This window comes from Coenobita brevimanus, chromosome 80 (assembly GCF_032717465.1).
Source record: "Coenobita brevimanus isolate Jiangsu-jjx chromosome 80, ASM3271746v2, whole genome shotgun sequence".
Lineage (NCBI taxonomy): Eukaryota > Metazoa > Arthropoda > Malacostraca > Decapoda > Coenobitidae > Coenobita > Coenobita brevimanus.
Window position 1 is genome coordinate 53354827 of NC_137033.1, and position 72089 is coordinate 53426915.

Sequence of the window (72089 nt, forward strand, 5' to 3'; positions counted from 1 at the left end):
CTACCCCCTCTTTTCGCATCGCCTCCCTGTCTTTTCTCTCCTTTTCCTCCCTCCCCTCATCTTCCTCCCACTTTTCTCATATTCCCTCACCTTTACTTCCCTCATCCCCCTTCCCGCTGCACTCAAATATCACCCAACTTTTCTCCAGCTTTTTTCACTGTGAACCATCTCTCTCTCTCTCTCTCTCTCTCTCTCTCACACACACACACACACACACACACACACACACACACACACACACACAAACGTTCCAACAGAATAAGGGGGAGAATAAGGACTGGATAATGGGAAAAGGAGAGAAAGAGAGAGGGAGACTAATGATAAGGAGAGAGTATAAGAAAAGCATGGGGTAACAGACCTAATGTTCCTTTTGAGGCTGCCTGATACGTAGAACACAATGACTATAGCATGGAAGATACGATTAGTAAAAAAGGTCGTTCTCCTAATCGCCAGTCTCCCTCTAACTCGAGCCAGTTGGAAAATATAAGGACCACCATACTGACCTGTCCTTTGTGTCTGGAAAAACCGCTAAGACACATCCCAGACTCTCACCACACGCACCTCAGACAACCCCTAGACACTCCCCAGGCGCACAGCAGACACACCACCAATACCATCCAACCCTCAAGACCGCCATCCCTCAAGTTTGAGGCTCATAAAGCTACTGCTGCAACTTGCCAGGCTTTGACATTTCAGGGCACAACAGAAAAGGTCCCATACCTCACGGAACATTAAAAAGAGAAATAGGGTGAATAAAATGGACGAAAGAGGTACAAAAAAAAACTGAACAAAGGAGGCGAAGCCCTAGCCACATCTAGCCCTTTGATCTCAGCATAAAGTCCAGGAAGACAAACAGATGGGCAAAGCGTCTGGTCCCATTAACCTCAGCGCTTGGACGAAATTAAAACCAACGCTCACGGATCCATTAAACCCTTGACCTACTTTGCTGACACAATAGGGAAGAGAATAATGTACTAACATAACGTTCATAGATGAGAAAGATTAAACCTTCATCAGCTAAGGTCCGCATCATCATTATACTTCTAGTGACACCATGAAGTAAAGATCGTACTTTGATTCACTCGTATGCCCACCGCCAGACGACTATATTTAAACTCTTAACAGTCAGAGTTTAAAATTACCTCAGTTTACTTAGTAACTGTTTGAGTTTTTGTTATCATCATGATCATTTTGATAATTCCCATGATTATACACATTTATGATCGTAGCCGACTTAGGTACTTTTATTCTGGCTACCACCATATGATTTTTATCCCCAACATTTTGAGGATAAGAGGCAAACTTCAAAGTGTTAAGATACATAAGAAAAGAAAAATACAAATTATTTCTCTGGCTGGAGGGCTTGAGATGAGAAGATTAAGAGTCAGGCTCCCAAGGTAAGAAAATAAATGCAAAATAACGGAGGTAAAACTAAAACTGCAAGCATATTAGCGTGACCGACGATATAAACTGTGCCTCTCTAGAATATATTATACCTCTCATGATGATCATTACGTGAGATGTCTGTTAAGCTGAATATGATAATCAGATCTTAGGGTAAAAACTGACACATTTGAGCTGATGTAATTAATATCGACTGTCTTTATCAGTAACATGGGAGAGGATAGGTTGTAATAAGAAAACTATTGAGGAAGAGATGTTACGAAATATTCCAAGCCAGTAAGAATACGACCCTTTAGTTCATGTCATGTGAAGTGAGGAGGGAAGGTCGAGCTTTCCATACTGTGTCAACTGTTTCCGGCACTGGTGGCCTCACTTAAGTCACCCGCTGACCTCACCTCACCTCACTTCACCTCACCTGCTGACCTCACCTCACCTCACCTGCTGACCTCACCTCATCTCACCTCACCCGCTGACCTCGCCTTACCTCATCTCATCTCATTTCTCAACACAACACAACACCAGCACAGATTATAGATAATTAACACTGAATTCCATTGGATGATATCTTATTTTCATCCTTCCTACGATCTCATTAACGTTTAGGGCAGACACAAATAAAGGGGAAGATTATCACTCAGCTGGATATTTATCACCAGTGGTAGCCTTATTAACCCCTTCGTTGCTGTGGTGCACGTGAGTATTATATCGCGGCAGACGATTTTAATCAAAGTGAAATCGAAGTTGAGAATTAGTTACAGAATACTTCCACTGATCCTCCCAAAGCTTTGCACATATGTTGGTATTCTATTCCGGCATATGCGAAACGATTTAGTTTTGCTGAGAAAAATGAAAGCTGTGGAAGAATCAAAATGACTAAGCTGCCTCATACAAATGCGAAGCCACCTTTAGTACCACCACGTATACCATAATGCTGGACAGGAATATCATTCATAGTATTAACAGTAACAGTAGCAACCCCAGGCTTAGCCTAACTGTTCTAAATGAACGTGAATCCGGAGGACTGCAGGCTCAAGATGCCTCTTCCTCCTGTGGAGGACAGGAGGGGAGATGATGGACATCTGCATTACCGGGCAGAGGGGTAGGTCGGTTATATCAGTATCACCATGTGAAGGCGTCCCTCTTCCCGACTCGTAGTGAAGGTTCTAAATACCTCTGTATCTGTGAAGCACAAACCAAGGTACTTTTGTAGCGCAGCCAGGCTCACATAAATATACGCTACTTCATTTAAAGCTATGGCTGCAGCTTTTTACCTCCGCCAACGAGGTTATGTTTTTGCCTGCGTTGGTTTGTTTGTTTGTCTGTCCATTAGCAACTTTACTCAAAAAGTTACGAACGGAATTTGAAGAAATTTTGTGGAAGGGTAAGCCATGGGCCGGGGAAAAACTTTTTAAAATTTGGGGCGGATCCAGATGCGGATCCGAAGTATCTCTCACAATATCTCCAGAAGTTCTCAATGAATTTCAATGAAATTTTATGGAAAGGTGAGCCATGGACCAAGATGGGGTGGATCCAGATCCGGATCCGGATCCTTTTTAATGGTCTTTGAGTGCTTTCTAGTTTATTTCATGTTTTTACTTTTGTGCCAGTTGCCAGCTGTGTACCCACAGGAAACCTGTCGCTAAGGTATCGCACCCATATAAGGTCATACTGGAAAACAACGAGTCTGAGGATGGAAGGACAGGTAGCGAAAGAAGGGACGGGAAAGAGATGCATATAAGGAGGCGGGAGAAGGGGGGAGGGGAAGATAATGGAGGATGATGGAAGGAAGGAGGGAGACAACAGATGGGTACGGCGGACACAATGGGGAAAAAAAAATTATGATAAAAACCTACTATCGGAGATGCATACGAGGAAGGTTGTAAGTATTAAGTGAGGGAAGAAGAAGGCGAGGAGATGAAAGGTTGGAAAAGGGGGGAAATTAGAGAAGCAAGAAGAAGTGTGGAAAGCATAGAAACGACAGAATAAGAAAAGGAAGGAGAAGAGTGGAGGGAGGGAAGGAGATCAAGAAAGAAAGGAAACTACGACTATGCAAGAGAGCAAGAGGGAAAGGAAAACTAAGATTATGCAAGACAGCACGGAAGTAAGGAAAACTAAAATTATGAAAGAAAGCATGGAAGACAGGAGAGGAAAGATTGTGCAAGAGAGGATGGAAGAAAGGAAAGCTAAGATGACGCACCAGAGCAAGGAGGAAAAGAAAATCTAATATTATGCATGAAAGCAAAGAAGCAAAATGGAAGGAAAATAATAAGAGGAGAAGGAAGGAAGGAGTAGGAGAAGGAAGAGGACAGATACAACAGGAGAGGAGAAAAAGAAGAAGAAATTATGGAAACACGGGAGGGAGGGCAAAGAAAGGCAAAGAGAGCATAAAAGTTGAAAGGAAAAGGGATAAAATGAGAGAGAAGAGGAAAAAGGATGAAAAATTTAAACAAGCGAGGGCAGACCAAAAATAGCTGAGACTGGAAGGAGGAGGAGGAGGCAGGAGGGTGAGATAGAGAAAGAGAGGAAGGAATGAGGGCGTGAGAGAGAGGAGAAGGCGAGGAGTAGAGTGAGTGGAAGAGAGCAGCGCAATGGAAGGGAAGTGGGAAGCCATGATTACAATGGAGGAGGAAAGGAGGAAGAGGAGGAGGAGGAGGAGGCTGTGGGAGATTGGATGACTACACAAAACAGTACAAAGGAAAGCAACCAGCAACAGAGCTAATGGTCATTTCGAGGCTGCTTGTTACAAAGAAGACTATCAGTATGACATCTAATTCTCCATGTTCAAGGTAAGGATAGTGAGGTTAGAAGCTACCCCCCCACCTCCAACCACCAAACCCTCCAGCCGCAGCTGGAGAAGAATCACCATGTAGCATGGAAAAGCTGACATGGAATTTTCACAGGAAAGACTGAAAAGTGGAAAACTATATCTACACACGATAAGTGTCAACAAGCTACAGGTATCTTTAATTACATAGTATTTCCCTGCCATAATTTCATCACGATCTGAAATAGAGAAAAACAGCTTATATTATTATTCAGTCATGACCACGTTTAGCTGGGGATTTGAAGCGAGATACTTCTTCAAGCGATTTTTGAATGTCACCACTGTACTGCAATCAAAGACATCCCTGGGCAGTTTATTCCAAATGTTAACAACCCTGTAAAAAAAAAAAAAAACAAAAAAAAAAAAAAACAGCTTCATTTGACTGGAAATGCTATCCAATCATCCTACACCCATTACCTCTAGTATAGTTCAAACGATCAACTGTAAGGTACTTTTCAACATCCATATTATCAATTCCTTTAATAATCTTGAATACTTGAATCAGATCTCCTCGTAGTCTGCACTTTTATAGGTTAAATAACTTCTGCTCATTTAATCCCTCCTAAAAAGATTTCGTCCTCAGTCTAGGTATCATTTCTACTACTCGTCGCTGCACTGTCTCTATTTTGTCTATATGTTTCCTGTAATACGGTGACCCGAACTGCACACAGTACTCTAGATATGGACGCACTAAGGAACTGTACGGGGTAAGAATTATATTTTCAGATCTGAACTCAAATGCTTTATCTATAAATCCAACTAATCTGTTAGCTTTCTTTGTTGATTCTGTGCAGTTTACTTGGCCTGAGTTCATTTGTTACAATTATTCCTAGATCCTTTTCATGGTTCACATTCTTGAGTTGTGAATTATTTATTGCATAACTAAATTCTTCATTTGTACTCCCAATATTTGGAACTTTCCATTTATCAGTATTAAACTCCATTTCCCATTTTTCCGACCCATTAAGCAATTTGTCAAGATCCCTTTGAATCAATATCCTTTGTTCTGGGGCATATGCTCTATTACCAATCTTCGTATCATCAGCATATTTTGATATTTTACAAAACACGCCTTCATCAAACGGACAAGGCAATGAGAAAATAAACACGAGAGAGAGAGAGAGAGAGAGAGAGAGAGAGAGAGAGAGAGAGAGAGAGGAAGGGGGGAAAGGGGGAAGGGGGGGACAAAGACACCAAAATTCACTTACTCTCTTCTCAACCGCAGACTTTAACAGCCAATAAAAAACAAAAGGAAAGGAAAACAAGAAAAGAGGAAGACGTGAGATAAAGAGAGAGCAAAATACACTCATTCCCTTCCAGATCGTGGCCTTAAAAACAGATTTGGAGAGAGAACAAAACAATAAAGATAAAATAAACGCACACACACACACACACACACACACACACACACACACACACACACACACGCACACACACACACAGATCCACCCATTGCCTCCCCGACTGCGGCCATAAATATAGGGCATAAAACAGAGGTCGGGAGATAAGCGCAAATTACGCGTAGGTGGTGCGGGGTGGAGAGAGGAAAATGTAAACATTAAACTCCCTCTTACCCTGATGGCAACTGCAGAGGGGAGGGGAGGAGAGAAGAGAGGAGGGAACGTCATAACAGAGGAGGAGAGGGCTGGGAAGAGAGAGAAAAGAGTCGATAAGAGGCTGGAGGTTCAAGAAGTGGAGAGAGGAGGGATGAGAAAAGACAAGGAAAAAGGGGGAGGGAAAGGTGTGGAGTGGCAAGGGCTGATTAGGGAAGGAATGGTGAAGAGAGTAGAAATGGGAGGGAGAGATTTTTTTTTTTTTGGTGGGGGGGAGGGGGAGGGGTATGTACGAGGAATGGAGTGGAAAAGACGAAGCAAAGCAGGGAGGGAGGGGAATAGAGAGGGAGGAGGAAAAGGGTGGAAATGAGAAGGAAGGTAGAGTGGAGAAGAGATGGGAGGAAAATGCAGTTCTTGTAATGAGACAGAAAAGGAAGAGAAAGGGAAGGATGAGAACGAGGGTTGGGAGAGATGAATATATACATAGAGAGAAAGGGGGTGGAGGGGTCAGCTCGGGGAAGAGGAGAGGAAAGGAATGTGGAAAATGTCCGGTGCAGGAGGGGGAAGGAGAAATGGAAAGTTGTGTGGGAGGAGGAGACTAGTGACAAACTGGAGGAGGAAGAGGAGGAGGAGGAAAAGTGGAGACGTGGCAGGGAGGAAGTAGTCGTTGGAGAGGAGGAAGGGGCAGGAGAGGGGTAGGAGCAGGAGAGGGGGGGGCAGGGGAGGGGAAGAAGTAGGAAAGAGGTGGGGGAGCAGGAGAGGGAGAGGAGTAGGAGAGAGTTCAAAGGAAGGCAAACAACAGCAGACCTCTTGGTCCTTTAGTGGCTGTTTGGTATAGGAAAGGTTGTCACCAACAAAACTATTCTATTAGTTTAGGACAAGGATGAAAAAGCAAGAAGACTCCCCCCCACCCACTCCCCAAAACCCGGAACCGAAGCCGGCAGGAAATAGTGAGAAGGACCACCAAGCATCATAGAAAAACTGTCATGGAAATTTCATACTAAGGAGGGAAAGAAAATCTTATTCTATATCTACCTGAAAATGAAAGTAACATAAGTCAGCAATATGTATCAATGTTATTCTGCGGGTTACATCATCATCATCTTGGCTCAAAAACAAAAATTATATAAACAGAAGTGTATTATTCAGGAGTAAACATATTCAGCTGGGGGTTAGAAGACAGATACTTATCCAAGAGACCTTTACAGGTTAGTACTGCATTACAATTTACTGCATTGGAGGGCAATTTGTTCCATATATTTACAACTCTGTTAAAGATGAAATGCTTAACTTCATGCGACTGGAATCGTTTGCCAACTATTTTCTGCCCATGCCTCTACTATGATTCGAGTGATTAACTGTGAAGTTTATATCGATAGCCACGTTATCGTGTTCTCTGAATATTTTAAATATCTAAATTAAATCTCCTCGTAACCTGCGTAGTTACGGTAAAGATATCATCGCTTCTAAACGTTCCTCGTATGGTTTACTTCTCAATCTAATTATTTTTCTGGTCAGCCTTCACTGTACTCTCTCAAGTTTCTCTTTGTCTTTTTTGTAATAAAGCGACCAAAACTGAACACAATACTCTAAGTGTGGGCGTACTAGAGAATTATACAAAGTGAGGATAATATTATCTGATTTATATTCGAACGTTCTACCTATGAAACCTATTAATTTGTTGGCTTGCCTCCGTACACTGTTTGCTTGGTTAAAGATCATTTGTTATTATAATTCCCTATTCCTTGTTGCCGTTCATTCTGTTGTAAGACAATGGGAGGCGTGGAGACTTGTAATATAACTATCACAAGCTTCGCCCACTATCCACCCCCCCCCCCACACCTCCTTGGCACACAAACAGGCAAAGCAACTTTTAGTATGAGAAGACATACCGTCAAATTATTTCATTTAGCTGAAAAGACATCAAGTTTGTAATGAAGTCTTTTTTTTATTCACTGATATCACTACTTGACAATAAAGCACACACACACACACACACACACACACACACACACACACACACACACACACACACACACACACACACACACACACACACACTCAATGGTAACACTCTAGTCTAGCATCTGCTTAAGACAAGGGTTCGCGCCTTGCTCGGGATGCGAAAAGTTTTACCGATGAAGAGGGTGGTCACCGTCCTCCTTGAGAAAGAGGATGGGTGTGTGCATGTGTGACGGTCAAGACTTTGCAATTAGATCGGACTATATAAGCTTTCAGCTCTCTTCTGCGAGGGTAAAATGCTAATGATCACAGCCATCACGTGATCCTGACCGACCTGGGGAATTACACACACACGCACACTGTCTCTCTCTCTCTCTCTCTCTCTCTCTCCGTAGCTACGGCGTCTAAAGCTAACCAACTCGCATTTTTAACACTAAGAAGTACCGTGTTTGTTTAGTGAGCAAACACGTTGGGAATCAACCAGGAAAAAATATTACCTGACTTGACAGTGCTATATAAAGGGTCTAAACCAGGTGGAATTCTTGCTAAACGCGGGGAATGAAAGTGTAAGAATGTGTCGTGGAATGTGAAGGTCGAGGTGCACCTGTGTACAGCCCGAAACACACTGCTGCCACACGCTGGAAACTTTGCTTGAACTTATAAAATTCAATTCTGCTATGAAAATATGCGGTGAGGGAGCTTAAAACAAACAGTAAAGATCTTATGCGATAAAATGGGCTTAACTTGAGGAGTGTGGGTGCTTAATGTATGTTGGTGTGAGGTTGGCGTGTAGGGTCAGTGAGGGGGAATATGGGGTGTATGGTGAGTAAGTGTGATGGTGGAGTTGCAGTGGTGGAGTTGAGTTAGAGCAGAATTAGTCTCGAGAGGAAAGTTACGATGAATGACACGGGAGAAAGGGGAATTAGGGAGAAACCAGGATAAAAGTGGGTGGAATTCGATATTGCACAGAAAGAGAGAGAGAGAGAGAGAGAGAGAGGAGGGGGGGTGATAGTGGTGAGAGAGGGAGCGAGGGCAGCAGTGGGAAGAAGGAAAGAGGCGAAGGGGGCTACTAAGAGGAGTTGACGGACTGCGAGGTGGTGCTGGGGTGGGACATGGGTGGCGACGTAGTGGTGGTGAGAAGAGAAGGAAGGGAGATGTGTGGCAGTAGGTGGGGGGAGAAGAAGGATGGGGGTCATGTGGCAGAAGGTTGGGGGAAGGAGATGGATGGGGGATGTGTGGCGGTAGGTGGGGGGAGGAGAAGGATGGGGGTTATGTGGCAGAAGGTTGGGGGGAAGAAGGGGAGGGAAGAATATGGAAGATGGTGGATTAGGATTAATGCCTCTATCGACTATTGTAGGGTCATTTGAGTAATTCAGTCAGAGTAATGGTGTTGCAGAATGGTCATTAGAATCGTTTGGTCAGTTTGTTAGTCTTCGCGACGTTCCAATCTTCCCTAAGAATATGGAACACAACAATCGAATTAAAATCCAGGTCACAAACTGAGTTGCTGAGCGTACAGGGATATGTGAAAACAAACTTTGTTGTGCAGTCAGACCGGTCCTAGAAGGCTCTGGGAGGAGGACAGATAAGGGGTGCTGAGGGAAGAGGGCTATATCGTGCGTGAAAAGAGAGTCTGTGGTAGAGGAGAGAAGAAGAGAGGGAGTCTGTATGAAGGAAGAGAGGAGTGGGAGTCTGTATGGTGGAGGAGTGGGGAAGAGGGAGTCTGCGTGGTGAAGAGAATGAATATGTGGTGGAGCGGAGGAATCTGTGTGGTGGAAGAGAGAAGAGGGAGTCTGTGTGGTGGAGGAGAGGAGAAGAAGGAGTCTGTGTGATGATAGAGAGGGGAAGGAGTCTGTGTGGTGGAGGAGAGGAGAGGGAGTCTATGTGATGGAGAAGAGAAGAGGGAGTGTGTGTGGTGGAGGAGAGGAAAAGTCTGTGTGATGGAAAAGAGGAAAGGGAGTGTGAGTGGTGGAAATGAGAGGGAGTCTGTGTGGTGGAGGAGAGGAGAGGGAATCTGTGTGATGGAGAGAAGAGGGCAGAAAACTGTGTGATGGGGGTGGAAGGTAGCAGTGGGAGGAGTCAGCGTGGTGTTGGAAGGGGAAGAGAGGAAACTGAACTATGTGACTAAGGAAGGGGGAGGGAGACGGAGAAGGGAGGTCTGTGTGGTGGCAGGTGGAACTGATTTAGCGTGATGGAGCGTGTGTTGGTTACAGATGACAGGGACGGGACGGGGGGCAATGGCAAAAGGAATGCAGGGTCAGGGGGACAGATGGCAGAGAAAGAGCTGTGGTAATCGTGGAAGTGGGCAGGAAAGAGTAAAGAAGAAAGAAACGGTGATGAAAGAATAATGAACAGGTGGAGATCAGTAACTCAGGATAAGGATAATTAGCAAAAGACTGGGAGGTAAGCAGACGGGTGATGAAGGTGAAAATTAATAATATAATGGTAGGGATAATAAAGGAAAAATGGGTTAGAACAGTGAAAAGGTTGGATAAAAATGCTGAAAAAAAAAAAAATAGTAAGAGAAAAGAACGCAGCATCAGATGTAAAGGTGGACCACAACATGGAAAGAGAATGGTGCCAAAATGAGGAGGAAGGAAAGCAGATGGAAAGAGGTGGGAAGTGAAAGAAGGGACTGGGAAAAGGGAAAACAGCAGACAGTAGGGAAAGAGGCTGGGTGAATATGGGGTGAAAGGTGAGTAAGTGTGATGATGGAGTTATAGTAGTGGAGTTGAGTTGGAGCAGATATAGGCTCGAGAGGAGAGCTGCGATGAATGATACGTGGGAGGGGATAGGGTGAAAGAATAAAGAAAGGAGAGGGGAAGAACAAATTAGTGGATGTGAGAGAATACAGAATAAGTATGAAATGAATAAAGATGAAAAGGAAAAAAAAAGGTGGTTAGGAGGAAAGGATGTAGACGAAATATGGGGAAAACTGGGAACAGAAAAAAACTAAGGCCAGTGTGAAATAAATCAATGAAAGACGAGAAAGGAACAGATCTGAGAAGAAACAATGAAGACGGTATAACGGAAGGAGCGAGAACAAAAATATCAGAAGAGAACTGAAGAGAACGAAGGAGAGGAAACATTACAGATGAGGAATAACGGAGAAGGAGAGGCAGCAAAAGTGAATGAAAGTGGGAAATAGGAATTGGGAACATAAAACAGGAGGAAATAATACAGGATAGAAGGAGAGAGGAAAGAACGATGGAAAACCTGTTATTATTATTATTATTATTATTATCATTATTATTATTATCATTATTATCAGATAACAACAACAACTACACTAATAATAATAATAATAATAATAATAATAATAACCTAATAATAACAACATCAATAATGACGCACATGAAAATCACGAAAATAATTAAATGAAAAATGCACGAACTACCAGACGTGTGTACCTAAAGTTAGTGGTAATTATTATTGCTAGGGACACGCATAAACCAGAGCGCGGCATAAGCAGACAGCACCTCATTAATCTCCAACTTTATACCCAGAAAACAACAAAAAAAGTTATTCTTGTTCTCCTGTACCCTTGCTCTATCGATCGGTGTATCATGCTGTGTCTTCACCTTGTACGTTATATATAAATTGTTGTTGCTCTAAAATTTCACATCATGCTATTATCTCATGGCCTGTGCTATTATCGTATATTTTCCCTCCCCCTTATTTTACCATTCTCCCTCCAGCACTCCCTTCCCCCCATCTACCTCTCACTCCCCCTTTTACACCTCCCCCTCTACCACTGCCCCGTCGCCCCCTACCTCTCACGTCCCTTTTTTCCCCTCTCCTTCTCTCTTTCCCCTCTTCCTTCCTCCCTGTTTCTCACTCCTCCTTCTGGGCATCCACTCCTTTTTCCATGCGTTTCTTGACTGTCTCATCCTCCGTCCTTCGCTATTTTTCTCTCATCCTTTTTGTCTCACAGCTCCCATCTCCCTCGAGCTTTCTCGCTGTTCTGTTCCTCTCCTTCCTCAACTTTATTCATTTCCCTCCTACTGGCTCTGCTTCTTTCTCTTTTCTTTATTCTGTCTGCCTCCCCCTTCCTCCTCCTCCTCTCTCTCTCTCTCTCTCTCTCTCTCTCTCTCCCTCCCTCTCTGCCATCCGCTTTTCCCTACTGCATCCCTCCCTACCTCCCACTCTCTCATCCTGCTCCTTGTCTCCCACGGACTCCCGCCTCTCCAACTGTCTGTCTCTCTCCACCTGCCTGTCTCCCCACCTTCCTGTCCTCTCACCTGTCTCCCTGTCCATCTTTTTGTGTCTTGCTGCCTACCTTCCTACCTCCATATCATCACCCACCCTGCCTGTCTCTCTCTCGGTTATCTGGATGCTTCCTCCCCCTCTGTGTGTCTGCCTGCCTGTTGCCTACTTTCCTACCTCCCTAGCCACCACCCGCACTGCTTGCCTCCCTCTTCGCCTTTTAATCCCCTACCTGTGTGTCTACCTGCCTGCCTGTTTCATGCTCTTGTACCCTTGGCCCTGGACGTGCCCTTAGGAGGCCAGATCGTAGACCTTACTCCATCCCTTCCTCCCCCCCCCACACTTCACCCCCACCTTGTCCGCGGGAGCAGCCACCTCAAAGGGATATCGAGCGAGGCCTTTGTCACCTGGCACTCTCTCCTGCACTCACCACTTCACATTCTTAACAAGCATTCACACAATACTCATACTCTCTCTCTCTCTCTCTCTCTCTCTCTCTCTCTCTCTCTCTCTCTCTCTCTCTCACACACACACACACACACACACACACACACACACACACACACATACTTATTTTCCATTCAATTCAGTCAATCACTAACACTTTAGTATTCATCTCAAACACCATTTTTCATCATTCTTCACGCCAAGCACTTGCTCTTCGCACTCAACCATGCCCTCATCCTCATGCAATGTCAAACAGCTTTCAGATCCTATTAATAGCTATACAGACTCTCGTACTTCACTCGAACCCGTTTCACCACCGCCAAGCAAGTTGTCATTGACCTCACACTCCTTCCTTCGCCACACACAGCCCTCACGAACTCCAGTGTCTCATTCATACCAAATTTTACCCCTCATGCATTCCTGTTATTCATTATACACTCCATTATTCACAATGCACACTATCATTACTCATACATTCGCTTTCTCCCAAGCCTGTCTTTGTTTGCCTGTTTACCCACTGGATTAGCCTCACCAGCTGAAAAATGTCTTAGTCCTTTGAATCTCACTACACACTGATGATCTGATTTAACTATGGAATTTTCTAGCTGAAATGGCCTGGTTAGAGCCTTGCCAGTACCGCAGTATTCTCCTAATAAAAACAAAACTGTCTGATAACAGGAAAACAATAATATAAATTACGTTTTCTTGGGGTAAAATGAAAGGACGAGGAAAATCGTGGTAAGCTTCGTAACATGTCTTCAACATTATTTTATAATATATGTATGTACACACACACACACACACACACACACACACACACATCTCTCTCTCTCTCTCTCTCTCTCTCTCTAGATGCATGTGTGTGTGTGTGTGTGTGTGTGTGTGTGTGTGGTACCCGACCTCATATTAAATCATATAGTGGTAGAACGATTATGAAAAAAATACGCCAGATGCCAATGCAAAACAGAAAAAACTGACTTCATGATATGAGTGGCCCGAGTCAGTAGGTAATTATGGGTATTATGGAAGAGAGAGAGAGAGAGAGAGAGAGAGAGAGAGAGAGAGAGAGAGAGAGAGAGAGAGAGAACTGTAAAGACAGTCAAAAACAGACCAACATAAATATCTTGTTTCTTTCTACTCGATTTTCCTCTAATCTCTTTCTTGTCCATTTTCTCCTCCCTTCACTTCAGTGACGGAGACGGAGATGGAAAGGAAAAATCCCAAAAGTGCAGCTGAACCAGAGGGAAAAAAAAAAAAAAAAAGAGAGAGAAAGCTCACACACACACAGAAACACACACACATTTTTCACTTTTTCTCATTTTCTTCGTTTTCTTTTCAGTTTCACGAGACAAACAAAGGAATGACAAAAAGAAAATATTAACGGAGAAAGAATACATCTCTATTTTCCACCATTTTCATTTCCTTTTAACTGTTTTTCAATTAAATCGGACACAAAAGATAAAGCATGAAACAAGAAGCAAAGACGTAAAGAAAGTGAAACTAAGAACTTTATTTTCTTTAATTTTTCCTTTGCTTCGTCTTCTTTCATCATGGCATGGCAGGAGAGAGAAAAGGTGGAGCAAGGTGGCTGATACTAAAGAGGGTTACAAAACAGATGAACAAAGAGCAATCAGACAGTATAACATCCAAGCCGAACGCATGGTCTAGGGACAGAATATCTGACTTCATCCTGTGACCTAGTCCTGTGACCGATCGAATTCATTCTTGTCCAACCCTCAACCATTTCATTTAGTGTGATCAACTTCAAGTCAAACCTGCTTAAGCTGGCGTTACCTTGTGACTTTCACCTTTGGGGTTTTTTGTGGTACTGTATTGAATTTTCAAGATCAAATTACTATAGTAGACAATAACATAAACCTTGCAAATGACAATAACAAAATTATGGTGGACTGTTAAAAATAAAGGCAGACTATTAAGGCATAATTAAGAGTTGGCATATATGTATTCACTATTTCTCACTGTCCTTCGGGTCCGAGGATTCTTCGTTTCGTCGGATACCAAGATGCGGAAGAGTTTCTCGGCATGCGTGTTTGCTTGTGTGGGCACGAATGACGTCACAACTACCGGGGGAAGGTGATAAAGAAAAACGAGGAGGAGGACAAGGAGGAAATAAAGAAGAAAAAGAAAAAAAAAATACGAGGGGAAAAGAAGAGAATAAAGAAAGAGAAGAAGAGGGATGGAAAAAAAGAAGACAAAAGGAGGAAGGAGAAGAACGGGAAAAAGATGAGAAAAAAAACTCAAAAAGAGGATGAAAAATAAGGAAAAGGAAGAGTAGGAGGAAGGTAAGGAAAACATGAGGAAAAGAAGGAAAAATGAAAGGAAAATATGGAAAACGATGAGGAAAAGAAAGGGTTAAGAAGAAGCAGAAGGAAAAATAAGAAAAAAAGGAAGAGAAGACGAAAAAGAATGAAAAATAAGAGGAACAGGAAAAATAAGTGGAAAAAAAAGATGGAAAAATAATTGGAAGAAGATAAAGAAAGGACAATAAAAGGAAGAGGAAAAAAAGTTACATTAAAAGCGAGGAAAAAAAAGGAACAATAAGAGGAAGAGGAAAATGAAAAATAGGAGTAAAAAGAAAGAACAAGAAGAGGAAGAGGGAAAAGAGGGAACAGTAAGAGAAAAAATAAAGGGTAAAAACAAAGGAGAGAAAAAAGAAGGAAAAATAAGAGGAAAATAGGAGGAAAAACAAGAGAAGAAGAAGGAGTAGAAGGATTAGGAAGACTAGGCAGATCCTACAAGAGTTCGGCTAACCTACCAGAATAAGACAAGAGAGCAAAGAAAATGATCATGGCAATGAAATAGCAGTAGCAACAGATCTGAAAATGTAACACACGCTTCACTCCACACAACTTAACTTTACTCGTACTCGCTCTAAATAATTTAATATATTCTTTTCACCTTAACTTGGCCTAGATTTTTGCCCTTTTGTAGCTTATTTCACGTAGCTCACAGGCAGAGAAAGATGGTGCTACAGCTTTACATCCCATCAAATGCAGTTCTTTGTGACTAGCATCATATTCTATCGTTGATCTATTGCTACAGCTTCGATGCAGAGATGTCACTATTAGGCCAAGTTACAGTATACAACACGTAGCTCCTAATGTGCTTGTTCCATTCACACAGTATTCACTAAACAAATCAGATTCATTCACACCCATTTTGCTTAAACTCGACCCACTTAAAACTAAATTAATCCCCTTTAATAGCGCCGCCTGTTATTATTCAATTTATACTTGGTCCATCCATATACTTGTTTTACTTATGCCGGGAATTGTTCCATCCACATTAGATCCATTCCCATTTGCTTGGCTCACAGTTATTCTTAGGATGGAATTACACTTGGCGAACGAACACGAGCAATTACTATGAGCCTTACTGCTTTACTATCCTTGTCCTTAACTGGTAGAATAGTTTTGATAGTGACAGCTTTCCCTATACCAAGCAGCCACGAATGGACCAAATACTCTGTTGCTGTTTGCTTTCCTTTGTACTTGTTTATAGTGGGCATGCTCTGCCGATCTGGGGAGAATACTCGACCGTGAACGAGCTTATGCGAATGTTGCAATGATCGTCGGAACATTCTCATTTCATTCAATCCCCACTGACGCCAATAATTCCAACACATGAAACTGTTTTCTCTTCCACTGACATTATGGTATATGAGTGATTGCAGTGAGGATATCGAACCTGACTTCTACTGCAGAGCTCCCGGGACAACTGATGCTCTCAGGGACGTACTGGTATGCCACTGTATACGTGAACGTTCGTGAACAGTTTTTCGGCAGTGTTTGTCCATGTCCGTTCGGCAAGTGTAAATCCATCCTTAGAATCATTCTCCTCAGTTATTACATCCTAGAACCACTCCACCTATACCCGATCATCCTTAGCCTACACGGTATCTAACTCACTACAACAATCGCACTTTTCATTCTACTCTCAACACCACCAAAACTCGCTACACGTACAGTAACTCGCTCCACTCTTACACGCACAGCGTAGCCAGGCTTCATCTTTCACTTCACTTACAGTTACCCAAATAACACTGGCTCCATCCAGCTGGCTGCATTCACCTCGCGCCACCTGCCTACCTCGTATCAGCGTATATGAGGCAGGCAGTTACCACATTCACACCAGCCACTCCATTCACGCCATTTAATCCACACCACTGAATCATTCCATACAGTCACTGCATTGACATTACCCTATTTCAACACGGAAGTGGGATTTACGGCTTTTGTCTGTCGTGATGAGAGCTTAAATCTCCTCTCTCTCTCTCTCTCTCTCTCTCTCTCTCTCTCTCTCTCTCTCTCTCTCTCACACACACACACACACACACACACACACACACACACACACACACACACACACACACACACACACACACACACACACACAGTGAGGAGAGTGCTATTCTAAAGGATTCTCATTTCACCATAATACATTTACCTTGAATCCTGGTGCCTCTGATAACCTTTGTGTCATATTTTTTACCCTTTATTCTGACGTCTGTAAAATTATCTTTTTAGCATCAGATTATTTTGTTATTACTCTTATTATTATTATTATTATGATTATGATTATGATGATGATGATTATTATTATTAATAATACTGGCTTCCTCCAGAAAGCTTCGCTCAGCTTAATAGAGACGTTTCGTGGTGCAGGAATTAAAAGTAATCTTCATTAATACTGGTTTAAGCCGGTATTCTCGTCGCATTAAAAGGCTCCCTAGCACCTTTCTTTAGCGATTTATATTTGGATAAGACCAATTAATTAAATTCTGTACCCTATTTATGAAGAGTGTGGTGACAATAGAGTGATTTAAATAGCACAGAAAAGGATTGCAAGGTGTAAAAAGAGGAATATATCTGTTAGGAGGAGGTATTAGGGAACTTCCTACACCAAAGAGAATATGGGGCTTAAGAGTTGAGCGGTGCGAAGTATCTGGGCAATATTTCAGTGTTATGTTCGCGTCCGTCCTGCAGCTTCCGTTACTTGTATTATCATTTATGTTTCACAACGCTCTCTGATCTACCCTCTCCCACGGCCAAGAAATGCACAATCAGGCTTTCCCTTAAACTATTCCATACCCCATCCATCACCATTCGTTTAATTCCTTTATAAACACGTCTGTCCAGAATATCCCTATCTACATTCACACTCACTAATTCACAATCCACTCTCATCTATCCCCATCTACTGCCAATCTTTTCACAATCCACCAAATTCAAAGTTTCACTCTATAAGCAGTCACACTCACACTCCGCAATACCTTCAGTTTCATCAAGTCACAGTCACACTACACAACCTACTGCAATATATTTACAGTCACATTCAACAACCCACAATATTCTATACCACTCACTGTCAGCCACTCATAAACCACAATAATTATAATAATTAAAGTTCCATTCAAACACCACCATACACTTTCATCTGTCCAAAATCAGTCACATTCCACTCTCCACGTCTACAGTATATTAATTTACAATCATACTCACTCCACAAACCTCACAATCGGAACCAGAATGTATCTGCCTTTATATGCAATAATCCACTCCATTATATTTGCAGTCAAAATCACATTAAACAACGTAATCCAGTTTATCACTATTCGCTGCCAGTCTCTCATAACTTACTCTTTTGATCTTTTCAGTCACAGTTCCTGTCCACTTGAATATATCCACAATCACAGTCACACTCGACAGTTTTCTTCTACTTGCTCCAAAAGCATACCCTACAGTACACCGATCCATCCTCATCCATCGTCAATCAAGCAACAATCATTCACATTTTTTTTTTTTTAATAACAGAACGGAGGAAGAAAAAACAAATGGAGAAAAAAAAATAATCCATACACCAGATTACTGGTGTCTTCTGTTCATAAAATATCTGTAACAGTTAGACTTGAACAGTTGTAGGTTGAAATTTGGAGGAAAACAACTCTGGGGAAGCGAGTTCCAGAGAGATGCAGTTCGGGGAATGAAAGAATTCTGATAGGCAGAAGTTCTGCAATATGGTTGAGTGACATTCCAGTCATGAGCGCTACCAGATGCCCGTGTAGCACGAGGGAAGGCATAGAGGTGGCACCATGGACGCAACTTCGTCTGAGCATTTGCCAAAAAAATATCTGTAAAATAATGCAAGGGAGGCAACATTCCTTCTTACTTGCAGGGGAGGTAGTTTATATGTAATGGCAGGGTTGTTAATGATTCTAACAGCTTTATTCTGAATTTTGTCTAGTTGTCTTAATGCAACCTCTCCACAACCATTCCACAAGGGTGAGCAATATTCAAGCTGAGAGCGCACATGACTCTTATAAATTATAGCTAACTGCTCATCGGCGAAGATGTTACGGACTCTGTACAATAATCCAAGTTTCTTTGAGGCGCTTTTAGCAAGTGATCTGACATGAGAGGTCCAGCTGAGGGCACTGTTAAGTGAGACACCAAGAATTTCAATACTTTTGGAGATGGGAATATTAGTAGCACTGAAGGTAATGTACGAATCTGGCAATATCTGTCTATTAGTAAACTGTATATATTTAGTTTTACTAGCATTAAAAGAGATAAGGTTGTTTTGTCCCCATTCACTGATTGTAGATAGATCTTGATTTATGGAGATGGCTGTATTGAGTTGAGAGGTAGAGATATTAGACTTTGTAAATGGATGTCTGAGTGTGAATGAACTATGTAGTGTTGAGTCATCTGCATATGAGTGAATGGGATTGTGAGTGACAGATAAGAGATCATTAATATGAACCAGAAATAGGGTTGGCGCCAGAACTGATCCCTGCGGCACGCCGGCGTTAATTGAGTGGAAATTCGAATATACATCATCTACTTTTACTCTTATTTTCCTGTCACTAAGATAAGAAGAAATCAAAGGAACAAAAGACGTTAGTCCATAGCAAGGGAGTTTGGACAGCAGGGAACGGTGCCATACTCTGCCGAAAGCTTTAGAGATATCAAGAGCTACTGCATGAGTTTCTCCAAAAAGATCAATTGATTGATGGATGGTATGAGTTAAGAGATTGAGTATGTCAATGGTGGACCTTTCGTGGCGAAAACCGTATTGTCTATCATTAATTAAGTTGTTGGATTCAAGATGTTTAACAATATGCTTATTAATTAAAGTTTCAAATACCTTACCAAGAGAAGATGTGATAGCTATTGGTCTGTAATTGGAGCGGTCTGACGAACTTCCTTTCTTCGGAACTGGGTGGATATTGGCTTCTTTCCATGAATTTGGGAATAAAGAAGTACGTATGCATAGTCTGAATAATTTAGCTAGGACAGAGGCAAGTTCAGGGGAACACTTTTTCAAAACAATTGGCGGAATTCCATCTGGACCTGGAGCTTTGTTGGTAGGTAAATTGTCTAGGATGGATTTTACAAATCTTGTCTGTATTTTAAGTGGGGCAATTTCGGGAGAATCAAGTTCCAGTACTGAGACATTCTGGCTGGTATCATCTATGGTAGAGTTTCTTGCAAAGGTACTAGCAAAGATATCTGCTTTCCCACGTGGGTCATTTGTAATATTGCCATCTGAAGATTTTAGTGGGGGAATGGAAGATGACTTGTTAAAGTTATTATTGAAAGGAATAAGAGTTGACCAGAATATTCAATTGTCATTAGGGCTGTTAAATAGTTTTGATGCTTGCTTTTGAAGAAAGTTTGATTTAGATAGATTTAATACAGCTTTTGCATGATTTCCAGCAATTTTAAATTGGGAGAGTGATTCAGGTGTTTTTGATTTTAAGTAAGAGTTATATGCTAATGACTTTTGGGCTGTTGCTCTGGCACAATTGCCATTAAACCATTTTGGAGAGTTTGATCTTTTAGTGAATTATTGACTTGGTATGAATAAATCCATACGAGCTAGTATTAAGTCACAAATGTGGGACTGGGTAGAATTGGGATCACTAGAGAAGAAAGACTGCCATGGAACATCAGCAAGATAATTTCTAAATCCATCCCAGTCTGCCCTGTCAAAGTGCTATCGGGTCACCCTGACAGGTTCGGAATGGGGAGGTGTAGGAGGGTTAACTAATGAGGCTTTGATGAGATTGTGGTCAGAGGATCCAAGTGGTGACAGTACCTCTATCCTGTACTGATCTGGATTATTTGTCAAGAATATTTCACTCTAGTCTATTCACAGTCACACTCATCAATACTCTTCCACATGTTCACAATCGTAGGCCCACTCCACCATCCACATCCACCCATCTATCCCCAGCCACTGCCAGTCCATCCATCACATCAGCCGCCACAAGTAACAGTGCTATATTCGCCACACGACGCCTGTGAAATATTCAAAGGCGGGAGAGTCTGTGCCTATCTCACACCTTCACACCAATTCGCATTCACGTCAAGACCAACATCCTCCCACCTGCCTCCTCACCCAAATAGCAACCCTCTCTTCTTCCTTGGTTCTTATGCTCCTCTCTTTTATCTCCTCTTCTCCTCCTTCCTCTTCTTCCTGCATACCTCCTTCCATCTTCCTTTCCTACGTCCCTCTCAAAACTCCACTGCAGTTACTTCTTCTTCTCACCCTCACATCTCTCCTCCTGCCTACTTCTTTCCTCCACATCTTCTCCGCTGATATCTTCTACCTGCCATCACTTCAGTGTCACTTGTATCTTCCTCCTCCTCCTCCTCCTTTCTGCTCCAGTAACTGCTTTGGACCATCGTGTCCTATGTCTCATTTTACGAACTCATGTTTTGTGCATGATAATCTAGTAGTTTCAAAAGTTTGTGTGTGTGTGTGTGTGTGTGTGTGTGTGTGTGTGTGTGTGTGTGTGTGTGTGTGTGTGTGTGTGTGTGTGTGTGTGTGTGTGTGTGTGTGTGTGTGTGTGTGTGTGTGTGTGTGTGTGTGTGTGTGTGTGTGTGTGTGTGTGTGTGTGTGTGTGTGTGTGTGTGTGTGTGTGTGTGTGTGTGTGTGTGTGTGTGTGTGTGTGTGTGTGTGTGTGTGTGTGTGTGTGTGTGTGTGTGTGTGTGTGTGTGTGTGTGTGTGTGTGTGTGTGTGTGTGTGTGTGTGTGTGTGTGTGTGTGTGTGTGTGTGTGTGTGTGTGTGTGTGTGTGTGTGTGTGTGTGTGTGTGTGTGTGTGTGTGTGTGTGTGTGTGTGTGTGTGTGTGTGTGTGTGTGTGTGTGTGTGTGTGTGTGTGTGTGTGTGTGTGTGTGTGTGTGTGTGTGTGTGTGTGTGTGTAAATTAATGTCTACCAGCAAACTACATTCACGGATACAAGAAAGACCACTCAATACAATTCAAGGACAACTGCGATAAAAGTACCACAACAAAACCATACACTACTAACTGTGACAGCCACTAAATAGACAACCATTTTTTACCACCTTCACGTAATGGAACAAAGCTTTTACCTCTGAACCTGGACAATAAAGAACATGTGAATGGGTATATAATGGGGGTCCACTTTCCATCATTGAATCTTTTAATCCTTTGCTGAACCATCTCAATCCCGGGTCTTACTATCGCTGTCATTGTCATCGGGCTGCCCCTTATGGCGCCGTTACTACGCCACATTATCATTATTCCGTGCGGGTGAACAAAGGCAATGTGGAGTCAGCAGGATTATCTATAAAAGGATGCACCTGAGGACCCACACACTCAGCCACATCACAAAGGAACACAATAGTACTGGAGGCCATCAGGCAGAGAGGGAGGTTGCGAAGACGGTGGATTATTATTACTATTATTATTATTAGTAGTAGTAGTAGTAGTATTTATTATTACTATTATATGTATACTGGAGAGAGAGAGAGAGAGAGAGAGAGAGAGAGAGAGAGAGAGAGAGAGAGAGAGAGAGAGAGAGAGAGAGAGAGAGAGAGAGAATGTGGAGAGGCAGAAAGGAGTAGGGTAAGAAAGGCTTGAGGGACGGAGGTGGGGAGAGGGGAGTATGAAAAAGATCTATTAAGGAAGCCAAAGGCTGTGAGAATAACGACATAACAGGTAGTGTGTTATGAGTGATTCTGATGCTGGGGTGTGGCAGGGAAGGCCAGGAAGGTAGACGGATATGACTGTTCTCCTTTCTGGTGCTTCACTGTCCATATTATTTTTCCATACCACGCCATACAGTGGTAGGAAACATGGATATAACGACAACGACGACGACCACGATGATGATGATGATGATGATGATGATGATGATGATGATGATGATGATGATACGGAATCATAACAGGAGAGACGAAGGTAAGAGTGGATGAGAGATGAAACAGCAGGAGAGAAATGTGAGACAGAAGAGAGAAACCAGAGACAAGGAGGAAACGTCTCTGGTTACTCTCTTGTGCCTCACTGGATGAAGAAGGATGATAAGAGACAGTAGGAGAGACAAATTAAAGAGAAAAATGAGAAGACGGAGAAACAAGATGGCGTGGGACGTAAGGAAGACGGTCAGAGGCAGTGGCGTACGGAAGGGGGGGGGGCCCCCCTTTTGCACACACACACACACACACACACACATATATATATATATATATATATATATATATATATATATATATATATATATATATATATATACTGTATATTCCATATGGTTTGAAAATGATCATAAAATTGGCCAAAATGAAAAATTTTCTATGGGGGAGGGGGCTTAAAGCGCCCCTCGAACCCCCCAGCTGTACGGGCTCGCTGTGCTTGCCAAAGTCATGGGCTGCACAGTTAAAAAGATAAAAAAAAAAAAATGCCCCCCCTCTTTTCAACTTTCTGGGTACGCCACTAGTCAAGGGCATGAAACTATGGCCCTTTGATGTTACTGGGCGCACGGGAGGAGGAGGAGGAGGAGGAGGAGGAGGAGGAGGAATGAAAGAAAAGGGAGAAAGAAAGAGAAGGTAGGAGAAGACTGAAAGTGAAGGGGGAAGGGGGAAAGTGAAAGAGGAGACGGGAAAGGGGAAGGGAGAATGGAGCTTATAACGTCACTTTTTCCCTTTTCTAAATAATATTAATCTTCACTTATCCATACCACGTTGAGTACACAGCTTACCCGTTCGATCAGCGAAGTTAAGCAACGTTGGGTCTGGTTAGTACTTGGATGGGTGACCGCCTGGGAACACCAGATGCTGTTGGCATAACGTTCTCCCTACGTGTCAAGTGGGGTTGGTGGAGGATTAGTGCCCCTCCCTGTAAAACAATTAACTCTAAGCCCTTGGCCACCCTGTTTGGGATAAATGGCGTCTGGCAATGAATGAATGAATTCACTTATTCTGGACAGCGCCTGACAAGTATATCCCACTCAACCCCTTCAATGCGAAAACTTTTTACATTCTATTCTCTCTTCCTCCAAACCATTTTATTCATTTGAGGAACGATCTAACGTGGAAGGGGTCAATCCAGGCCATATATCTATCCCCTCTATAAAACACTAAGGTAAACAAAACTGTATGGAGAGAGCTGGAATGAAATGAAAATACGTCATCGCTGTTAATGGGTTAATGGGAATCTGTCAGCGTCAATGGGTTACATGCAAACCTCCATTAACCCCTTGAGAATCAGATGTCTCACCTAAACTAAATATAACCGTCTGGCGTTACAAAGAATATAATGAACATGTGTTATCGTACTGAAGGTGTCAGAGAAGCAATCTCTCTCTCTCTCTCTCTCTCTCTCTCTCTCTCATGTCTTCAAAAGACCTGATAACATTTTTCTTCCAAACTTACTGGAGTTTGGTTCAAAAGGAAATTTTGCGCCACAAGAAACTATCGCTCTTCCGCCAAGTCACTCCAGTAATTATAGGTCTTCATCAATATTGAACATTTGCCAATAATTTTCATTGGTTTTCTACAATATTATGCCGTGCCTATAATTTCAATTGATTTTTCTGACTGGTATTATACTTTGTTATTCCTAGTGGTTTATCATCGTTACTGAACCTGTCTTACGTTGCTGTCGGTATTGATCGTTACTCTGTTTTTCTGACAATTTAAGTTCTTCACTATAATGACATTCTTCTTAGCTTTATTCCAGCTCTCTACAGGCGATTTAACTTACCATCGAAAAAACATCTCTTCATTTGCGCCTTCAGTCCCAAGACTTCATAAAACTGTAATATTTCTTCTTCTAAGAAGCTTATATCAGTGTACAGTTTATTAATAGTTATACTGAGGTTCAACTGACAAGTAAATGGATAAATAAATCCGGTCCAATAATTTTTGCCCGAGGAGGAAATTTTATATCTTATTCTTGCTATTTCCAGATTTTTTTTTTTTCTAGTTCAGGAAAAATCTTTTGTTGTTCATTTCCATTTATTTTCCTGAAGGTGTAAGGTATTAAGTCAGAGTCGTTTCGGTGTACAAGTATGTGCCTGTGTTCATGTGTTCACTTAGTATATGCACTAGCTGTGACTATGCACATTTAACTTAGTATATACACTGGCTGTGTACTATGATAATTTAGTAGCCTATATACACCGGCTGTGGCTATGCACCCAAACACATATATTAACGTAGTATATACACTGGGTGTGGCTATGTGTTTATGCACATGTGTTAACTTAGTAGCCTGTATACACTGGCTGTGGCTATGCACCAAAGAACATATATTAACTCAGTATTTACATTGGCTCTGGCTATGCACCCATGCAAAGAAATGTCATATGTGGCACTTCGGAGCTGCGGATTGGGAGGCCCTCAGGCAGTACTTCTTTGATTTTCCCTAGAATGATTATTGCTTCCATGGCCGGGAGCCATCTGGGTGTGCCTTGCGCATTACGGAGGTTATTCTCTCGGGCATGGTAGCATACATTCCTTTCTCATATCCTTTCACGAATGCACGAAAACCTTGGTTTAATCACGCTTGTTCTAATGCTGTCCGCAACAAGGAGAGGGCCTATAAAAGGCACCGGAGCCAACCCACCCCTGAATCACATCTTTTATACGTTTCTGCCCAGAATCGTGCTAAGTCTGTTCTTCGCTCTGCTAAAAATAATTTCATCCGAACTAAATACTCTCAACTCTCTACCTCGAATTCTTCCCGCTCCTTCTGGCACCATGCCAAAAACCTTTCTAACAACTTTATCTCTTCATCCTTCCCTCCTCTTTTCTACTCTGATGGCTCTGTAGCTATTTCTTCTACTGATAACGCAGATCTCTTCGCTCAGACTTTCTCCTCCAATTCCACCTTAGACGATTCCGGTGCTTTCCTCCATCACTTCCCCCCTCTGACTTCCTCATGGCTGACATTAAAATTTCTTCAGCTGATGTATTTTCTGCCATAACAGGCCTCAATACTAATAAGGCATATGGGCCTGATGGAGTCCCTCCTGTTGTTCTCAAGAACTGTGCCTCTGTGCTTACACCCTGCCAAGGCAAACTCTTTCGCCTTTGTCTATCAACTTCTACCTTTCCTTCTTGCTGGAAGTTTGCTCTCATTCTGCCAATCCCAAAGAAGGGTAACCATTCCCAACCCTCTAACTATCGTCCAACTGCTTTAACATCCTGTATCTCAAAAGTTTTCGAGTCAATTCTTAATAGAAAAATGTTAAAGCATCTTTCCTATCACAACCTTCTTTCTGATCGTCAGTATGGGTTCCGTCAGGGACGCTCCACTGGCGATCTTCTCACCTACCTTTCAGACTCTTGGTCATCCTCCTTTCGGGACTTTGGCGAAAGCTTTGTCATTGCACTTGACATCTCAAAGGCTTTCGATCGAGTCTGGCATAAATCTTAAATTTCCAAACTGCCCTCTCACCGTTTCTATCCTTCTATCTGTGCCTTCATCTCTAGCTTCCTTTCTGGTCGTTCTATAGCCGCTGTTGTAGACGGCCATCGTTCTTCTCCTAGATCTATTGACAGTAGTGTTCCTCAGGGCTCTGTCCTATCACCAACTCTCTTCCTTTTATTCATCAATGACCTTCTAACCCGTACAACTAACCCTATCCACTCATACGCTGATGATTCCACCCTTCACCTTTCCATTCGATTCCCACAACGTCCATCTCAGCAATTACTTCAACAGGCAAGGGATGAGGCTATGGCACACCTAATGTCTGACTTGGCTCGTATCTCTGGCTGGGGTAAAAATAATCTGGTTGTTTTTAATGCATCAAAGACTCAGTTTTTGCACCTATCAACCCGACAAAATCTTCCACAGGTATACCCACTAATGTTTAATAATATTCAGCTTAATCCTGCATCATCCTAGAACATGCTTGGGGTTTCATTTACTCGGGCCTTATCTTGGAAAGATCATATTACATCTCTTGTAAAATCTGCTTCCAAGAGATTGGATGTGCTAAGCCGACTCCGTTTCTTCTTTACCCCTGCACAATTGTTGACTCTATACAGGGGATTTATCAGCTCCTGTGTGGAGTACAACTGCCATGTGTGGGGGGGCTCCCCACATACAGCTCTTCTCAATAGGGTGGAGTCAAAGGCTTTTCGCCTCATTAACTCTCCTCCTCTTACTGACTTCCTTCAACCTCTGTCTCTTCACCGCACTCTTGCATCTTTATCTCTTTTCTATCGCTACTTCAATGGTCACTGCTCCTCTGAACTGTTTGCATGCATTCCTCCACCTCTACGACAGGCGTGTAGCACCCGTCTAGCAGCAAACTCTCATCCCTTTTCTGTCCAACTCTCTAATGCAAGAGTTAACCGTTACTCCCAGTCCTTCATTTATGCAACAGATCAACTCAGGAACTGTCTCCCTCTGCCTGTATTTCCTGCTTCCTATGATCTCCAGTCTTTCAAACGCAGTGTGTCCAGGCATCTCGAAATGATCGGATCTTGAATTTGGCTCTCTCTTGTATTTTGTTTTTCTCTTGGAAGGAACAGTTTTGCAGGCTCGTTGCCTTTGGTTCCTTCTTCCTCATATTAAAAAAATATATATATACACTTCCTGTGGTTATAAAATGATGTTAATCGATTTTGATGCAGATCGATCAAAGGTCAGGGTCACTGGTTATCTCATCAGGGCGCGGCATTATCTCAAGAACGCCAGATCAGCTTGGGATCAAACTTGCAGTAGGTATGGGGACTGAAATTGGTTACTGAATTTTGGTGCAGAGCAAACAAAAGTCTAGGTCACAGATCAAGGTCAAACCAATGTCTCTGTCCTCTACGAATGAGACTTTTCATCCGGTTTACTTTGTTCATGCCGCCGCCAGACATCTTAATTCACCTTCGAAGGATCTCTATTGGTAAAAACATTTATGAAAGCAATATTTACATCGTACAGCTCGTGTATGTCATAAATAAACAAAATCTTCAAGAGATATAAAGACATCACAGTAACAATGTCAGTGCTATGCCACACAGAAATGTCCATCGTCACTAACTACATGCTTGAGAAGATTTTTTTTTTTTGGGGGGGAGGGGGCTTTAATGGTTTAAAATACTTAGCTGTGTTGGTCTGTTATTAAAACTACGAGCGCAGAAGTGTTGAGAAACCCACGTTTTCGACTGTCATTTCTGCAACCTGTGACGATAATTACACGTGACTGACCTTCCTATATCGCTGATGACTACAGTCTGTATTGTGGGGTGCACGCTGAGTACGCATAACAATACTTGAAGTTCCCTAAATTACCAACAAATTTAGGCTCTAGATGACAACTTCCCACAGTTAATAATACTTTTTTTTTTTTTTCCAATACTATCATCCTGGACGCAGATGGGGAAGGCGGCAGGTGTGCCTGGCTTGGCGCTGAAATGTTGAAGGCCTCAGAAGATGCGAGTGGATTTAGTTACCGATTAAAAAAAATAAATATATGAGTGTGTCGCCCCAGACGATTAGCTGAAGAGAATGATTGTAAATGTGTACAAGTGGAAGAGTGATGTCCTGGAAAGACGAAATTATAGAGGCATAAAACTTTTGACCCAAATAAGGTAATGGAGAGAGTCCTTAAGGGTACGATTAGTACAAAAATGAATGAGGACCAGATGCAGTTTGGGTTTATGCCAGGCAATTGGACCATTGATGCCATACTGTCTGACGGTGTCATGAAAAAAATGTATAGGAAAGAATAATGAGCTGTACTTTATTTTTTATGATTTGGTGACAGTCTTTGACAGAGTCCCTGGGGAGGTGAGGTGGGCAATGAGAAAGCTTATAATCAAGGAGTGGCTGATTAGAATGGTTATGGCTATGTATGTGGGTGCTCTCACCCAGTTGAGAGTGAATGGAGATTTGGCTGATGAGTATTCCGTGAATGTTAGTGTGCATCAGATGCCAGTCTTATGCCACTTATTGTTTGTCATGGTGCTTGAAGCTCTCTCACTGCCTTCAAAAATGGATTCTCAAGGAAGATTTTGTATCCTGATGACTTGGTGATGATTTCAGAGAATGGAAGGGAGGAGGAGAAAAGATAAAGTGAGGCACAAGTATTTGAGGGTAAATGTGGATAAAACAGAAGTGATGATACGAGTATCTAGGGCTGGCGGCGGTACTGTCAAAGCAAAGGGTGAGTGGCCATGTGCAGTTTACCACAAGGGTGTGGGAAGTAACTCCATATTGTGCAGTATTTGCGATACGTGGGAACATATGAGTTGTAGTGGTTTTAGAGGCAGACTGCAATATAATGCCAGTTCGTGTGTGCAGTGTGTCAGGGAGAGGGGTAGGGGGGTTTTTCAAGAATACTCCCCCAGCATCCCTGCTTGTCGTAAAAGGCGACTAAAAGGGTTGGCGGAGGGTTAGTGCCCCTCCCCGGAAAACAATCAACTTAAAAGACAAACAATAAGCCTCGGATAAGGACTGACCAAAAGATGACGACCTAGGACCAGACAAAGGACATGGTAATTGGAACGTGGAATGTAAGAGGAGCGAATGATGAGGTGAAAGAGAGAGAGATTGTCCAGGTGCTTGAGGGAGCGAAAGTTGATGTATGCGGAATAACTGAAACCAAATGGAAGGGTGAGAGTGTGAGAGAATGGGAGTATGGATGGGGTATATGTGCAGGAGTAGGTGAGAATGAGAGGGCGAAAGAAGGAGCATGTATAGTTTTGAGTAAAAGATGGAAGAAGAGCATAAAAGAGTATGGATCAGTTGGGTCAAGAATTCTGTGGGTAAGATTGAAAGTTAGAATACAAATGTGGGTGACTGTGTGTGTGTACGCGCCAACGCAAGATCGTACAACCAGAGTGAGAGAAGAGTTCTGGACAAATTTGGAAGTGTGCATGGAAAAGTCTGGAAGGAATGAGAGAGTGTTTTTGATCGGTGATATGAATGGTAAAGTAGGGAATGTGAAGGTGGATGGAATAGTTGGTGAGTGGGGTGTGCCTGCTGAGATAGATGAGAATGGCAGTGCGTTAGTGGACATTTGTGCTGAGAGGGGGTTGGTGATAGCCAATACCCTCTTCAGGCACAAAATGATCCACAGGTATACATGGCGAGTGATGAGAAGAGTAGGTGGTGAACTGAATGAAAATAAGGCAATGACTGATTATGTGTGTGTGGATGAAAGGAAGCGAAAACGTGTAATGGATGCAAGAGCTTATAGAGGTTGGGGGAATGGACTTTCTGACCACTACTTGGTGGTGGCCAGAATCAGGGTCCAATTAGGATGGAGAAATAGAAGAAGGGAAGGACGGAAAGAAGGAGTATTTGTAAGGAGAGTGGAAAGGTTACAAGAGGATGAGAAAAAAGCAGAGTATAAGAGAGAAGTGGAGGAACGATTGGGCAATTATGAATTGGAACAGATGGGGGACGTGGAAGATGTATGCAGGATATTTACAGAAGAAATATGTGCAGCATGTGATGTGGTGTGTGGGATGAAGAGAAGACGGAGGGGTGTGCAAGGAACAGCATGGTGGAATGAAGAGGTGAGACAGGCTGGGTCACAAAAGAAGAAAGCATACAATGAATGGATGACAAACAGGGGCGTGCAAGAAGTTGAGAGGCAGAAGAGAGAGTTTTATGTAAAAAGAAAGAGAGAGGTGAAAAGATTAGTAAGAGAGAGTAAGAAGAGAGCGGATGAGGAATTTGGAAGGAACATGAGTGTAAAGTGGAGGGACTGTAAGAAAATGTTCTGGAAAGAGGTGAAAAGAGTAAGACAGGGTGAAAGTGAAGTTAGCAGAGGAGTGAAAGAAAAAAATGGTAGATTACTAGTGGAGAAGGGAGAAAAAGTGAGCAGATGGAGAGAAAACTTTAAGGAATTGTTGAACATACAGGATGGAAGTAATGCGAGTACAAGTGGCTGGGGAATGGCTGGGAGTAGGAGGGAGGTGAGAAGACAGGAAGAAATCAGTAGGACAAAAGTTGTGGGAGCAATGAAGAAAGTTAAATTGGGGAAGGCCTCAGGAATTGATGGAGTGTGTGGTGAAATGCTCAAGTATGGGGGAGAGACAGTAGTAGAATAGATGTGGAAAATGTGCAAATTGGCCTGGGAGGAAGGTAGAGTCATGGAGGATTGGAAGTCAGGTATAATTATTCCCTTGTACAAAGGAAAAGGGAAAAAAGAAGTGTGTGGTAATCAGAGGGGCATCTGTCTTCTTAGTATAATAGGAAAAGTGTATGGTAGGATACTTATTGACAGAGTTAGAGAAAGAACAGAGGAATTAGTTGGAGAAGAACAGGGAGGCTTTAGGAAGGGAAGAGGTTGTGCAGATCAGATATTCATTCTTAGTTCTTTAGTGGAAAAGTTTCTAGAGAAGGGAAAGAAGTTGTATGCGACTTTCATGGATTTGGAGAAAGCATATGACAGGGTGGATAGACAAGGATTGTGGAAAGTATTAAGAATATATGGAGATGGGAAGTTGTTGCATGCTGTGAAGAGTATGTATGATGGTGCGAAGGCTGCAGTGCGTGTGGATGGTGAATTGAGTGAATTTTTCTCTTTGAAGGTTGGATTGAAACGGGGATGTGTCATGTCTCCATGGTTGTTCAATCTGTATATGGATGGAGTAATAAAAGAGGTACAAGGTAGGGTAGTGGATGTTGGAGTGGCCCTGGTGAGAGAGGGTAGTGTTTGGAAACTCCCTGTACTGTTGTTTGCAGATGATACAGTGATGCTGAGTGAAGACGAAGGAGAGCTGCAAGGCTTGGTGGATGAGTTTGGGAGAGTGTGTAAGAAACGGAATCTAAAGGTGAATGCAGGGAAGAGCAAAGTGATGGTCTTTGAGAGAGGTGAAGTCAGTGAATGTACAGCGAGGTTGGATGGTGAGGAATTGGAAAATGTGAGTACGTTTAAGTACTTGGGTAGTGTGATGAGTAAGGATGGAGGTTTGGAGGGTGAAGTGCTTGAAAGGATACAGTAGGGAAGAAAGGTTGCTGGTTCTTTGAAAGCAGTGATAAGAAGCAGGGAAGTGAGCATGGAAGTGAAAACGTTACTACATGACAGTATTGTGATACCAACTCTAACGTATGGAACTGAAGCTTGGACGTTGCTGGAAGGACACAAGTCAAGAGTGAGAGCAGTGGAAATGAGTTATTTAAGAGGAGCCTGTGGAGTCACATGGAGAGAGAGGCTGCCAAATGAGGATATAAAAGAGCGTTGTGGTGTGGATGTGGATGTGATAGGAAGCGTTAGGAGGAATACACTGAGGTGGTTTGGCCATGTGGAGAGGATGGAGGGTGAAAGACTAACGAAGAGAGTATATGTGAGTGAGGTGGAGGGAGGAAGAGGGAGGGGGAGGCCAAGGATGAGATGGAGGGAGGGGGTGGAGAGGTATATGAGAGAGGGGGGTGTGAGTTGGGAGCGGGGCAGTGAAATGGTGGGGGACAAGGCGACGTGAAGGCGATTTGTTTGTGGCCATCCCGAACGGAATTGAGGCGTCTGGCAATAGACAGATAGATAGATAGAGAGATAGAAAGGACTGATCTTGCTGGTGAGTCACTTGAGTGTGTGAAAGAGGTTTGCTATTTTGGGGAGACTTTATGTGCTGGAGGTGGGACTGCAGCTAGCTCTGTGGCTAGGGTCAGGAGTGGCTGAAGGAAGTTCAGGGAGCTGTTGCCTCACTTGACATTGAGAGAGCTCTCCCTCCGTGCTAAGGGATCATCATATGCGGCATCTTAGGAGTGTAATGCTGTATGATAGTGAGACCTGGATAGTAAAGAAAGGCGATTCTCTTTGGCTCAAGCGTACAGAAATGACAATGGTTAGATGGATGTGTAGAGTGTCCTTGAATGCGAGGTCTGGGGGAGTGGGGGGTGGGGAACAAGTTTACCATTGAAGAGTTGAGAGGAACGATGAGGAAGATTGGGACTGGAGTTTACTGGTGTTGTGATGAGGACGGATTGACATAAATGGTCTGGGCACGTGGAGAGGACGGACGATTACAACTGGGTGTGGAAAGTAAGAAGTGTGAACGCTGGGGACAGGGTTGCGAGAGGCAGATCAAAAGAGACCTGGGACGAGGCCATTAAATGTGACCTCAGGGATAAGGGACTGAATTGGAAGGCTGCCAGAGATCGAGCAGCGTGGAGAGCCGCCATTACCATTAGGTAACCATGGCCGACCCGTGCATGCATGCTGGAGCCTCAATAAACGATACGATGAACGATACGATACAAATGAAAGCAAATAACTATCACTTACCGTACTGAAATATTACACACAAATAAAACTATCATAGTTCACTTACTCCCACACTCACTCCACACACTTTGGCTCCTGAATTATTTAACGGATACATTTAGCCTCTGCAATACGATAGTCATTAAATTTACGTCACAGTAATAATACAGTTTTTCCAGAACATTTTTTGTTCCTGCATAACACAACAGTAATGAAAAAATAACTGCTGGAAATGTGTACGCTGGCATCCATGTATAATGCATGTAGTAGACCCGGCATAAGTCCAACAAAGGTACGCACTTGGTTTAAAGTCATACAACACCTTAATCCGGCAAGGCTTACATTCAGGCATATTTACGAGCCTCTTCACAGGTGTTCTTTGGTCGCTGAGCCTTGAATGTCGAGCGTGGGATTGCAGATAAGAGAAACAGAAATGCGAAGTTGCTTGGAGGGGAAGAGGGATGTTTACTCGCGGGATATTAACCCTTTCATTCCGAAAAGTATTCCCAAATAACATTCTTGCTGCGTCCAGATTTATTCATTCAATTTTGTTAAGACGTCTAGCTCCAATGAGGTTAATTAAAACTATATATATATCTATCTATCTATCTATATATATATATATATATATATATATATATATGTATGCAACCCTCTAGTTCGAAAAATGTCTCCAATGTTCAATAAAATCGTTGATAATAGCAATAATAAACTACTATACAATATTATATCATAGAAAAGATGTTAAGGGGGGCTGGGTGCAGGTGAACTTTTCGCCAACTCATTATCATCCAGTGTTGCCTCTACCTGGGAACTACACAGGCCTGATCAATAGGGAAAAGACAGATGAGTGGTGGTAATCCGGAGGACTGGAGTGACAAGAGTGAGTGGCGGAGGGAGAGATGGTATGGAGCAGGGCAGTGGAGGGGAGGACGAGGCGGAGGAGAGTGGTAACAGCGGTTATTACTTCAGCTCTTTTTTCGTAAAATGCTTGGCTAGACAAATAGTGTTTGCATGTCAAAATGTACTATTACTGAAGAAAGAGATGACACTAGAGTGTGGATGAAAGAGGAAAGGGGAAGAAATACATCTGGAAAAAAATGGCGTGAAAATGATTAGTGGAAAGAAGTTTGATGTTTCCCACAATTGTCCGGGAGGTGGCGGTCAGGTGCTCAGAGTAGTAGTCTGTCGGAAAGACCCAAGTTTGATCCCAGGCTGAGGAAGGGAACTGTTTCATGAGCTGAATATCACTAAAAGAGACTTTATTGACTTTCCAAAAGACTCACCGACATGTCATAAAAGCATCCCTACAAAAACCATCACACCAGCCTTGAATGAGACAGCTTTAGCAGGTATTCTACATGAATGGTGCGCATTACTGCCCAATTGGTGGCATGTGAAGGTGCACGGCGCGTAGGAAAGACTGCTGGACAACAGGGAACGGGTAGTTAATTCTATACTAAAAGCAGGACACACTGAAAGAGGAGGTACAATGGATTAAATTATAACAGATTAAATGAATGAAAAAAAAAAAAGTAAGGGCAGACAGCGTGGATGGAAGAGAACACACCCAGAAAATATCACAGCTGGGAGAAAATACAGTGGAGTGCAGAGAAGCCACGATGGTTCACAATAAACCACAGGTGGATAAAAAGACAGAAGCATTAACTGAGGCCGAAATAAAGCAAGCCAGAAATATTACAACTGGGTAAACATTATCGTGGTAAGAGAGCGTAATATGTCCGATGCTTCACACGACGCACATTGAAAGCTACACACGCTAAAAATAACAGGCATTAAAAAGTTGGTCAAATAAGGAACTAAAGATCTCCGGTGAGCAACTGAAGAGGCAGAAACAGCAAATGGGAGTGAAAGGACGATACTTCCAAAATACACAATGAAAATAATAACGAGTACTAAAAACAGATTACTTAAGGATAGCAGGGACTCTTACCGGTAACTGAAGAGGTATGAAAGAGAGTCAGTGTAAACATGCAACAAAAATTGAGCGAAGGCCATTCACCACTCGCCTCACATGAAACCACAAATTAACTTAAACGAAAATGTTCTCGTCATGAAGAATCTGACAGCTTGGTCTCGCAGTCTTGCAAGCTGGTAGGTGACTGTAGTGAGGAAGGAGCGAGGGATGGCACAGGAGTACAGGGGAGAAAAAAAGTCCAGGGAAACTAGAGATGGGAGGAAATAGGAATGTTGCAGGGGAGGGAAACAATGAAAAAGTGAGGGAAGGAATATAAAACAACGGGGGAGGAGAAGGGAAAAAAAGAAAGAAAGGGGGAAGAGAAGGAAAAAATGACAGGGGGAGAATGGATATGAGCTGAGGAGGCTGGGGGAGAATGGATATGAGCTGAGGAGGCTGGGGGAGAATGGATATGAGCTGAGGAGGCTGGGGGAGAATGGATATGAGCTGAGGAGGCTGGGGGAGAATGGATATGAGCTGAGGAAGCTCGGGGAGAATGGATATGAGCTGAGGAGGCTGGGGGAGAATGGATATGAGCTGAGGAGGTTAGGGGAGAATGGATATGAGCTGAGGAAGCTCGGGGAGAATGGATATGAGCTGAGGAGCCTGGGGGAGAAAGGGTATGAACTGAGGAGGCTGGGGGAGAAAGGATATGAACTGTGTAGAGGAAGCAGTGAGAGAAAGGATATGAACTGAGCAGAGAAGGAGGAGGAGGGGAGTGAAGAGATGAAAGATGAAAAGAGAAAGCTGGGAGAGAAAAGACTGGAAGTGAGAAGAGGGGATCGGGAGAAAAAAGGTAGGAATGGAAGAAAGGAGGCTGGGAGAGAAAGGGAAAACCAAAGATACGAGGCAGGGTGAGGTAGGGAGAAGGCACAGCATGGGAAGAGAACGGAAGGAATAGAAGGAAAATCCGTGGCGGAAAGGAGATATTGAATAAACATTAGGACAGAAAAAAAAAATAGTTTGGATGAATGAAGAAGCATGTTGAGTGAAAATAAGGCAAACCAACTGCCTGAAGAAAACAAGAGGCGAACACCTGAAAAATAACGAGACATGAGTACAAAGGTTAGTGGGATGGAGGGAGGCAGACCTATGTGCGAGGGAGAGGAACGAAGCAGCGTGTAGGGAAGGCAGGAAGAGAGACACATAGAAAGGGGACGGAATGAGAAATGTAGGAAGAGAGAGGGAATGTGGGAAAAGCAGAGGGAGAAGGAATGGGGAAAGAGGTAGGGAGAGAAGTATGTAGGAATGGGATGGAAGAAGCACGAAATGAGTGTGAGAAAGAGAATAGATTAAAAAAAAAAAGCGAGTGTGGGAAGGCAAGAGAAGGAGTGAGGGAAATGAACAGCTGGGTCAGGGAGAAGAATGATGAGAGAAATTATAATGAGACAGGACTGGGGACGGAGGACAGTGTGGAGAAGAGGACTGGTGTGGAAAAATGGAGTGAGGGTGTGCAGAGATGGAAGAAGGATGTGGATAGGACGGAAAGCGTTAAAAGATGGAGGGAGGGTATGGAGAGAAAGAGGGAAGATGCGGAAGATGAAAGAATGTGAAGTGAGATGCGTAGGATATTAGAAGATGAAAATAGAATGTGAGAGACAAATCATGTAGAATGTTAGGATGAGTGTGTGATGGCAGGGTGGAGGAACGGAGGGAGAGTGAGTAGAGTGAGTGAGTGTGGACGGCAGGAGAACGTGTATGAAAGGACACAGAAAGAGAGGGGGAGAGGGGGGAAAGGTTAGGAAGAATAGAAGGAGAATATTAAAGAACAGATGGGATGTAGAAGGATGGAAACGGAGCGTAAAAGAATATGGAGACATTGAAAAAAAAAAATGTGATGAGAGGAGAGAGTGAGATATATACGAAGAATGCGAAGAAATGGAGGGAGGAAGGGAGGGAGGGAGGAAGGGAGGGTGTGTATGAGTGAGTGTGAAAGGATAGAGAATTGTTGTATTGATGGCAGGACAAAGAAAGTATGGGAAGAGAGGGTGTGGAAAGGTGGAGGGAGAAAGAAGAGGTGAGGAAGGATGAAAAGTGTGTAAAGGGAGGATGGGGACACGGGGTAATGGGATGGGAAGGGGGAGTGAAGTGGGAAGATCATAAAGTGATAATGCTAGGGGACAGAGAAAGGGGGTGGAATGACAGAGTGTCTGCGAAGGGAGATAGATTGTGACGGGAGAGAGCGTAGAAGGAGCGATATGCAACCTGAGGGAAGATCAAAGGAAAGACAATAAAGGAGAGAAAGTGATGAAAGGGGAGAGAGGGAAGGAAAACGGAGATATGAAAAGGCGAGGGAAGAAGAATGAAGGAAGAAAGATGGGACAAGCGAGAGGGAAAGGTGAGGGAAGATAAATGAGGAGTCAACGAAATGAGTCAAAAGAAAGTAGTTGTAATGAAAATGCTGAGAGGCAAGAAAGAGGAAGGGAACGGGAATAAGAAGGAACAACAGGAGACTGGAAGGAATGCTGAGAAGGGGTGAACGAAAAGTGAAGGAGGAGAATGAATGGTAAATAACCTGAGACGGTGAATAACCAGGGAATGAAAGTATAGAAAGGGAAGGAAAAAGTGATATGAAGGAATGACGGAAGAAAAGGGAAGAAGGAAGAAAAAGGAAAGTAATAAGAAAATTCAGGTAAGTGCGAGAGGTGAGGAAGATGAGATGAAGAAAATGAAAATTGCAAGAGGCAGATGGGAGTTAGAAAGAGATGAAAATACGCAGAGAAATAGAAGACGAGGGTATAAGAAAAAAGAATAAAAAACTGGAGAGAGAGAGAGAGAGAGAGAGAGAGAGAGAGAGAGAGAGAGAGAGAGAGAGAGAGAGAGAGAGAGAACACAAAAGATGGACGGAGAAGATTCAATAAAAGGAAAACTAAATGGAGACGCATGGAGATTTGTGAGGCCAAGAGGAGAGAGGAAACGGAGAGGAAGGGCGAGGAGACACAAAAGGTAACGGAGAGAAAAAATTAAGACAAACATGACAGAACAGAAAAAAAAGGTGAGAAGAAGAAAACAAATGAATACAAAAGAAAAACACAACATACCTACTGATCCCTTCGAGGCTGTTATTTTTTTATTTTTTGGGGGGAGGGGATAAGGATCAACTAACAAAAATTTAATTGGAGTCGAAAACAAAGACAGCAAATCAGGAAAGGAGTTTAAAGAATAGCAGCAGACCTACTGGCCCCTTCGATGCTGTGCTTTATAGAATATGATATAACTAACAAAACTGTTCTATGAGTCGAAGACAAGGATAGTAATGTAGGAAGGCAACCCACACCAACCAATCCCCCCCCCCCCCAATGGAAGACGACAGAAAATGCTGAGAAGAATTACCATGCACCATATAACAACCGTCATGGAAAATTTAGAGGGATGAAAGAAAAACAATCTCATCTTAACCTGAAAGTGCAAGTGAGAGGAAGTCAACATTATGTACTGGTATATACTGACGTGACTCTGCAGTTGTCTGTTCCATGGTTTGCACTATAAAATACATTAAGCTTCACAGAAAAGAAGGAAGGCAAGAAAAGAGAGGATATATAGAAGAAAAACCAGCTAGGAGGAAGGACACAGTGGAATGAAATCAGCGGTGCAAATATTTATAATGGAAAAAGACTAGAAGTGGACCAAAAATGTGAGGAATGATGATGTACTGAACAAAAACAGGATGAAGGAATGAGGAGGGACAATGGGAGGAGAGAGAAGAGGTAATGTACAGAGTGAGGAGGAAAAGGGGTTAAACGGAGGAAGAGAAGAGGCGAGGTAACAGATAGATGGAAGGAATGAGAGAGAGAGAGAGAGAGAGAGAGAGAGAGAGAGAGAGAGAGAGAGAGAGAGAGAGAGAGAGAGAGAGAGAGAGAGAACAAATTATACAGAAATTTAATACCAGTCCTAAGAGAACACGGAAAGTAAGGAACATTTCAAAAAGGGAATACAAAAATATAGGCTTTGGGAACAGACGGTGCAGATAAACAAATTACCCTGCTATGAGATGTACCAACACAATCTCAAGCTGCATAATATCATCCTGGAGGCATTAAGAGGCAATAAAATATGAAAGAAAAGTATTCGGGAGCCGAATGCTAATCGCCCGCCAGAATATGCTGTCAACCAAGTACAAGATTTTGGCCATATCTTGATATCCTGAAGGTTTCATTTGATAGCTCAAGCCTTTCATGAGATATAATGGTGTTAAAGGCAAGCGATAAAAACCAGTTGACCTTTGGCAGCAATTCTGGTGACCTTGACCTTGATCCCGAATGCTCATTTTTCGAACTAGGCCAAGATTTTGGCCGTATCTTGATACACTGAATGTTTCATGCTGATAGCTCAAGCCGTTCATGTGATATAATGGGAACACACACACACACACACACACACACACACACACACACACACACACACTGAGAGAGAGAGAGAGAGAGAGAGAGAGAGAGAGAGAGAGAGAGAGAGAGAGAGAGAGAGAGAGAGGCAAAAACATTATCGTTCCGCCTTGTAAAGGTGAAGCGATATAAAAAGACCCTGGAAGTGAATGGAGTTAAGCTTCTAGGTCACTTCCTCAGTATTTTCCACCTCCAGTTTCCAGGTAATAATAAGAAAAAAAAAAAGCGCCATTACCAGCTTTCATGGCACTGAATGGAACTAAAAGTAAATCCCCAAAAGAAGATGAAACAGCTCTTGAATAAATACGAAAGTTGATAAAACCGCGGGAACGATGTGTGAAGTTTTTGCTAAGCCCGTCTGAATCGCTCGAGCAGAAATCCTGAAGGTGAACTGCTTCCTCCCTTGATGGCTTTTGCAAGAGATGGTTAGCATGGTTTGTTTTTACCTGACGGAACTGGATAATTTTAACATTTAAAATATCTAGGTCGAATGAGGCTGGATGAGAATTAGTTACGAGGTAGGAATGATCTCCTTAGTTGCTAGTCAAAAACAGCTCTACGGAGTGTTGAGCTTTCCGCACGTCTTCATAGGCCTTCCCTGAACAGATCTATATTGACCTACATGGACGGGAAGGTCGTGAATGCAGTTGAAAAGATATGAAATGTTCCATCTCGAATACCAGTGCACCGACGGCGGAGGGGCGGATATTTTGAACACACAAGAATAACTTTAATCGATCTATCTGTCTATTCATCTGTATTTGTCTATCAATCCATCTGTATCTATTTATATGTATCTACTGTATAAATACCTATATTATGTTCCACGCTTATTGGTGATTTATTTTCACACACACACACACACACACACACACACACACACACACACACACACACACACACACACACACACACACACACACACACAATCAGGTTTGACCCAAGCCAGATCAGACATTCATGAGATATAGCCGTGCCCTGAATCTGGACCTTGGCCAGTAACCCAAACCGTCCATATATATGCAGGACAGCTGAATCACTTCTTCCCAGAAACACAAAAAAATATATAGATATCTGTAAGCGTGTTCTGAGCCAACTTGAGTTTGGCATCCATAACATACATACATACATACATACATTCATTCATTCATTCCAACACCCACCCACGCTTCGGTGTCTTAATCGAAATATACGAGTATTATAAAAGGATAAGCAGCAAGAATAAAGGGAAAAAAAAACTTTGACTGCAGAGGATGACAGGGGGTAAATAAAATCAAGAACGATATGTTGAAAAATTTTCCTCTGCAGAAGTTACAATAAAATGAACAAGACTAGACGACTGAGAGCCAGTTGTTGTTAATTAAGACTAAAACAATGAGCTAAACGTGGGCGTATGTTCCCCCCCCCCCTCTCTCTCTCGATAACGTCATATCTCATTTTCTTTTATTTGGTCTCGTATTTTGGTCAGATGGAGAATACCCATCACGGAGGTAATACCTATTCTGAGACCTGTGATATGAAGGCTGCATGACAGAGAGAGAGAGAGAGAGAGAGAGAGAGAGAGTCGAGGCGCTGACATTATTACTTCTATTATTACGGTACTATAATTCATATTATTATGATTATTATTATTGCTGTGTGTGTGTGTGAGTGTGTGTGTGTGTGTGTGTGTGTGTGTGTGTGTGTGTGTGTGTGTGTGTGTGTGTGTGTGTGTGTGTGTGTGTGTGTGTGTAAGCCATTCTGAGGTGGAGGAATATGATACTGTATTGATTACTCACTAATACATGAGATGTCTTTCCCACTGGCCTGGCGGTAGGGGAATAAAGTAACACAGACGTCATCGCATTAATGGAGTAAATCCTATTCCCTCTACTATAAATTTGGTAGGTACGGTCTAGAAAAAGAAAAATTGAAAACACAAGAGGTAAATGAAGTATTTGCAGCATGTTCTTCATTAAAGGGTTAAATGATGGGAATGCATAGATGAAGAATTTTGATCAGCGTGCCTTGTGAAGAATGATCACATCCGTAACTCACCATTCAAGCGCTGGAAATGTACTCACTCACTCAGTTACACGCAGCCTCATGTAAAATTCAGTACTTATGCACTACATCACTGCAGATTTGGAATACATCCCTACCACATTCAAACCACAATATCACATGAATTTTACTTGTGACAGCATAATTTCACACACACACACACACACACACACTCAGGTCTGATCCAAGCTAAATCAGACATTCATGAGATATAGCATCGCCCTGAATGTTGACCTAGGCCTGTAACCCACACCGTTCATCTGTATGCAGTACAACTGAATCACTTCTTCCCAGTAAAACAAAAATATATAGATATCCGTAAGCATTTTCTGAACTAACTCGAGTTTGGCATTCATATATATTGCTAACATACATACGTACATACATACATACATACATACATACATTCCAACACCCACCCACGCTTCGGTGTCTTCACTGAAATCATTTATAAAAGGATAATGAGCAACAATAAGGGAAAAAACTTTGACTGCAGAGGATGACAGAGGGTAAATAAAATCATGAACAACATGTTAAAGAATTTTCCTTTGCAAAAGTTACAATAAAATGAACAAGACTTGAGGAATGAAAGCCAGTTGTTGTTCATTAAAACTAGAGCAATGGGCTTAAAGTGGGTCTCTCTCTCTCTCTCTCTCTCTCTCTCTCTCTCTCTCTCTCGCTCTCGATAACGTCATATCTCAGAATATTCTTTTATTCTCTCTCGTATTTTCGTCGGATGGAGAATAACCATCACGGATGTCCAGCCTATTCTGAGATCTGTGATATGAAAGCTGCATGAGAGAGAGAGAGAGAGAGAGAGAGAGAGAGAGAGAGAGAGAGAGAGAGAGAGAGAGAGAGAAGGCGTTGACATTATTACTGCTATTATTACTTTTATTGTTATTACTATGATTATTATTATTGCTGTGTGTGTGTGTGTGTGTGTGTGTGTGTGTGTGTGTGTGTGTGTGTAAGCCATTCTAAGCTGGAGGAATATGATGCTGTACTGATTACTCACTCCTACACCAGACGTCTTTCCCACTGGTCTGGCGGTAAAGGAATAATGTAACACAGACGTCATCGCATTAATGGAGTAAATCCTACTCCCTCTACAATAAATTTGGTAGGTACGGTCTAGAAAATGAAAACACAAGAGGTAAATGAAGTATTTGCAGCAAGTTCTACATTAAAGGGTTAAATGATACGAAAGCACAGATGAAGAATTTTGATCAGCGTGCCTTGTGAAGAATGACCACATCAGTAACTCACCATTCAAGCGCTGGAAATGTACTCACCCACTCAGTTACACGCACTCATGTAAAATTCAGTACTTACGCACTACATCACTGCAGATTTAGAATACATCCCTTCCACATTCAAACCACAATACCACATGAATTTTACTTGTGACAGCGTAATTTCACACACGGGCGCGCGCGCGAGCATACACGCACGCAAGCACACACACACACACACACACACACACACACACATTCAGGTTTGACCCAAGCCAAATCATTCATGATACATAGCCGCGCCCTGAATGCTGACCAAGGCCTGTAACCCAAACCGTCCATCTGTATGCAGTACAACTGAATCACTTCTTCCCAGAAATACACAGTAATAAATAGATATCTGTGAGCATGTTCTGAGCCAGCTCGGGTTTAGCATTCAAAACATATTGCTAATATACATACATACACACATACCTGTACATTCCTTCATTGCATATCCGTAAGCATTTTCTGAACTAACTCGAGTTTGGCATTCATATATATTGCTAACATACATACATACATACATACATACATACATTCCAACACCCACCCACGCTTCGGTGTCTTCACTGAAATCATTTATAAAAGGATAATGAGCAACAATAAGGGAAAAAACTTTGACTGCAGAGGATGACAGAGGGTAAATAAAATCATGAACAACATGTTAAAGAATTTTCCTTTGCAAAAGTTACAATAAAATGAACAAGACTTGAGGAATGAAAGCCAGTTGTTGTTCATTAAAACTAGAGCAATGGGCTTAAAGTGGGTCTCTCTCTCTCTCTCTCTCTCTCTCTCTCGCTCTCGATAACGTCATATCTCAGAATATTCTTTTATTCTCTCTCGTATTTTCGTCGGATGGAGAATAACCATCACGGATGTCCAGCCTATTCTGAGATCTGTGATATGAAAGCTGCATGAGAGAGAGAGAGAGAGAGAGAGAGAGAGAGAGAGAGAGAGAGAGAGAGAGAAGGCGTTGACATTATTACTGCTATTATTACTTTTATTGTTATTACTATGATTATTATTATTGCTGTGTGTGTGTGTGTGTGTGTGTGTGTGTGTGTGTGTGTGTGTGTGTGTGTGTGTGTAAGCCATTCTAAGCTGGAGGAATATGATGCTGTACTGATTACTCACTCCTACACCAGACGTCTTTCCCACTGGTCTGGCGGTAAAGGAATAATGTAACACAGACGTCATCGCATTAATGGAGTAAATCCTACTCCCTCTACAATAAATTTGGTAGGTACGGTCTAGAAAATGAAAACACAAGAGGTAAATGAAGTATTTGCAGCAAGTTCTACATTAAAGGGTTAAATGATACGAAAGCACAGATGAAGAATTTTGATCAGCGTGCCTTGTGAAGAATGACCACATCAGTAACTCACCATTCAAGCGCTGGAAATGTACTCACCCACTCAGTTACACGCACTCATGTAAAATTCAGTACTTACGCACTACATCACTGCAGATTTAGAATACATCCCTTCCACATTCAAACCACAATACCACATGAATTTTACTTGTGACAGCGTAATTTCACACACGGGCGCGCGCGCGAGCATACACGCACGCAAGCACACACACACACATTCAGGTTTGACCCAAGCCAAATCATTCATGATACATAGCCGCGCCCTGAATGCTGACCAAGGCCTGTAACCCAAACCGTCCATCTGTATGCAGTACAACTGAATCACTTCTTCCCAGAAATACACAGTAATAAATAGATATCTGTGAGCATGTTCTGAGCCAGCTCGGGTTTAGCATTCAAAACATATTGCTAATATACATATATACACACATACCTGTACATTCCTTCATTGCAACACAGAGTTTCGGTGTCTTAATTGAAATCAGCTATAAAAGGATAAGCAGCAAGGATAAAGGGAAAAACTTTGCCTGCAGAGGATGACAGGGGGTAAATTAAAAAAAAAATGATATGTTAAAGAATTTTCCTCTGCAAAATTACAATAAAATGAAAAAGACTAGCCGACTGAGAGCCAGTTGTTATTGTTTATTAAGACTAGAACAATGGGCTAAAAGTGGGTCTCTCTCTCTCTCTCTCTCTCTCTCTCTCTCTCTCTCTCTCTCTCTCTCTCGATAACGTCATATATCAGAATTTTCTTTTATTCTTTCTCGTATTTTGGTCGGATGGAGAATACCCATCACAGGGGTCAAACCTATTCTGAGACCTGTGATATGAAAGCTGCATGAGAGAGAGAGAGAGAGAGAGAGAGAGAGAGAGAGAGAGAGAGAGAGAGAGAGAGAGAGAGAGAGAGAGAGAGAGAGAGAGAGAGTGTCAAGGCGGGGATTTTATTACTACTACGGTATTATTACGATTATGATTATTATTATTATTATTGTGTGTGTGTGTGTGTGTGTGTGTGTGTGTGTGTGTGTGTGTGTGTGTGTAAGCCATTCTGAGCTGGAGGAATATGATACTGTACTGATTACTCACTCCTACACCAGACGTCTTTCCCACTGGTCTGGCGGTAAAGGAATATAGTAACATAGACTTCACCGTATTAATGGAGTAAATCCTATTCCCTCTACTATAAATTTGGTAGGTACGACTAGAAAAAGAAAAATTGAAAACACAAGTAGTAAAGGATGTATTAGCATCATTTTCTACATTAAAGGGCTACCGGTACATGATAGGAAAACATAGACGAAGAACTTGATCAGCGTGCCCCGTGAAAATTTACAACTTCTCCTGTCACTCATCATTCAAGCGCAGGAAACGTACTCACTCAGTTATAACCCTTACTCGACACACACGCACGCATTCTCATGTAAAAATCAATACTTACGCACTACATCACTACAGATTCAGAATAAATCCACTTCACAATCAAACCACAATATCACATGAAATTCCCTTGTGGTTAAACACACACACACACACACACACACACACACACACACACACACACACACACACACACACACAGAGGCTGGTAAAAATATTATCGCATCTTTACAAGGCGAAGCGATAAAAAAGACGCTGGAAGTGAATGGAGTTAAGCTTCTAGGTCACTTCCTCAGTATTTTCCACCTCCAGTTTCCAGGTATAATAAGAAAAAAACATAAGCGCCATTACCAACTTTCATGGCACTGAATAGAACAAAGTAAATCCCCAAGAGAAGATGAAACAGCTCTTGAATAAATACGAAAGTTGCTAAAAGCGCGAGAAATGGTGTGTGAAGTTTTTGCTGAGCCCGTCTGAATCGCTTGAGCAAAAACCCTGAAGGTGAACTGCTTCCTCTCTTAAAAGCTTCTGTAAGAGATGGTTAGCATGGTTTATTTTTACCTGATGGAACTGGACAATTTTAACATCTCTACAAAATCAAGGTCGAATGAAACTGGATGAGCATTAATTACGAGGTAGGAATGATCTCCTTGGTTGCTAGTCAAAAACAATTCTACGAAGTGTTGAGCTTTTCGCATGTCTTCATAGGCCTCCATTGACGTACATGGACGGGAAGGTCGTGAAAATAGTTGAATAGATATGAAATATTCCATCCAGACAACTTGTGCTCCGACGGGCGGAGGGTTGGATGTTTTAAACACATAAGAATAACTTTAATCGATCAGTCTATCCATTCATCTGTATTGGTCTGTCTGTCCATCTATATCTATCTATATGTGTCTATCTATATTATGTGCTAAGCGTAATGATGATTTCTCTCTCTCTCTCTCTCTCTCTCTCTCTCTCTCTCTCTCTCTCTCTCTCTCTCTCTCACCTGTCTCTCTCTCTCTCTCTCTCTCTCTCTCTCTCTCTCTCACACACACACACACACACACACAATCAGGTCTGACCCAAGCCAGATCAGACATTCAAGAGATATAGCCGCGCCCTGAATTTGGACCTTGGCCTGTAACCCAAACCGTCCATCTGTATGCAGTACAGCTGAATCACTTCTTCCCAGAAACACAAAAATATATAGATATCTGTAAGCGTGTTCTGAGCCAACTCGAGTTTGGCATCCATTACATACGAATATATATACATACATACATTCCTTCACTCCAACACCCACTCACGCTTCGGTGTCTTAATCGAAATAAATTATAAAAGGATAAGCAGTAAGAATAAAGGGAAAAAACTCTGGCTGCAGAGGATGACAGGGGGTAAATAAAATAAAGAATGATATGTTAAAGAATTTTCCTCTGTAAAGTTATAATAAAAAGAAAAAGACTAGACAACTGAGAGCCAGTTGTTGTTGTTCATTAAGACTAGAACAATGGGTTAAAAAGTTGGTCTCTCTCTCTCTCTCTCTCTCTCTCTCTCTCTCTCTCTCTCGATAACGTCACATATAAGAATTTTCTTTTATTCTTTCTCGTATTTTGGTAGGGTGGAGAATACCCATCACAGAGGTTAAACCTATTCTGAGACCTGTGATATGAAGGCTGCATGAGAGAGAGAGAGAGAGAGAGAGAGAGAGAGAGAGAGAGAGAGAGAGAGAGAGAGTCAAGGCGATGATTTTATTACTACTACGGTATTACTACTATTATTATTATTATGATTATTATTGTTGTGTGTGTGTGTGTGTGTGTGTGTGTGTGTGTGTGTGTGTGTGTGTGTGTGTGTAAGTCGATCTGAGCTGGAGGAATATGATATGAGCTGGAGGAATATGATGCTGTATTGATTACTCACTCTTACACCAGACGTCTTTCCCACTGGTCTGGCGGTAAAGGAATATAGTAACATAGACGTCACCGTATTAATGGAGTAAATCCTATTCCCTCTACTATAAATTTGGTAGGTACGATCTAGAAAAAGAAAAATTGAAAACACAAGAAGTAAAAGAAGTATTAGCAGCATTTTCTACATTAAAGGGCTACATGATAGGAAAACACAGATGATGAACTTTGATCACCGTGCCTCGTGAAAATTTACAACTTCTCCTGTCACTCATCATTCAAGCGCAGGAAACGTACTCACTCAATTATAACCCTTACTCGACACATACGCACGCATTCTCATGTAAAAATCAATACTTACGCACTACATCACAACAGATTCAGAATAAATCCACTCCACAATCAAACCACAATATCACATGAAATTCTCTTGTTGTTAAACACACACACACACACACACACACACACACACACACACACACAGGCTGGTAAAAACATTATCCCATCTTTACAAGGCGAAGCGATAAAAAAGACCCTGGAAGTGAGTGGAGTTAAGCTTCTAGGTCACTTCCTCAGTATGTCTCACCTCCAGTTTCCAGCTATAATAAGAAAAAACATAAGCGCCATTACCAGCTTTCATGGCACTGAACAGAACTAAAAGTAAATCCCCAAGAGAAGATGAAACAGCTCTTGAATAAATACGAAAGTTGCTAAAAGCGCGAGAAATGGTGTGTGAAGTTTTTGCTGAGCCCGTCTGAATCGCTTGAGCAAAAACCGTGAAGGTGAACTGCTTCCTCTCTTAAAAGCTTCTGTAAGAGATGGTTAGCATGGTTTATTTTTACCTGATTGAACTGGACAATTTTAACATCTCTACAAAATCAAGGTCGAATGAAACTGGATGAGCATTAATTACGAGGTAGGAATGATCTCCTTGGTTGCTAGTCAAAAACAATTCTACGAAGTGTTGAGCTTTTCGCATGTCTTCATAGGCCTCCATTGACGTACATGGACGGGAAGGTCGTGAAAATAGTTGAATAGATATGAAATATTCCATCCAGACAACTTGTGCTCCGACGGGCGGAGGGTTGGATGTTTTAAACACATAAGAATAACTTTAATCGATCAGTCTATCCATTCATCTGTATTGGTCTGTCTGTCCATCTATATCTATCTATATGTGTCTATCTATATTATGTGCTAAGCGTAATGATGATTTCTCTCTCTCTCTCTCTCTCTCTCTCTCTCTCTCTCTCTCTCACACACACACACACACACACACAATCAGGTCTGACCCAAGCCAGATCAGACATTCAAGAGATATAGCCGCGCCCTGAATTTGGACCTTGGCCTGTAACCCAAACCGTCCATCTGTATGCAGTACAGCTGAATCACTTCTTCCCAGAAACACAAAAATATATAGATATCTGTAAGCGTGTTCTGAGCCAACTCGAGTTTGGCATCCATTACATACGAATATATATACATACATACATTCCTTCACTCCAACACCCACTCACGCTTCGGTGTCTTAATCGAAATAAATTATAAAAGGATAAGCAGTAAGAATAAAGGGAAAAAACTCTGGCTGCAGAGGATGACAGGGGGTAAATAAAATAAAGAATGATATGTTAAAGAATTTTCCTCTGTAAAGTTATAATAAAAACAAAAAGACTAGACAACTGAGAGCCAGTTGTTGTTGTTCATTAAGACTAGAACAATGGGTTAAAAAGTTGGTCTCTCTCTCTCTCTCTCTCTCTCTCTCTCTCTCTCTCTCTCTCTCTCTCTCTCTCTCTCTCTCTCTCTCGATAACGTCACATACAAGAATTTTCTTTTATTCTTTCTCGTATTTTGGTAGGGTGGAGAATACCCATCACAGAGGTTAAACCTATTATGAGACCTGTGATATGAAGGCTGCATGAGAGAGAGAGAGAGAGAGAGAGAGAGAGAGAGAGAGAGAGAGAGAGAGAGAGAGAGTCAAGGCGATGATTTTATTACTACTACGGTATTACTACTATTATTATTATTATGATTATTATTGTTGTGTGTGTGTGTGTGTGTGTGTGTGTGTGTGTGTGTGTGTGTGTGTGTGTGTGTGTGTGTGTGTGTGTGTGTGTGTGTGTGTGTGTGTGTGTGTGTGTGTGTGTGTGTGTGTGTGTGTGTGTGTGTGTGTGTGTGTGTGTGTGTGTGTAAGTCGATCTGAGCTGGAGGAATATGATATGAGCTGGAAGAATATGATACTGTATTGATTACTCACTCCTACATCAGACGTCTTTCCCACTGGTCTGGCGGTAATGGAATATAGTAACATAGACGTCACCGTATTAATGGAGTAAATCCTATTCCCTCTACTATAAATCTGGTAGGTACGATCTAGAAAAAGAAAAACTGAAAACACAAGTAGTAAAGGACGTATTAGCACCATTTTCTACATTACAGGGCTACATGATAGGAAAACATAGATGAACTTAGATCACCGTGCCTCGTGAAAATTTACCATCTCCTGTCATTCATCAATCAAGTGCTGGAAACGTACTCACTCAAATATAATCCCTACACAACACATACACACGCAGTCTCATGTAAAAATCAATACTTACGCACTACATCACTACAGATTTAGAATACATCCACTCCACATTCCAACCACAATATCACATGTAATTTCCTTGTGACAGCGTGATAACACTCACACACACACACACACACACACACACACACACACACACACACACACAGAGGGTGGGATGAGATAACAAGGTTGTGGGAGGAAAGAGAGAGAGATAACGAAGGAAGAGGGTGGGGGAGGTGGGGGAGGTCCGAGGAAAAGAGTAGAGGGAGCAAGGAGGTAATGGCAGACAGGACGTAGCCAGAGGAAAAAATGAGACATAAAGGAGAATTAAAGGAAGAATAGGGAAGAAAGTGAAGACTGGAAAAAGAAAGGAAGGAGAGAACAATGAAAGACATAATTGGTGGGGGCACCCACCATTCTCTCAATGAATACTTGTCTTCGAGTAACACTGCACTAAGTAACAAGACAAATGGTTTTCTGTAAACAAGTAAACGATTTACTCCTTTGGGTGGAACCATATATCTAAATGACGTCTAGTGGTTCTGTGGGATAAGGCGTTCCACCTGGACTGAGTGATGATTCGGGTTTATCGCTCACATAACGTCACTCAGGGGCGAGTGAGGTTGGTCACCCTCGTCTTAAATGTCAGGAGTTACTTGCCTAGCCTGAGGCTCCTGCGTTTCTGAGGGGGTAAAAATGGACTGGGTAATGGATGAATGGATACATGTCTATTTCTACATACATTATATCCTCGTTTGTCTATGTGTACAGTATATCTTTATTTAGTTATTTACAACACTGAAAAAAGTACGTGGAAGAGGTGGGAAGTAAGTGGAGGTCAGTGTTACGGAGAATATGGAATAAAGGAATAAAGACAAAAGTAAAAATAAAGGACAGGGAACTGGGGGTAAGAGAAAATAGAAGCGTCAAGGTGGAAACTGCAGAGAAGGATGATGAAGATGGATGAAAGTGAAGCAGTGATTTATTGTTATTTCAGTGCCTCCTTCCCCCCCCCCTCTCTCTCTCTCCAGCGACTAAAGGAGAGAAAGAGAGAGAGAGAGCTAACAATCCGTTGACATGAAAAATGAGATGGGGGAGTTGTTGGGGAGAGGGTGGGATGTGTGGGGGTAAAGGAGTGGCGGTGTGAGGGAAGGAATGGGTGGAGTGGGATAAAGGGTGGATGTCTGGGGAGAGGCGGTAGGTAGAGGTTAGGGTGGAGAGGTGGGGGGAGAAAGCTAGGGTGAAGCGGGAATAGTAAGGAAAAAAAGAGGGGGGGGGGAAACACTACATATTAAAAACAACAGAGACTGTTTGTAGTGATTAATTTCTTCCATCCTATACGTGTCATTAGATCTTCACAACACTGAAGAGCAACTGTACTTCCTGTGTTATTCTTCTTCCAAACGTTTTTTTTTTTTTTTTTAAACTTGGCACCAATTCCTTATCTCTTCAATTCGTTTCAAACTTGGAACATTTGTTCCTTTGGTCGAAAATTCCAGCCTCTGTTTTCATTTTTTATTTTAAGCTTTATAAAGGGATTTCTGGAGTTAAACATCAAGCCATTTAAACACGCTAATTTTGAGATCCCATGCTCTTGTATGTTGATTTTTGTGCCTCGCTAATCCTATGAAATCAATCGATAATCTAATTAACACCTATGGTTCTTTCCTCCTTCGTGACCATGCCTGAGAGTTGTGGTGCTCACACCTTACTTAACCACACTGCATCACAGTTGTGGTCTATACCTCAGTTTAGACCCCCAACCACTACCAACCTCCATTGTTTCTGGTTAATAAGGGATTTGACACTTAACTACTGTAATGGTTTCAGATGTCGCCACAAAATAATGTTCTGCAACATCGTCTCATGGTACAGACATGTGAACTGATAAGATAAATTTTTTTTTTTTTTTTTTCTGTTTTGTCGTTATGTCGTAATGTTTTGTCGACTATGTGCTATACAGCTGCCGAAGGAAATGGAGTCAGTTGGCGGGAATCATGGCAGTATTGTGGTGAACCTGAAGAGTGCGGAGAGGAAGAAGGAACCTCCTTCTAGCAGCTCAACTTTTCAGAAGCCGCACGTCAGTTTTAGCATGTGGTAATATATTATAGTTTTCATTATCCCTCTCCATTTCCACTGTTTGTATAGAAGTCAAAGCCAAGAGCAGGAAGAAGTACACAAAGACATGACGACTGCAGCATATAACTCGCCCTCTACTTTACCATCCCCTCCGTCCCCAGTACCCCCAACCCCTACTGACACTGTTCCCAGATACGGGCGAATCTTCCTGCAGCTTCGACAAACCTGCTCGAACACTTATGGCGTTCGAAAAAAGGACACGACTTTTGCGGGTGACTGTACCCGTGTGGAGACCATCTTATATTCCCATGGGAGTGTTTCCATTATTTGTAATTGTTTCAAGCTGACAACTGATTCAGCTTCCCAGAGTCCCATGGCAATAGAGGGTTAAATAAAGGTTGTTTCTGACATAACTTCGGTATGTCTATCAGATGGTAAACAACATTGTCTGGACATAGCAAAAATGAAACAAGGAACACTCAAGCAGTGCAACACTGGCGTTCAACAGCTGGAGGAAACACCAAACATTTGACTTTGCTCTGTATTTCCGAGCGTCGACCGATTGTGTTCACTATCAAATATTTCATCCTTGCCTGAATCTCATCCTCACTACTGTATAGTCTGGTTCATCGAATCCAAACTGAGATTACCTTTCCCAGTAAACTTAACCATTTACCTACTGTTCATAAAACTGAACCTCCTCATCCCTCCCTGACTCTCAACCTTTCCCGCTAGTTTGATCTCAATCGAATCACACCTGTTTGAGTTCTAAATCAAACCTTTGACTTTGCTTTGTGACTTTCACCTTTAACCGGTTGTTCTCAACATCGATTGCTTTCAGTCATGCCTTAGGCTCAACCCTTCCCTTCCACTTACTTTACCTGACAATCACTAGCAATGTCCGGATTCCAGTGGCACTATGAAGTTACCACAGCAGATATGGCCGCCACGAAATAGGTTGGGTTGGTGATGAGGTAAATGCAGATCGTCCAGGTTATGCTTGTGAAGGCGTGTCAGGTAAAACTATGGTGCAGCAGAATCGATAATGATTTTGGTCTTTCACAAATTGCTGAGGTAGGAAAACACGAGTGGCTGGAAAGGGCTCGGTTGGTGGTGGGCCATGATCTGTAAGTCTACTCGTACGAATATATCTGGTGAATTCAGTTATAGGTTGATATATATTCGAGGCATTGATATTACGTTCATTCCATCAGAGAAGAAATGGGTAGGGTGGATGGAGAAAAGTGGGTGAGATGGTGGTGGGTGGTAGGGCATACCTAGGGAAGTATATACCGTACTGTAAAAGCGAGTGCTATTGTAGTCTGGTAGGTAAGGTGCACGGCATAGGTGGGGGAGCAAAGGAAAAAATGGATAGAAGTAGCTGGCGCGAATGGGATAAGATAAAATGGCGTTGAGTGATGGGGCAGGAAAGGCTGATTATTCCCGTGTAAAGACGGGTGGAAGTGTGTAAGCCACAGAACCTTGATGGGAAGTGAGTGGGTCGAAAAAAAGGTGGGGTGGTGGGAGAGGAGTGGGATGGTGGGGCAAGGTGGGGGTACCAACACTGTGAGGGTGAACGTTGAAGTTTGCCCGAAATGTGCGAGGCGAAAGGTTATTTTAATACTATCTTCAATAAAAACAACAGCAACAACAATAACAAAAGGCGGTGCCAAGGCACAGCAAACCCGTCCCCGGCAGTCATTTTAGTGCTGACGTATAAACACAACAGGATATCTAGTGTAAGATGTCACATCAAATTTGGAGTAAACTGGGTGAAAATTGAAGATTTTATGCCGATTTGAAATTTCAGGCCCGACTCACTTGACACTGACCCCCCTACTGCTAACTGCGGGATGCCCCCCTGATGTCTTGAAGCGTGTTATAGGATGCAGATTTGAAAGATGTACCTTTAGATTCTGGTTTCATGTCGATATAACGAATTTGAAAGGAGTTACGGCAAAAAAAAAAAAAAAATGATTATCACCCATAACCTACCCTTTTTTTATATACATATTTTTTGGTCCTACAGCTTGGGCCTTGGCCTAATTTGGCCCCAGATTTAATCAGGTGATCAAGTCATTGCCCATCATCCCTATAATTTTAGTCAAAATTGTACCAGTAGTTTTTGCGTAAAGATGTTAACAGACAGACAGACAGAGAGACAAACAAACAAACAAACAAACATACAGACAAACTGAGTGAAAACAACACCCGTCCCCAAGCCCCTTCCGGGCAGGAACGGGTAACAAAAGCAGGAACGCACCACCCTCAATGGGGAAGAAAAAAAAAAAAAAAAATCATGCCGTTCGCTAATGCACTTTTCGTCAGAAAATATATCCGACTAAAACAACATGGAATACGGTAAAATGAGTGGAAAATACTACAGACGGGGTGCACTCAAAACAAAGACCGTGGGGTGTATGACAGGTAACTCAGAACACATGGTTAATCTAGAGAGACGGACAGCCAAGCCACACGGAACATGCCTATTGACTAACTCAGGGCAACCATATGGCGACATGAAGCTGAGGAGAATGGCGCGATAAATTGATAGTATTCAGAGAACTCCTATGAGAGACTACGACAGCCAAGGAAAAAGTGAAGAAAAGAAATGTACACACACACACACACACACATTATATATATATATATATATATATATATATATATATATATATATATATATATATATATTATAGATAGAGGTACATAGAGATAAGACACTGTCTTATTAACAGCAATTTGACTGCACACTTTACACAGTTTTATATAAGAATATGATATCTTCCTTCAAAGAATGTAAATAAATGAGAAATATATGTCGTTCCTTAACAATTGTATTAGACAATGAAGCCGCTCCGGAAATGTGTGTACGCTAAACACTACAGTGAGAAAATATATTATAAAGCAGGGTATACAAAACTGAATATAATGTGAAAATATTCAAACAGCATTGGCAGAATATGTACGAAAAAAAAAAAATGCCTTCAATCAATATACTCCGCTTGCATTTTTCTAACTCTTCATTTACCGCTTCCCTCCAACTTTTTTTTTTTTTTTTTTTTTTTTTTCCGGTGGACTCTGCTACAACGCTGGTCGGTCTTTATTTTCTTGTTCACAGTTTGTGCATCGAGAAGGAAACGTTGGTCTGAGCTTTTCCAGACATTTTACAACTGACGTTTTCTGAAATGAGATGGACAGTTATAAAGGAAAGGAAGAATGGAGAAAGAGAGAGAGAGAGAGAGAGAGAGAGAGAGAGACAGACAGACAGACAGACAGACAGACGGACAGAGGAGCGGGAGGGGGGTTGGGGAGGTTGGAGAGGAGATATCCCAACAGACAACTTAAATTGGATTTCGAACAAACATCTAACTGAACCGAACCAAACTAAAGGAACTATGTGATGCAAAGAGGGCCGACTCCCAAACTGATGAAGCAGCTCGTCTGTATCAGTTAACAAACAATATCACCCTGACAGCCTCACAAACAGGGTGTAATTGAATGCGATGCTGATACAATGGAAGGATTGGCCCTTTCACACGATGTCTTTTTCGTTGGATTTTTGCTGCCATTTAACGACAATATCCTCATAGTGGAAGAGTTAACTGTAGACTGAATTCATATGTCTACCTATCTATCTATTGCCAGACGCCATAATCCCGTAAGGGGTGGCCATTTGACTTCGAGTTATTTGTTTTACGGGGAGGGGCACTAACCCTCCGCCAACCCACTTGTTGACGCGTAGGAAGCCCGTATGGTTTTGTTATATGGTTACCACCCAGAGTTGTAAATGGTTTCTCGGATTACAGGAAACCATTTGGCTTGTCACTCAATGTAAAGCCACCTGTAAAGGAAGGAAAAGCAATGAAAAGTGACAGGAAAGATGGGAGATATAAGAAGAGAGGAGGGCAGGCACAGAAAAAGAATGGTAAAGGCTAAGGAAGAAGTAGGCACACTACATCAAGTGAGTGGATGATGGTCGCCACCACTGAATTCATACTTTCCTGAATTGTTCACATTGAAGAATTACATCCAATTTTATTTCTTTAGGTATGAGTGATGAAACACACACACACACACACACACACACACACACACACACACGCAAGATATTGCTGTTATGTTCTATTCTTACGGCTTCTTTCCGGTGGTGAAAACCAACAAAAATCCGGAGACAAAGTCGAAAGACGCACGAAAGTTTTTATGCCTGTTTACTTTGGCGGCTGAGACGATTTTCTTGTCCCCTGAGACCACAAAGTTTGCTGGCAGTGGTGGTGACTGAAGGTAATGCTTGCATGACCACACAGTCACTCCAACCCCTTCGCAGGAGCCAGCACCCACGCCAATACCCTTTCATGACGTCACTCCCACCCTTATTCCTCTGCATGACTCGACACCCAACAGAACCCCTCCGCATAACCCAACACCCTCGCCAGCTCCTCTGCATATCCCACTCTTACCCCTGTTCTTCTTGACCCCACCCCCTTTGAATGATTCCTTTTACAGTATATAACCCAACCTCTCTAAGTGCTGCTTTACACGATCAGTGCCAGAGGCATGGTGTTTGAGCAGTGATCCTGTGGACGACCAGTGATATCGTCTACACGATCACTGTCCCAGCACAGCACCATTGTTGTTTCGAAAACCTGCTCCAGCACTGATCGTGTATACCTGCCCTGATATCCTACCCTACCCACACCCACTCCCTAAGTGTGATCCCACCCAACCTTCTCTCTCTCTCTCTCTCTCTCTCTCTGCATAATTTCACCTCGCCTTTCCAATCTTTGCATGATTCTACCACACCTTTCACTGTGACGTCACTTCACTCTTGCATGATCCCACGTCAACTCCTTCTCCATGATCTTGCCTACTGCATGTCTCCACCTCTGTACACGTCACGGATTTTAACTCAAGCCCATGACTGACCTCACCTTCTCAATGATCTCACTAACATGAGCTCACCTCCATCGTCCCCTCTGCCTGACTTCACGCATCACTCCTGCATGACCGTACCTCTATATGATACCCCTTATCCCAACTCCTTGCAGCAGACCCCACCACACCCCTCTCTGCAGAACTTCACGCCCACCTCTACTGCTGGATCTCTCACTATCTGTCTGACTCCACTCCCACTCCTCTCAGCTTGATTTCAATTCATTCCTATATGACCTTACCTCCTAGATGAGTACAATCCCACTTCACCAGCATGAGTGTACCCTCAACTCTCTCTGTATGACTGCAACTCACCCTCCTGCAGGAAACTATTATGACCCCAACCCGCACACATCGAAGTTAATTGGGCAAATGGATAAAGGACGTATATCTCATACTTCCAACTCCGTTACTACAATGGGCTCTACGCCAAATAAAATCTATTGGTGGGGGCAAAAATAATGTGCCAAAGTCGCCAAATTGTCCATGGAATTTATAAAGAATAAAACAAAACTGAAAACAGAGTATTCAAATGAAGTGAGAAGAGGAAACTCTAATGAAATGATAGTAAGTAAACCTTCATAAAATGCTGTGATATTTAGCCGCGGTGAATTTACAGTATATGAATTGCTTAAAATCATGCGGCGTTAACTGAGGTAAACCATGCCTCTTAATACTCAATCAAATTGTTAATAAGAATAAAAAGATAAATTTTGTATACACTAAAAAAAGGGCAAAGGGGATAATTGTAACGACGTGTGGGACTAACATAAAAGAAACTGATCGACGAGCGAAATGATGCGGTAAAGTGGTAAATGGAAGAGGGCTCTTATAATTAACAGTTATTAGAAAACATATGTTTCCCAGGAAGAGTAATAACGTTGGCTGAAAAATGTTTCATGAATTTCATTTGATGCCTATTATAAATATTCTCTTTTCCAAGCCTGCTGATGATTCCATTCTGCTTAAAACAGATTTCCCAATTGCAAGGATTTAACATTCCGGCACCAGGTAACTTTTATTAAGCTCTTCATTACTGGAACCCTTATATGAACTAAATACTATTTTTTGGCAGTATAAAAAACAGAATATAAAAGACGTCACCGCAGTAAAACAACTTTTGTATGACGAATGGGCCTGGCATAGGAAGGACCGACCTGTGATGGATGTGGCAATACTACAAACGGAAATACAGAGTATGTGACAAATAATAGGACTCGAGGAAGGCCATAAATTATTTAGGATGGAAGTTGGGCGATAATCTAGGATAAATAATAGTTGTACCCTTTAATACGAGGACCTTATTATTATTATGATGATGATGATGATGATGATGATGATGATGATGATGATGATGATGATGATTATGATTATTATTATGATGAAGTACGTGAAAGGGTACAGCAGGGAAGAAAGGTTGTTGGTACACTGAAAGCAGTGATGAGAAATAGGGAGGTGAGTATGGAAGTTAAGAAGTCACTGCGTGATGGTATTGTGATCCCTACCCTGACGTACGGAAGCGAGGCGTGGACCTTGCAAGAGGGGAACAAGTCAAGAGTGAGAGCAGTGGAAATGAGTTACTTGAGAGGAGCATGTGGAGTGACGTGGAGGGACAGGTTGACGAATGAAGAAGTGAAGGAACGTTGTGGGGTAGATGTGGATGTGATTGAAAAGATTAGGAGAAATACTCTGAGGTGGTTTGGACATGTGGAGAGAATGGAGAATGACAGACTGACTAAGAGGGTGTATGTAGGTGAGGTGGAGGGAGGGAGAGGGAGGGGTAGACCGAGGATGAGGTGGAGGGATGGAGTTGAGAGGTATATGAGGGAGGAGGGGGGTGAGTTGGGGGGAGGGTAGTCAAATGATGGGTGACAGAGTGACTTGGAGGCGTTTTGTCTGCGGCCACCCTTTGCGGGATTAGGGCGTCGGGCTATAGATAGATAGATAGATTATTATTATTATTATTATTATTATTATTATTATTATTATTTTAGCTCAGTCTTGTTACCACGACGATATCAATTATTGTTATAATCTTGTTATTTCAGATTCGATTTAGAAGAGATCAACTGAAGTGAAGGGATAATAAGGCTATGTCTAACTCCTTCAGTTCAAAAAGTTTCTCCTACATTATGTAATACATTTAATCGGTATCGAGAAGAAACTAAAATATGACGTCATCGAACTGACAGTAAATATCTGGAGATCATAAATGCTGATAGTGGTGGAAGGGTGTATAATATTCAGGCTGAAATATGGATAATAATCTTGGGTGGATTATGGTGGGTGAACAAACTGAAAAAATAATCTATAGCTAATGCTGAATGGGGTGACACAGCGATTATCTTGTAAAAAGTTATTCTACCCGAATCTAAATTCCAACTTTGTGTTATCTTAAAGATCATCATCATCATAATCATCATCATCGTCACTGGTATATACACAACGATACTGCAGTGGAGGCGTTCTCCTCTCCACCCGCCAGGCCTCACCCAAGCTTTTACCTGCCACTGTGAAATGCTGGAATCCATTAACTATTCCTCTAAATTACGGCACCGTAATTGGTAGGCAGGATAACCCATCACCTCATAAAACATCCTCCACCCCACTCCACCTCACCCAACCCAACCCTACCCCACGCCACCATCAACCCACCCCACCCAAACCCTTCAACAATCCCTGCCTGCCTGTTGTTTCTTTACAACTTAACTGGATAATTACACTTTCGTAGGCAAAATATACAAATAATTTCCGTGGTGCAAAAGGTGTAACGTGGATTATGTCGTTGGCCAGTGGTCCAGGGCCACACACTGCCGGGGGACATTGGACATAACTGGTTGGCACTGACAGATAAACTGCGGTAATATACTGTACATAGATGAGTGGCACTGAGAGACTTGGGTGGCAATAAACAACTGAGTGGCGCTGGACAAAACTAGATGACACTAGACAAAACTGGGTGGTACTGGACAGAACTGGAAGACACTGGATAGAAATGGGCAGTACTGAATGACACTGAACGGAACTGGGTGACTCTGGACAGAATTGGGTGGTAATAGACAGAACTGAACAGCAGTGGGCGGAACTGGGTAGGACTGAACCGAACTGGGTGGTACTAGAAAAAATTGAATGGCACTGGACACAACTGGGTGGCACTGGACAAAATTGGATGGCACCGGACAGAACTGGGTGGCATCGAACAGAAATGGATGGCACCGGACAGAACTGGGTGGCATCGAACAGAAATGGATGGCACCGGACAGAACTGGGTGGCATCGAACAGAAATGGATGGAACCGGACAGAACTGGGTGGCATCGAACAGAAATGGATGGCACTGGACAGAACTGGGTGGTACTGGGCAGACTTGGGTGACACCGGACAGAACTGGGTGACACGAAAAGAACTGGGTGGCTCTGGTCAGAGCTGAGTGGCACTGGAGAGAACTTGACGGCAGTGGGCAGAACTGGAAGATATTGGGCAGAAATGGATGGCACTAGACAGAATTGGATGGCACTTCACAGAACTGGGTAGGACTAAAGAGAACTGGGTGACACTGGAGAAATGAGTGGCACAGGAAAAAAACGAGTAACTGCATGCGATTTTACTAAGCAGAAAAAAATCATATTACACACAATCTATGCAATCTTTCATTACTGCTCGAAGGACTTTGGCACAACATTCAGGTTAACGCCTGACAATTTTACTCAGCACAGAGGAACCCAAAGCAATCAAAACATTAATTCCACAATAGACAGAGCTTTCATCATCATCCAACCAAGAAAATAACTCATCGATAATCTGCTGGTGTGAGTAGGTGGAAGACCGGAGTATACCGGTAACTGGATAAGGACGTGTGGGAATTTGATGCCAGAGGGAGCTGGGTACGTCTGGTGCAAAGTTAACTATATTATTACGTCTTTGGTACGTTCCTGAGACAGACGACATTTTTAAGGAAAATAATGTTGCAGGCAATACCCAGTCAAATCCGCTGAATCTTTGCTATTTGTCTTGCTACTGCCAGACGATTTTACTCAGCTGTATGGAAAAACTAAGGATCGGGACGAGCTTCAATCTATCTCAGTTATACCCCATTCAGACCCGCTGTATCTATCATATTTTTGCTGCCGCCTGAAGGCTGTACCCAACTCCATGAAAACCCCGGGTCAGTATGTATGACAGCCAGTGTCAAATTGTCCCTGTCAGCACAGGAGGTTTTTGCTACAGTGAATAAAATCGCCTGACGGTAGTACGATTATAATTCATCAAAGTGGTGAAAGGATCAAGGGAAACTACTGCTGTTCCGCTGAAAATGTTGTCTTTCCTGAGCTAAACAAATTCTTGCAGAAGAAACAATAATGAAATTCACTCGCTGACCGTGTACCTGTGTCGTGCCGGCAAAACCGTAAAAAAAAGTTTAGGCCTACTGTTTTTTTATGGCTTAATGAGGAATAAATTATTCAAGTGATCAATGTAGGCTACGTCAGATCCATTTCGATCATTTACATCTATTCCAGTCCAATTAGGTGACTTAATTTCAACCACGTATCTAGGTAGTTACATCTAATCTTGTAAGTAATATTAGCCCTCTCCAGACGCCATTCTGAACAATTCACATTGCTTCTGCTACTCATTAACGGCTGGGTCCATGCAGGTCGTTCCAGGTCCATTTACGTCCAATTACAGTAGGTACATTCCAGGTCTCTCCTGGCCCTTCACACCCAATTCAGTTCATTCAGATCAATTTAGAATTAATCAAGCAGTTTTAGGTCCACTGTGAAGCTGCATAACCATTACAGTCCATTCACAACAGTTCAGGCAGTCAGGGTGTATTCAGTACCATTCAGTACTAGCACGGTCCATTCAGAGGCTTCAAATGGACATATCAATGCATATCAATCCAACACAGTTCAGGTCCAGTTAGCTACACTTAGACAGCATTAGGTTCTTTCACATCAATTCAGGTCTGCTTTGGTATACTCTAGTCATGTATTTTTTTTAACATATAAGCATCTGACTTTGTGCATGGGCTTAACAGTCCTCCTACTACACGTTTCCAGTTCAATTATGTTCATACCCAAGCAGATGACCTCAGTCAATCAATTTTTGCCCCTTGGTGTTCCAGTCCATCATACTGACTCCGTATCATATCCGGGTATACCTGTGAGGGTGTGCGCCAAAAAATCACGGCTATCAAGGGAATGGTTTTAGAGCCGATGTGGGTGGAGAAGTGTTGGTAGGCTGGACTGGGTTAGAGGTGGGTGTTGGGATATGCTGGGGATGTATACCTTATGATGATGGATGTTTTAGATAGGCCAATATGGTGTAACTCAAAGGGTGCGGCCACACTTCCCAAATGTGATCGACAAGAGGAAACGAACGTCAAGCGTCCAACGTTCAGACTCAGATACTGCAGCGGTTCTAATCCGGTGCTTGGTTTCATCTTGTCGATCACATTTTTGGAACAAGTGCGGCAGCACCCAAAGGCGGGGGAGCTTAGCAGTGATGGGATTGGTAGAAAAAAAATAATGGATTAGATGAGCAATTACGATGGTGGTGGGGCCGAGCGGGAGGAGTCCAGTCTGTGATGATGGCCCATGAATGAAGGGCAGCAATGACAATGGCAAGTCCCAGATTCTTCTTACAGATCTGAAAGAGTGGGGTGGGTGGACATAGGGTGGGCAGGACGGGATAATGGTGTGTGTGGGAGCTGGGTGGAGGTAGCTAATACGAGTACACCCTGTAAAGACGGGCATCTTAGCCTGGCTGGTATGGGCATGGCAGTGGTTTGAATGTTTTCATCTTTACCTGTAGTTCACAACATAGGCAGAAAGATGTAATCATAGTTACAGAAAAAGACATACATGTTAAACACTCAGACCTATAGATACAGCAATACCGAAATAAAAAGTAACTGGTATTTCTAATTTGCCCACTCACTGGGTGCAGGTAGCAAAATACTAGTAGCTACAACAGTAAATTCCACCAAAGTTTTATACAAGACGAAAAGTTGAAGAGGAGGAGGATTACGAGCGCAAAGACACCCCACGAGACTCACACCAGCGCTGCAACTCTCGTTTAGAAAATATTCCTGCAATTTGAAAAGTCCGGTGGAATTAACAGTTCTAATATCCCGACTGTAAAACGGGGGAGGGAGTAGCAATGACGCAGGAACCCTGATATTTTTGTGAGATCGGGAGCCATTTGACGTCACTGTTACGAGCCCCGCCTTTGACCTACGTGGCCATTACGCAGTGTCAGCGATCGCTTTACGCTGCATCAAGGGAGGAATTTTAAAAAACCGTTTTCATCACTTGAATGATAAACCCAACTTACCTGTCTACCTTGCCATTACACTCATGGATAAGAGTACAACCTGAGCATGCACAAGATCCTAAGAAAAACTGTGGTGATCATCATCATCATCATCATCATCATCCCAACCTTGTTTTCCTACTCAAATGATAGGTTAGGTATAATCTGAATAACAAGCAGCAGATTCACCTGTCTAGCTACCCTACTTCATTCCTGTGTGGAAAAAGGTAAATCAGTGATTAATTAATAATCATAATCGTCGCCACCATTTTCCAATATAATTCATGCCTAAGAACTGACAAGAAGTACGATCCAGGAACAAAGAAAGGGAAAGCACAGAAATGGAAAACTATCAAACTGCATGCACAGTGATATCGCCCACATAATCATTCCCACACTATCCAGGCATTCGAAATAAATTACAGACAGCTCACAAGCACAAACCATCCACAATATTATTTCTTTTCGATGCATTTGACATATTTTAGCCTGACATTCCGACTTGTGCTTAATTTAAAATACAGGTATAGCCTTTGTCATGTTCACTTCCACATAATCAACTCAACTATTTTTGTTTTCCTTTTGCCAATTTCTTAGCTTGTAATTATTATCTACCTCGGCTTCCCACACACTCCTTTAGCTACCATAGTGATTCACCATCTTTGGGACTACCATACCTCTTCCTGCCTCTTAAGTTCACTTAAATAGGCTTTTACCTATATCAACAACCAAGTTATATCCATTTTCTCTACCCTATTATCAACATCCGTCTTATTCGACATCTTTCACGGATCACTAAGTTCTTATCCTATCGAGTTTAAACAATGCCGGTTACTCCTTAATACTCTTGTTTTTACTGGTTCCACTATTCTTTTACATTATGTCACTGCCAAGTCTTACACCCATACGTGACTGTGAGCAGTAACACATCTCTATTCTCTCCTCTTGCAGCCCCGCAATAAATAACAAACTGGCGAAATGAATACACTATATAATGATAGATTCCTATTCGCTTAGGCGGAACAGTTGCAGGCAATAATTCCTGTCCACTGTCTCATATTTGTGTCAGAACTTTAAAGAGATCTTCCTAAGCCCATATGCAGGCGTGCTGAAGGGTTGCAGACTTTATTAATTCCGAACTCCAGATGGGTAAAATATAGCTATTGTCCGAAACTGTACACGGGCGTACGCTGAAATATTTCTTTCTCCAGCAAAAGAAGAATACACGGCTCTGGGATAACAATAAAATTTTTCACTATCACAGATTGCAATCAAGCTTTATAAAATTGCCTGGAAGCAATAAAACCAAAGTAGATTCGTCGTAGCAATTGAAGAGATGCAAGGAGATATTTGTAACCTCTTAATAACTTCACACTTATGACGTATTTTGTAATAGTCTTGCAGCCTCCAGACGATTTTATTCAGCTTAACAGATTTTCAAAGATGGCACAGATGGTACCTGCACTAATTCATTAACCATTAGAGATCTGTCATAAGCTGAATTAAAACTCTTGATGGTAGGAAGAGCAAAGTCAGCTAATACTTCATGACTTCAGGAATTAACCATGTGAGGTTTCCCGCAATCGTTTGGAGATGGCCAGAATATTTACAAAAGCTTATCGTACCGAAATGCTTACATAATTTTTATCACTTAAACATTTGGTTATAAACTTAACACTAAATATATGATTCTTGACGATATATATATCATTCATAAACATGCTCACAGCCCTGAGTTAGCTATACCGGTATATAGTATACTGTATGGAGAGAAAGAGAGAGAAAGTTACATAGTTACATAGATTCACAGACCACACAGACCTTACGGTCCCTACGAGGTGGTCCGGCCTTAATCCTAATATAGTGCATAGGAGCAGAAGAAAAGGATAGCACAGCAGAAGGCTCTCTCCCCCACCCTCCAGACCCTCCGGCATTTGCCGTACAGGAAACAAGAGGAAGTAATACCTTGCAGGAATGAAAAACCCTAAGGAATTTTATAGGATCGGCAGAAAGTAGAATAATATGGAAGAGGAAAATTTGGGCGTACAGCCACATACTTACTCTATGCATGCAATTTTTTTTTTTTTTTTTTTTTTTAACAAAAGATGAATAGAATGTTTATCTATTATATATGTTCTAAAATACTGTCTGTGTCTAATAGACACATGAATGCAGACGCGAATATGCAATAATTGCTCCATCCTAACTAAACGATACCAATTGCGTCGAGATACATGTCCAGTCTCTTTTTAAATATATTTATGGTACCACTCTCAATGACATTCCCAGGGAGTTTATTCCATTCGCTTACAACAGAGTAAGTGAAGAAGTTTTTGGTTGTATCAAGATTAGCCCTCCTTGCTTGCAACTTCATACCATTTCCTCGAGTTACAGTCTCGGCAATTACTGTGAATAGCTTGCTTGAATCAGTATTACTAAAGCCTTTTAGCATCTTGTACAGCACCCTACCCGTATCCCTGACCGCCTTGGAGAGAGCTCCAACATACTTGACCTCTTCCTCACAACTAATCCTTCTGCTTACTCTGTTAATCTTTTCTCTCCGTTGGGCTCCTCCGATCACAACCTTATTACTTTAACCTGTCCTATCACTCCGGTACGGCCTGTGGACCCTCCAGGGAAACGTCGTCTGTGGCATTTTGGAGCCGCGGACTGGGAGGCCCTCAGGCTGTACTTCTTTGATTTTCCCTGGAATGATTATTGCTTCCATGGCCGTGAGCCATCTGAGTGTGTCTTGCGCATTACGGAGGTTATTCTCTCGGGCATGGAAGCATACATTCCTTTCTCATATCCTTTGACTAACGCAAGAAAGCCTTGGTTTAATCACGCTTGTTCTAATGCTGTCCGCAACAAGGAGAAGGCCTACAAAAGGTACCGGAGCAAACCCACCCCTGAATCACATCATCTTTACATTTCTGCCCGGAATCGTGCTAAGTCTGTTCTTCGCTCTACTAAAAATAATTTCATCCATACTAAATGCTCTCAACTCTCCAACTCGAATTCTTCCCGCTCCTTCTGGCACCTTGCCAAAAATCTTTCTAACAACTTTACCTCATCATCCTTCCCTCTTCTTTTCTACTCTGATGGTTCTGTAGCTATTTCTTCTACTGATAAACCAGATCTCTTCGCACAGACTTTCTCCTCCAATTCCACCTTAGACGATTCCGGTGCTGTTCCTCGATCACTTCCCCCCTCTGACTTCCTCATGGCTGACATTAAAATTTCTTCAGTTGATGTATTTTCTGCCATCACTGGCCTCAGTACTAACAAGGCATATGGGCCTGATGGGGTCCCTCCTGTTGTTCTCAAGAACTGTGCTTCTGTGCTTACACCCTGCCTAGGCAAACTCTTTCGCCTTTGTCAACTTGTACCTTTCCTTCTTGCTGGAAGTTTGCTCTCATTCAGCCAGTCCCAAAGAAGGGTGACCACTCCCAACCCTCCAACTATCGTCCAATTGCTTTAACGTCCTGTATTTCAAAAGTTTTCGAGTCAATAATTAATAGAAAAATTTTAAGGCATCTTTCCTATCACAACCTTCTTTCCGATCGTCAGTATGGGTTCCGTCAGGGACGCTCCACTGGCGATCTTCTCACCTACCTTTCAGACTCCTGGTCATCCTCCTTTCGGGACTTTGGCGAAAGCTTTGCCATTGCACTTGACATCTCAAAGGCTTTCGATCGAGTCTGGCATAAATCTTTAATTTCCAAACTGCCCTCCTACGGTTTCTATCCTTCTATCTGTGACTTCATCGCTAGCTTCCTTTCTGGTCGTTCTATAGCCGCTGTTGTAGACGGCCATCGTTCTTCTCCTAGATCTATCAACAGTGGTGTTCCTCAGGGCTCTGTCCTATCACCAACTCTCTTCCTTTTATTCATCAATGATCTTCTAAGCTGTACATCTAACCCTATCCACTCATACGCTGATGACTCCACCCTTCACCTTTCCATTCGGTTCCCGCAACGCCCATCTCAACAGTTACTTCAAGAAACAAGGGATGAGGCTATGGCACACCTAATGTCTGACTTGGCTCGTATCTCTGACTGGGGTAAAAATAATATGGTTGTCTTTAATGCATCTAAGACTCAGTTCTTACACCTATCAACCCGACAAAATTTTCCACAGGTATACCCATTAATGTTTAATAATATTCAGCTTAATCCTGCATCATCCTTGAACATGCTTGTGGTTTCATTTACTCGGGACTTGGCTTGGAAAGATCATATTACATCTCTTGTATAATCTGCTTCCAAGAGATTGGGTGTGCTAAGCTGTCTCCGCTCTTTCTTTACCCCTGCACAATTGTTGACTCTATACAGGGGTTTTATCCGCCCCTGTGTGGAGTACAACTCTCATGTGTGGGGAGGCTCCCCACATACAGCTCTTCTCAATAGGGTGGAGTCAAAGGCTTTTCGTCTCATTAACTCTCCTCCTCTTACTGACTCCCTTCAACCTCTGTCTCTTCGCCGCACTGTTGCATCTTTATCTCTTTTCTATCGCTACTTTAATGGTCACTGCTCCTCTGAACTGTCTGCTTGCATTCCTCCACCTCTACGACGGGCGCGTAGCACCCGTCTGGCAGCAAACTCTCATCCCTTTTCTGTCCAACTCTCTAATGCAAGAGTTAACCGTTACTCCCAGTCTTTCATTTATGCAACAGGTCAGCTCTGGAACTGTCTCCCTCTATCTGTATTTCCTGCTGCCTATGATCTCCAGTCTTTCAAGCGCAGTGTGTCCAGGCATCTCCAAATGATCGGATCTTGAATTTGGCTCTCTATTGTATTTTGTTTTTCTCTTGGAGGGAACTGTTACTGCGGGCTCATGGCCTTTGGTTCCTTCTTCCTCTCATTAAAAAAAAAAAAAATCTTAAAACATTCAATTAGTTGTCCCCTGAGTCTCCGTTTTCTAAGTGAGAATAGGTTTAATTCCCTGAGTCTCTCGAGGTATGGTTTATTCCTCAGAGACGGGATTAACTTGGTAGCCCTACGCTGGACCGCTTCCAGTATTTCTATATCTTTAATTAGGTGAGGCGCCCAAAATTGCACTGCAAACTCTAAAGCCCTGTCCACACGAGCGGGCATTGCCCGCTCGTGTGGACGGGGCTTAAGTGTGGCCTGACTATGCTTTTGTATAGGGAGAGAGAGAGAGAGAGAGAGAGAGAGAGAGCACCTGAATTATAACACGAAAGTCATTATTAGTACTAAAAAATAGTAAACTATTGATGTCATTTAAAAACATGTACATTGCCCATTATAAAATTTCTAGTCGTTATCCTTTGAAATATAAACCACAAAACTACCTACCAACCTCTTTAGCTACCTAATTTTTTATCTACTTACCTACCTAATTACTTATACCCTTATCTACCTACTGACCCAACTACTTTCTGGATTTACGTACCTACCTACTTACCTGTCAAATTAATTATTCAGTTATCTAGCTATTAACCACTTACACATCCACCTGTCTGCTAACCTAAGTACTTGCCTGACTGCCTTCCTACCTACAGCTTACTTACTGAACTAGCTGCCTATTTAATTACTTAAGTACTTACCTCCCTACTTATCCAATTATCTATTTACCTACCAAACTATTTATCTGTAGCTAACTGGCACCTAACAGACGTGCAGACTTGTAACTTACTTGTTAGCTACTGAATTAATTATCTAAATACCAGACGACATAGTAAACCTACTCATTTACCTGCCTACTTACCTCATTCTTCACCTATTTACAGATACTTACTTAACGAGTTGCCCAGTAATCTACCTTCTTATATTCCTACCCTATTACCTACCTACCTTTTTTTTCCACCTTTCTGTCTACATGTCCGAGTATATCAACCTTTTCACTTACCTACATACTTACCCACCTAAACCACAAACTTGCTTACCTAGTCTACCTATTAACCTATACCTGTCTCTTACCCACCAATCTTCCTAATTACCTAATCCGCATAATGGCTTAGCTGTTAAAATCTTCTGGACCAAATGAAAGTAAAATGTTCGTTCCTTATACATTAATACAATCCCAAGATAACTGTTAACCCTTCCAGTGCGATGATGTCTGCTGTGTTATATTCTCGCCACCACTAAACGATTTTTACTAAGCTTTCAAGACCTCATGTAGTAGTAAATACTGTATGATTAACCTCAATCACCCCTTAACTACGGTACTTTCAATATTTTTTTCTTTTGCTAGCTTTATTCAACGAAACGGAAGATCTCTTGCATTAATGTGACAATAAAAGTCTACACACACACACACACACACACACACACACACACACATAATAATATTCAACTCAAATATCATAATATACTAGTTTTGTCAAACAGCCCACATCCAGTTTATCTCTGCTGAAAACTATCCTCATCATCACGACAATCATCACAACCGCGTTCATCACAATAAACACCACCACTATCAAAACCAACACCACCACAATCATTATCATCATCATCACCACTAACACCACCAATAATTATAATCAACATTACTATCGTCGCCAAATCACCAAGACAACTACAGTCCTATCCAATCCCTACTAATGCAATGGGTATCCTAAATCCACAAATAATACAAAATCAGACACAGTAAAACAGACCTTCCTAATTTGCCACCAGCTTAAAATACGTGGAAGAGAGATCAGCAACACACAGGCAAACAGTGGCCTTCATTACCAGGCAGCACAAACACCAAACATACTTGACTAGGCCTGCACCAGAAAAACATCCTTTACAGCACAAACAAGTCTCAGTATCCCATAAAAGCTGACAACGCTAGTACAAAAAGGATACACAGATACGCAGTATTGCTAAGCGCGCGCGCACACACACCACACCACACACACACACACACACACACACACACACACACACACACACACACACACACCACAAAGCCTGCCAGGAGACAGGGCGTGTGTGCTGGGCAATCCCCAGGTCCTATCCTCCCCCTTTACTGTTTTTTAACCAGCCCATACCCCATTGACCGGGCTAATATATGGCCTGGCCAGCACTATAGGTGCAGAGAATCTTACGAACGAACGAACGAACACACACACAAACACCTTTACTTTGATACCGCGTAAGACAATGATCTCATACTTGTTTATTCAGCAGTTCTCTCTCTCTCTCTCTCTCTCTCTCTCTGAAGTCAGCAGAGCCATAAAACCGTGTCTCATGGCTCAGTGACCGGACCCTGGCCAATTAATCAAAGGAAATAAAGATGGCTGGAGGTGAAGCCTGATTCTGCAGACGCTTGTCGCATATTATTATTATTATTATTATTATTATTATTATTAGTAGTAGTAGTAGTAGTAGTAGTAATATTATTGTTATTATTATTATTATTATTTAATGCTGACAGCGTATGACATTTTTTGATTTAGTGGAATCATACAAGTTCCCACTAACTCCCTCACCCCGATGACATCACGTGCTATTTCTAACACCAATTTTATAGCTTGAGTTTTTTTTTCTCTCTCTCTCTTACCGGTGGCTTTATATACAGGATGGCGCATCAATACCGCTCCACTACAAACTCATCTGGCGGTATCTTGTGTGGTTAAGTATACCGGTGTGGGCGTCAGTGTGGTAGTGGAAGTATGAACTGAATAGAGGGTGAGGGACAGACAAGGATTACGCTGACAGCCGTCCTCCCAACACTCGAGTAGTGGCCTGGCAGAGTGGAAGGGGAGCGTAATATATGGACCACCCTGTATACAGAGTCAGGCGTCCTTATAAAGTTGAATAAAACTGTCTGGAGGTAACAAAAGCATACTAAAGTCTCACTGTAGGATTGGGATAAAAACCTACATCCTAGTGGCTAGCAACCTTGAACTCTTGTATTTAAGTCAACTACCCGATTTTCTTCAGCTGTGAGATAACCTAGCTGCTAAAGGAGAGAAAGAGAGAGAGAGAGAGAGAGAGAGAGAGAGAGAGAGAGAGAGAGAGAGAGAGAGAGAGAGAGAGAGTGAGAGAGAATTTTACATCACACAAACATTTCATTCAGGCCAACACTGAGATTTTGTCAGGCTGGGAGACTCAAACAGTTAGGGAGTCAGAAATTATCCCGATAATTTTTTTCCGCTGCTCTGAACATACCTGGATACATGATTCATGTGAGCAAGGTACGATTTTGTGCGATCAGGGGAAATCGTGGTTGTGTAAAAGTTCAGAATTCCCCTGGACCGTCTGCCATCAAAGAATTATTTATTCAGGCAAACACCACACGATTCTGCCCAGATTACCTAAGGCATCAAAAGTTTGGTTAATACTAAGCGACTTTTTCAGGCTGTAAGAAATCCAGATAACAAACATGCACATACGCATACCTAAACACACACACACACACACACACACACACACACACACACACACACACACACACACCACACAAAGTCCAGAAAATTTCAAAGGGGATCTAAATGCTCCAAAGATAAATCCTAGAAGGGTCACATATTACATGATGCGATTACTTTGCAAAAGCGAGGAGTAAATAGGGATTAAAACACATGTATATCCCCTTTCTCACAAGCCAAGCAATCCCATCAAATGTCAAAAATTTCCCTTAATTGTTAGAAAAATCTCTAGAAAAGTCAAAATACTGTTCCAAGGATCAGAAAAATCCCGAGAATATTAGAAATACTCTCCAGTTAGAATAATCCCTCCAACAGCTGAAGTCCCTAAAATGACCAGAAAAATCCCTTCGAAGTAAAAACAATCTTTCCAGTGATCATAAAACCCCTCTAGGGCAAGAAAAACCGTTCCCTTAAAAAAACAAACAAACTCCGATTGTCAAAAAATTTTCCCTAAATCCTAAAAGGGGAGGAGACATATTTCGAGGGACCCTGGTTTTATGAAAATTAAGATAAATGGAGGTTTAATCGTTTTACGTCGAAGGCATTTTTCTCTCTCTGGGGTGGTGTATATTGGAGAGAGAGAGAGAGAGAGAGAGAGAGAATGGCA

General features: G+C 42.3%; 1 pseudogene; it reads left to right on the plus strand.

The window, feature by feature from the left end:
• Positions 1–23388: 23388 nt before the first annotated feature.
• On the plus strand, positions 23389–23508 carry LOC145409406 (5S ribosomal RNA; annotated as a pseudogene).
• Positions 23509–72089: the final 48581 nt, after the last annotated feature.